Genomic DNA, 66,039 nt, shown 5'->3' on the forward strand with positions numbered 1-66,039 from the left:
GGAAGTCCAGTTTCTCCAAATTAATCAGCGGGTGAAATGTCTCTTCATGGATGGTTTTGATTCTGTTGTTATTCACGAACAAAGCCCTCAAAGCAGCATATGAAAGAAAGTCCTCTTTCATTGTTGTCTCCAGCGTGTTAAAAGAGAGATCGAGCTCAGTGATGAGTTTTGAAGCGGCTGCAGGGACTTCTCGAAGGTTTTGGCTCGAACAGTCGAAGGATGTTGTTCACAGTGGTGACACTGTTGACTGGTGATTGACAAGCACTGAGATACTAGCATGACAAACACAAGAAACATCATGACTTATTCTCCTGAGTGCCTGCAAAACAAACACAAAATCAAACTCAAAGCTTTTCTCTCAGATGCTGGTGTGGCACAATCTAATGATAAAAAAGGTCATGCTAACAGCTTTTGGAGCACAGCTGCACAAAATAACAGCTTTTGGAGCACAAAATGCATTACAGGTAAACCCAGTACCCAAACATGTTAACAAGGATAAAGAAAAAATCTGAAACAAAAGCAGGTAGTGTGGTGATTTATGTTGTGAGGATGCTTTCACTCCCATCAAAGTCACCCAGTGTTGAGAACCCAAATGAGCCCAAAAACCTCAAGTGGCTGCAACCAACAGCGAACGTCAAGAAGTGGATACTTGCATGTTGAGCCAGAAACATGCAGAAAACCCAAAAGAGGCGAGATAGCACATCTTGGTCCCACTCAGGCAGTACGAACACCTGGAAAGAGGAGCCCACAGTTCAGACCCAAGGTCACTGGTAAGGACACCAGCCAGTTATAAGTCTAGTTTTAATTTTCATTTTAGTTAGTGTTATGGCCTTTCTAAGGGTGGCCAGACCATAATATAAGGGTGATCCACCCCTGTCTGACCCCAAGCAGCACATCACACAACCAGTACAATTTTGATGGTGATTTTTTTTCACAGTGATTGAATTCTAACAAAGGAAAGGAGCGAACTATAGCTTCGGGGTGGACCCCAAAACAACAAACAAAAGGGACCGTATCTAAAGGATGTACAAAACTTATTTATGAAAAGAATAAAACCAAATGACAATGTCTTATCTCCCTAACTAAGAAAAACATGAGAAAAGGGTAATCAAATAAAAAGGCAGTCCACCCCTACATGCTCCTGTATAAAGAAACAGGTAACACAAAGCCTGCCGGTTGAGGTCCATGGCGGTGTCATCTTATATGTTGTCTCCAGGTCATTAGCCAATCTGTATGGGCCGTCCCATGGATGCACCAATCACGGAAAGGCACCTGCACACTCAGATTTACATATGAGACAACATTACGACAACAGTCGTAACATTAACTAAAAATGTTTTTCACCATCTCGTTTTAACTTCTGGTTTAGCTTCAGCTAACTAAAACTAAATGGACCTTGGAAATAATCACATCTTAATAGAGTGAACCATAGACTGTATAAAAGATAGGACCATTGCAACTTTACTGCAGCACTTCACCCTTTCACATAGTCCCAGCTCTTCTCTGTCATGTTTTATGGTGCTGCAAATGTCTTCAGTTGGTGAAAGGTTGGGCTGCTGGTGTCTTGTTGTGCTTGCTATGCATCCCTGACTCGTTTCTTCTTTCTGCATCAAGTAAGGAATGTAGTGAAAGTTCCCAAGAGGTTAAAAGCACCACTGAAAAAATGCCATCAGACCTGAGTTGGGACACTTGGATTATGGAGCTTCTGGACCAAGAGAGTGGATGGGAGCATGTGTTTAACAAGTAAGAGTATAACGTCCCCCAAAATGTCCCTAACTAAGAAAAACATGAGAAAAGGGTAATCAAATAAAAAGGCAGTCCACCCCTACATGCTCCTGTATAAAGAAGCAGGTAACACAAAGCCTGCAGGTTGAGGTCCATGGCGGTGTCATCTTATATGTTGTCTCCAGGTCAAGGAGACAACCTTAACCTTAACAACCTTTCGCGTGCCACAGCTGGTTGCCGACCCCTGGACTAGACTATTTAACAATATGTTACAGATTTATGTTACAAAGAAGAAACGCCACAGAGGAGGTTTGTGGATGTAGTGAAGGAGGACATGCAGAGGGTTGGTGTGACAGACGATGCAAACAATTGCCCATTCCCACAAAGCTATGGTAAAAGCTAGCGTGAGATTGGGCTGGGTTCATTGTACTGCTGTATATGACTAGGTATTTATTTGGGAAAGGAAAAAATGAACTGAAAACAGTTACTTTCTTATGAAATGAACAAAAATAAAACCCAATGTTGTAACAATTACTGCATGGTATATAAATTAAGATTTTCAAAATAAAACACCAGGCCTCCTAAGTCCTAACTCTGGTTTCACTCATAAAACCTTATACCTTTAAAGTGGAATGGCTTTCACCTTTGAAATGCCCCAGGGTACAACTAAAACAGTTATTGTCAACTTAAACCACATTTGTACTAGTGGGCCCCCACATAGACACACATTTACTTGTCCATATTAAACCTGAAGCATAGGCCCTTTCTCTTGTTTGTACTTGTGTTCTCGTGTACTCGTGATACGCCATCAGTCGGAGACCAAGTACTGTTCCAATTCAAAGTATGCATCAAGCCGAGAACGCGAAAAAGTCCCGGATGTGTTCTCGCTCCGCCTGTTTTATCGATAAATGAACGTTTTCTTTAAATTATTTGAATATATATGAGTGCCTGTGTATAAATACACAAACAATACACATATGCTTTCAATTGTGTAATTTAAGTGATCTAGGTAGCTCTGTTTTGGAAGTTCAGTTAACGCTAGAAATGTGTTTTGGAGTTTCTACGTCCTTTAGAATTTGTACGTGCTTTTTGGAGTTTCTACGGGCTTTATCTCTAGGGGCCACTGTATATATTTATATATAAACATACATAAATAAAACCACTTTTTTTTTTTTTTACATTAGTAATTCCTTTTGTGCATAATTTTATATTGTTGTTAATAATAAATTAATTAAAGCAACAAAACAACCTGAAGAGCCGAAAGAGCCGTCTCTTTTTAGTGAGCCGAGCTGAAAGAGCCGGTTCTCTAAAAAGAGCCGGAATTCCCATCACTAATTCTTAGGACTTAGCTTCTGTGTCAGGTCCCACAGGTTCACCTGAACCTTTACCACTTGTCCCGCCCCAAAGCAGAAAAGAGTGTTTTGGACTGGCTTGTTAGTCTAGCAACCAAAGACAATACAGAGTTGAGATGACTGACATTAGATTGGTAAACAAATAAGGTGAACCTATAAAACAGTCATAAATTCAATTATGTTTAATTCTTGAGTTTAATAAACAGATAATGTCTGTTAGCAGTTAATCTGTCATTACAGTTAAATGCTGAAGCAGGAATACATTTGTTTAACACTCACAAATGTAGGACTTAGTCATTTCTACTTTAATTTCTCCATTTTCTACCTATTAAAGGATGACAAAATCGCATTTGGAGTCTGCTGTAGTTGATAGTGGTGCAAATACTTTCACAACCACAAGTCAAAGGTTTTTACACTTAATTTGTCTTGTTTTTCAATACATCAGTATTTTAAAATACATTGTTATTTATCATAAAAAAGAGCAGCATTGATGAGTAATGTGCTAGTTTTCTGTGGTGCCATTTTCATCCTTGTACTACTGTGGTAGTGAAATATACTTTAGAAATGTGCTATAATAATGCAGTTCTTTAACTTGGAGTTGGTCTTGTATGGTTTAACCTTTTTTTCCTGTGTGTTCGCATTTGTATTGTAACATTTATTCTGTAGCGATATCTCCCAGGTGGCGTCTTTGGTCTCCTTCCTTGCTGTTTTCTGGTAGTGACCTCACCCAGATAGCTGTAGGATGGTCACTCACAAGCTGAACACAAATATTTCTTTTAATCTTTGCTGCCATTGTATTAAACTTGATTTATGAATTTATGTATTCAGTCAACACAAATTCCAAGCAGGTAAAAAGCTTTGGAGCTCAGCAGCAGTCAGAAGAGCTTGATGAGGTGAGGAAGAAGTTACTGCCTCTGTCAGTGCGCCCCAGGGTGGCTGTGGCTACAGTGTAGCTTGCCATCACCAGTGTGTGAATGTGTGTGTGAATGGGCGAATGACTGGATGTATAAAGCGCTTTGGGGTCCTTGGGGACTAGAAAAGCGCTATACAAATACAGGCCATTTACTGTTGTCCTGGAGTAACTGTAACCCACATAATTCCCTGAGGAATTATTAAAGTATTCTGATATTAAAATCAAACATGAAATGCATTCAAAGACAGAACAGAAAATATTCACAAGCAAATAAAATAATATATTCAATAGTTGTTTTTTGTTTTATCTTTCAAATCCTGTTTATAAATTGGCTTTAGCCTGTGCAGCATCACAACTCAGGTGAGTTCTAAAGAACTCCTCTATCTTCTTCCACAGGTGGATCTCTGCTGCTGCGTGGGCCCTGGGCTCCCCTCCCCACACCACTGAGAAGCTAAGCATCCCATGGAAAGCAGAGGAACAGAAGGGTCCATAGGGTGGCTCCAGCAAATGTCCAGCTCCAGGATAAAAAACAGTCTCAAAGTTCTCCTTCCCACGACGCTTCAGTCTCTCCACCATCTGGTCCATGTAGGCCTTGCTGTCCCAGTTGAGGTCATCCTCTGCAGCCACAAAGAGAAACTGGCTCTTGGCTCGTTCAATGGGGACGAGGCTTCCTTTGTTCTTCTCTTCCAGGGGATCTTCAGTAGCATACTTGATAAGGTTTGCTCCAGACTTGGTGGTAATCACCTTGCTGAAGTCAAACATTAAGGGTGAGAGGATCTGCTGTTTCTTGTAGTAGAGGGGAGTGCCCACACTGGCACTGGTGCCATTGATCCAAACTAAGGCCTCCACACCGGGCACGAATGCAGCAAGAGAGAGCGCGATATCTGTTCCCTTTGATCTTGATATTATGCCGACTCCTTTACTGCCCGCCTGTGAAATAACACACAGAGCTCAGAAACCGGCAATTCCAAAGTATTAAAAGTTGTGACCTGCTGGGCATTTAAACTGGAACAGTTTAAAGAAAAAAATGGGTGTTCTGGCACATAACTCGTAACTACACATAACTAGGACTCCCTAAAGCAGTGTCTCACTTTTTGCCAAGCAATTCTTCAAACCTGACTGATTTTTAACCAGTTCACTGCATTTCACAGACTACGCATGCAATCATTCCCCCCCCCCCCAAAAAAAACCAAAAACATTTGCTTCACATTCGGTCTGAACACACAGTTACATGGGTTCTTGTAAAGTTACGCTGCTAGCTTAAGTGTCACCCACTGGACCCACCTTGGGGTGGTGGCGTAAGAAATCCACGGCTTCTTTAAAGGGGTCCAGATGTATCTCTTTCATATTTTGTCTGTCACTGAACACAGCAATCGTGAGGACCAAAAACCCTTTGTTGGCCAACAAACAGGCTCTTTTCTCAGACATGAAGGTGCCCAGATCCAGCACAGCAGGGAACGGACCTTCTCCTAGAACACAGACAACAAAAGTTTCATGTAAGTAGGTTATAATCATGCATAATGTGCAACTTTAACCTAAAGCCCTACAATAAAAGATCCATATTCAACACTTCATCTATGTTTTCCAGTTTAAATATGAATTAAAATGTTTTTCACTCATGTATCGTGATTTTTGGTGTAAGTTTCATCATATAGTTTCATTACAGCCCAATTAGTGCTGTATTTTATGATCTCAGAGGTGTTAAACACATTTATTTTATATTTAAGGATACTTTTAAATAACTTCCCAAAGTAGTACAATAAGTACTTCTACAAAGGATACAGCTGTGCAAATATGATTACAGCTAATATGACAAGCCACCCCCTCCTCTGTCCTCCAGATGCATTTTAGGAACTGAGACATCTTTTAAGACATCTGTTATTAATCTCTGTCTCTCTTCCACAACATGTCTTCTATCCTGTCTTCCTTTTCTCACCCCAGATGGCCCCGCCCCTCCCTGAGCCTGGTTCTGCGGGAGGTTTCTTCCTGTTAAAAGGCAGTTTTTCCTTCCCACTGTCGCCAAAGTTCTTGCTCATAGGGGGTCATTTGATTGTTGGGTTATTCTCTGTATGTATTATTGTAGGGTCTGCCTTACAATATAAATACTTTGAGGCGACTGTTGTTGTGATTTGGCGCTATATAAATAAAATTGAATTGAAATTGAATCAAGAAAAGTGATGTACCCTTTGCAGAAAATATACCTTCGCCACCTGTTAAAAAAAAAAGGGGGGCCCACTGTAATGATAGTGAATACTTCTAAGTGGAAAACCACATACAGTACCTGGGGGTGTAAACAAGACTCCTCGTATGTTCCCCTCTTTGACTGGGTCCCGACTGACCCCGTCTCCCATCAAAAACCTCTCGTTTGTCTCTTCTGCCAGTATCCTGCCATCCGCCTCCTGCTCATGCACAGAAAACTTCACCACGTGAGGGTTCAGAGCTTTGTTCTTGAAGAAGTACTTGTGCAAAGTGTCTGCCTTCAGTGACTGCAGCAGACCCATGGGCTGCACTCCAACGTAGCTCCCGTTGAGTGAGGGGTCTCGGTTCAGGTCGACCTCTCCGCCATCATCTGCCCTGTAAGTGGCTGAAGAGCCGAACACCACTTCTCTCTCGTCGGTCGATGTGGCTCTGATTGTGACCACCTGCCTTGACCGCAGCCCGGCCACTTTCAGCTGAACGGGCTCATCAAACAGACACCTGGTGCTCGGCAGCAGCCTCAGCCTGACTTGGGAGGACATCTTTTCTGAAAGATCAAAGACTGAACTCCATGAATGTTCAATATTTGGACAAATGGGTCATTGCAAGGAAAATAAAAAAGAAACATTCTTGGAATGCTTCCCACTCGACACCATCAGAATCAGATCTTTTTTTTTTTTAACTTCAATATATTTGAGGACGCAATGCTACATACTATGTAGATTACTGGAGTTACAGACCAGAAAGTATACAGTGTTAGGTCAAAATGTGGCACTTTTTAATGTCCCAGCATTTTTTAAATCTCACAACTTTTTAACCACATGAAATTTTAAAGGCTGAAAATTACATTTCAGCTTTGTTACAAACAGCAACCTATTTAATTTTAATTCAGCTGTCTACTGGGATATATCAAAATTTTCAGTAGTAAAACTTCATAAATTTAATGCCAATGATGCAGAGAAAAAGAAACAAGCAATAATACACTGGGTATTTTTCCTGCTCTGATCAGTCACTGGAGAAAACTCTCACAGGTGCATTTTGATGACCTTTCACATAGTTACTGGATGTGAAAGGTCATTTTTTCCCTACATTCTAGTGTCCAAAGTAATTTTCTAAAGCAGGGATTCCCAAAGTGTGGGCTGGGGCCCTCTGGTGGGCTGTAAAGATACTGCAGGTGGACCACAGTATTAACAGAAATTCGGTTTGGAATTACTCGGAAGTATGTGTAGTTACATGTTCATACAAGTTAATTTACTTATATAAAAAGTGAATTCGAACTGGTAGTACGAGGTGGTTAGTTTGTGATATTATTCATTACTGTGACCTTAATTTTCTGCTCATGTATTTAAATTTGTATCCCTGTGGCAGGCGGGGTCACACACTGGCCTTAACATTATGCATATGATTGGGTAACAATAGCAAATTATAGCCTGAGTTGTTTATGTTTGTTTTGTTTTCAAGGAAACATATACATTTCTTTTGTATTTTAATTAGAGGGAGGATTTCAGATTGGGTGGGCCCCGCTAGGTTTTCTTTTTTTAAGAGAAAACGGAAGTTGTTGTTGGGGACTGAAAGTTAATGACACACTGAAATCCCTAAAGTTTATGGAATTTTGGTTAATTGTATGGATTAAACAAATGACACTAATGGCTCTTGGCTCTGGAGTAATCGCTGAAATTACTCCAGAGATCTAAAGCGTATCTTATATGAATATTTCCCATAATGCTGAAATGCCAAGTGTATCATATTTAATACATTAGTTTTTATGACTTTTTTGAGACTTCCACATTATTAGTGTGAATTTTCCCCCTGAGAAATCTGAAGAAATTGCACAATAAAATTTCAAGCAATAAATTGCACAAAAATGCCAGCTGAAGTAAAAAAAATAAAAAAATTAATTAAATTAAGACTCATACATGCACATTGATATTTAATTTTTTTTATGGGTCTAAAGTTAAAAAAATACCTGTGTCAAAAAGATGAACCATTTTGTAGTTATTTCATGGTTCAGGCTTTACAGGGTTAAAAACGAGTTCAACTGTTGTTTCATTCTTTTATTCTGAAGCACATTTGAATTCATGGGATTAATTTCTTCTTTTCTTATGTATGTGTACTTTTGATATTTGTTTTGTTTTCTGTTCATTATTAATCATACTGTCTGTGTAAAACACCAGCTTCTAATCTAGGCATGGGGATATCTTTAGAGTCCTGCATATGCAAACCATGCATATGTCACAGAGGGACAACACAACAATAAACAAGGGGAGACTGAGACAACATGAAGACAATATAGATACAGTATAATGAGACGGGGGAAGTTAGCTCAACACAAAACACATTACATATCCATTACCAAAATAAAACAGGAAATGTGACACAACATGAATCCATCCATCTTCTTCTGCTTATGTAATCCAGGGTCACAGCGAGAACATAGATCATTTGACAAAATGAGCTCTTAAGACACCGAGACCATGACAGCTGTATATAGATTCAAGGACTCAAGAGATTTTTCAAATTAGCAAAGAAAAAAAATATATCAACATTTTTCTGGAAATGTATGTTTCCATTAAAATAGTAAATGGCCTGTATTTGTATAGCGCTTTACTAGTCCCTAAGGACCCCAAAGCGCTTTACACAACCAGTCATCCACCCATTCACATTCACACACCGGTAATGGCAAACTACATCGTAGCCACAGCCACCCTGGGGCGCACTTCGTAATCCATTTAAAAATTCATCTTAAGTCACTGTCTGCTTATTCAGAAAAGTCCTGTTTAATTTTTTATAGGAGATGTACTCCAGAGAAGCTCCTCACTGTACAGGTGAGACGCTCGTGACTGACTCGCAACACAAAAGCTGCCAAAATAAGTGAAAAGCAAGGATTCTGGTATCTTACTGCCCCTGAGGATTTTTATCCCTTTCCAAATTTATTTAACAACACAAATTCAAAACAGCTGATTATTCAGCTTCATTATATGACATAAACCCTGTATTCTCTCTCCCCTTGAGCTTTTCTCTCTTAACTGTCACCAGATTTTTGTTATCTTGTCCACACAAACAGTTTTATTTGAATGTAGTTTGCAATTTTTCTTGCACAGAATTTATGCAGATAAAGTTATCACATCATTCCACCAAATGTTACAGTTTATGGCAATAAGACATGGAAGAAAAGCACAAAACTGCATAAAAGGTCAACCTAAACCTCCAGACATTTGAACACTTTTACTAATTTGTAATCCATGATCATTTCTGCACTAACATCTGAATGTGAAATAAAGCTTCACTCTGCTGATCTGTTACTTACAATCATCTAAAAGCCTTTATGTCCCATTAATTTATTTTACTTGTGATGTGACAGATGGACGGTGGGAGTATGTAAATAATCATAACAACAGCAAAAATGTACTGACAAGGTGAAAGTGAGGGTCTAGAATCTAGTTATAGTTCAATCACTATATCAAGCTAAATGAAAAGGCTTTAAGCTGAATTCATACTGATGTAGATGTAAACTTTACATAAACTGATTTTTGTGCTCTGAGGCTGAAAAGTATGCCAAAAACTGCCATTCTTTTAACGGGCACCTGAGGCTATATCCAAAGAAGTGAGTAACTCTCAGCAGTAGGAATACACTTGTTTACAGCTTGGACCAAAGCCGTTTTTTGTATCTATGGCTAATTTTCTACTTGTAACAGCTTCATGCAGGGTGGAATTTTATATAACTTACCCATTTAAATTGTGTGCAAGTGGATGTAGCCACATTTAGTGACAGGTGCGTGGAAACTAGGTCAGTACTGTTTTAGTGGGCCTCACCGAAATTGACCTCTCAGCCACGTAACTGGGTAAGTTTTGTATTATTTAAAAATGCAAATCATCAGCTAGTCCAAGAACTTTGTGCTCCAATTCTAGTGTGTGATGTTCAAGTATTTAGTTTGTTACACCAATATATTGTATTGATATAGTTTGCTTACCAAGCTTGGAAGCATTGGGTGATAACTACATCCTCTTGCTAACGCACTGCTTACACCAGGCTGTTTTTCTGTTTGTTTGTTTTTCATTGTTATTTTTAAGTATGAGTGATAGAGTGAAATAACATGTTTTAATTCAAGTTTATTATTTATTACATCAACGCTAAAAAGAGTTTAGTATTGATTGCTTAACTACAAAGGATTGGAAACAAATCTTTCATCCATTCTGTTTGGGAAATCTATCCATTCATTTACTTCCACTTACCTAATTCCGGGTCACAGGGGGCGGGGGGAGCCTATGCCACCTGTCATAGGGAAAGCTGGGTTCCACCATGGACAGGTTGCCAATCTCTCACAGGGCAACACATTCATTCACACTCACATTCACACCTACAGTCAATTTAGCATGACTAATTAACCTAATTGCATGCATGTTTTTGGGCTGTCCAAAGAAGCCAGAAAGGCAAAGAACATGCACACACAAACTGGGTTGAGACTCAGAACCTTGTTGCTTTGATATTCAGTACAAATCACTGGTCCACTCTGCTTGACACTCAGGAAGCTTTAGGTTTTAAATGTGGTGCCTAAAGTTAGATATTTGGGTCACATCATGACTGATCTCTGCAATGATGATGTGCAGCACCACTGCTGCACAGTATATGCACAAGCAAATATGCAAGTCTTTAAATTCTACATGTGTACAGATGATGTTAAAAGCTCCTTTTAGATGGCTTTTTTTTATTGTACTCCATCTTAAACCACAATTATGGCACAAAAATGAAAGAAAAAAGCTTTAGGATGTTGCTCAAGCTTGTGCAAGTGCAACACTAAATGTGTATTGTTTTAAGTTTTGATTGAGTAGTGTTAGTTTGTTCTTTTCCTTTGTTTGATGACTTCATTTACTTTTGTTTGAGCAACCAAAAAAAAGTCAAGTGGATTTCATAATGGTTTTGAACACACTAACAATAAAAAGCCCATTTAAGCCTCTCAGAAAATTCCTAATAGAACATCTCAGCTTTTCATTAGTTATCTATTGTTTTACAGAGTTTTTCAAATCCTGCAGGAGGCATTACTCTCAAAACAGAAATAGTAACACCCATGATGTTAACCTATTGCTCCCTCTTGATGCAGTGTAACCACTGCACTGTTAAGCCAGGGGGCTTTTTTTTTTTAAATCTACATAAATATACACGGTACGGTATCATATACCAAACATTAAATGTATTTTTTTTCCTAAAAACTATGAAAATACAGATTTCCATGCAGTAGTGTTGCAACACAGAATCTGACATGATGTCTATGCCTATTCAGGCCTCACTGGGAACAATGTAAAGCACAAAATGTGTGGGATAAACATGTAATTGTTATACTTTTACCAGAAACGTGGAAATCTTTGATCATCTGTTTTCAAAAGCAGGCCAACACGTTCGCTGTCTGCATGTTGGCAAGAGCCCGAGGACCACTGCCAAACACAAGGGCCGCAGAGGGATTTGAATAAATGTTTCTACAATCACTGTTTCCTCGTGTCCTTTTTAGATGAATTAAAAGGAGATGATATGGTGGCTCTGCTTGTTTTGGATGCACTGTGCAAGGAATGAGACAAAGACTAAAGAAAAGCGCTCTTGCGTAAATCAAAAGTTGTTTGACTTTGGAGACCAACTTTTTCCTTTGTGTGTTGATAAAATCAAGAACTACACAAAAAGTGTACAAGAACTAAGGAATTTTCTACACCAGTCATTGCAGTTAATCAAATCGCAATCACTATTGCTAGGATTTAGTTTCCCGTGAAAGCTCCAAGAGCAAGGCAGCTCTCAGATTGTGGTTTTTGATTGTTTTGCCAGTTTCATAAAAAAATTATAGTATGAGACATGTGCTACAGATATATATATATATAAAAATTATTTACTGACCTCTTACAGCTACAATCAATAAGATTTATTAATAACATAATGTAGGGTGCGATCGTGGCTCAAGAGTTCGTCTTGTAATCGGAAGGTTGCCGGTTTGAGCCCCGGCTCCGACAGTCTTGGTCGTTGTGTCCTTGGGAAGACACTTCACCCGTTGCCTACTGGTGGTGGTCAGAGGGCCCGGTGGCGCCTGTGTCCGGCAGCCTCGCCTCTGTCAGTGCGCCCCAGGGCAGCTGTGGCTACAATGTAGCTTGCCATCACCAGTGTGTGAATGTGTGTGTGAATGGGTGAATGACTGAATGTAGTGTAAAGTGCTTTGGGGTCCATAGGGACTAAGTAAAGCACTATACAAATACAGACCATTTACCATTATGTTTAGAAACAGAGTGGACCTTTCAAATTATTTCACACATTTCCTCTAGGTTCAAATTTGTAGCTCTTTCTCAAAAAATTTGAGTGATTTCATTATTGTAAACCCAGTAAATGTGCTTTTAAAGTGCAATCAACACTTTGAAACGGTTCAAACACTGGATAATATCTCATTATGGCTTCCAGATGGACTAAATAAATAAAAAGAAGCTTGCAGCTAGCAGCATGAAATAGTGAAGAAAGGGGAGCCGATATCATGTGATGCATTATTGAGCAAAGTGTAAGAATAGTCTAAGAAGAATTTTGGCTTTCAAGTTTTCTTCAACTGACTTTAAAACAGTCTTTGTCTCTGTCCTTTGTTACTAAAGTCCTAAAGATACAACACAGTCTTAAAAATAAATACATCTGCACCACATGGGACAGAGATCTTGGCTCCTCTTGTCAGCAGCCTGCTGAGATAATTACACGGTGCAGACTACATGAACATGGCCTAATAATACACAGTGCAGACATGGCAGGCTTGTAAGGTTCACCAGATCAGCAGCTTGGCCCAAAACCATTCTCGTTCTTACTGTTTTTTAATCAGTTGGAAGAAAAAGGTGAACACCTGAAACAGACAGTATTATTTGTAATTGTTACTGTACGGGGGACTTCTTGAAGAAAGAAATCAGCTGCTAATCTGACCGAAAGCTTGTTTGTGTCAATGAAACTTTGAACTTTATAAGCCGATCTTTTAAACTATTCACTGAATTCTCAGCGTCACAAATTACCAACATGATGTTAACAACAATCCAAGGGAGAGCAGCAGCTCCAGTCCTTCATTAAATACCACAAGCGATTAGATGATGAGAGAGAAACTACAGGAAAAGGAAACTCCATCCACAGGTGGACCCACAAGGAAGCGTCACAGAAGAATGAAAGGGACAGAAGGACTGAGAGAGAGTGAGTGAGAGGGAAAAAAACAGGGAAAATCCCAAAAAGTTATTGTTAGAGGCCAAAAACCAGGGGTATTAATATCCAGGTAAAATACCCCAGCTTGCTCCAGATCCTTTAAATCACCTTCAATTAATTCAGTGAGATTTTTTAGGTGTAACTGATTTTGCAGAAATGGAAATGTTTTCCAAATTCAATGTTTTTTAATGTGACATAAACAAAAGTACAAATGTTGGACTAGAGTAGGATTAACCTCTTCAAATCTTATGTTATTTAGTTCCATTTAGTTTGATTAAATCTTCTTTAAATAGCACCAAAACAATACAATTATTCAGCAAAGAATTCAACCCCAGCAGTTTTTATGGGTTGTTTTGAGTTAACTCTAGTATTCAGTGAGGTTTCACGGAGTCCTGAAAACTTCACCCCTGATAAAGTCTTTTGGAGCATCATGACCTGCCTCCTGTCTGTTTTGGCTCCACAATGGGCCACAACAAACAGCTCACCATTAACAACAGAAAGTTAATGTCAAGTGGACATTGGATAGTGTTCAGAACCCAGCCTTAACTTCTCTGATCACCTATTCTGCTTGTCTCTAAAGCCTGTATGTTTTATACCTTGTACTTGTGAAATACTTTTAACATCTCAGTTACAGTTCTGGTATCTGCTGGTATCTGCATGCAGTTTAAATTTGAATGGCTATACACAAATGAATTAATCATCATTTACTCATAAACACAGAAGCATAAAGTCAATCTCAAGTTCCCACAGAACATACATCCCTTAGTGCAGGTATAATGCCTTTCAAAGGCCAGAAGCTGACGTGAGCTCCACTGAGCTGAAATGACAGAAAGGGAGCAGTCAGATACAGAAACACAAAGAACAGGAGAGATAGAGAAGGAGCTTTTCAACAATGCTGCTTAATAAATCAAACAGGCAGATGAAGGTTCTGCAGTCTTCATGAACTCCCTGCACTGTAGCAAGCATGTTATCTCCCATCTCAGAGGTGAAAAATGAGGTTGAGGTAGGTACTAGTACGTCAGGTTTTGTTCCCCGCTTCCCATTTCTTGTTTAAATTCCTCTTCCGCTCTGCCAAAGTTGCTTTGAGGTGATTAGTTTGGTTGAGTTTTATGGTGAGTTATTATATTTTTTCAAGACTTTAGTGTAATGTTGCCCAAAACTCTGTTCACTTAACAGTAATCTCCAACACTCGGTCTTCCTCCCACAGTCCAGCACCATGCAGGTTGGGATAGATGATGCTCTAAATTCGTTGTAGATGTGATTCTGTTTCTTTCTGTGTGGGAGCACTAGCCAGAGCACGACTGTTTATTTAGAGGCTTATACTGCCATCTTGTGGCAGTAGTGAAGACTGACAGGCTCACTTGTTTCATTCATATAGTACCATTTCACAATAGTTCATCCCAAACTATCTTATAATGGGAGGCAAAGACTGCGTAATATTAAAGAGGAAACACCAAGTTCACAATCCCCTATTAGCAGAACTTCCTTTTCTGGAGGGTCGTCTGGTAGAACAAGGACTAAGAGAGACACAGGCGTGTTCCACTGGTTTGGGAGTTCATTGAGAAACCATGAACAACAAACACAAGACCAAATTCGTTGCCTTTGAATACACGTCTATTGTAACAGTTGCAACAACAATTTTAAGGAAAAACAAAATTCAGTTAACATTAGCTTGTAAGGTAATAGGCACCAGTCTGTCTAGTTTGCTGTGTGAAGATGGGATGTGTCAGTATGCCTCAAGGTAATTTGTGAGCCACAGATGCCAGTTTATGATAAATCACAATCTTTCATTACATTAAATAATACATCAGAAATCAACACTTAAGAACATTTATTCTAGAGTTAAACGGCAGTCAATACGTCTTGTCTTTTTGGTTTTGATGAATTAATAAGTTGACTTTAGAGTGTCCAGCAGCAAAAGTAACTTTAATTTTAATAGATATTTTAATAGACATGAGACAAAGTCTGCAGCAACATCACCCTGTGACAACTGGATCGTCTCGCAACATCAAAGTACCTCAGTGTGACAGAAGGACTGAATCTACATCGTGTCAAGAATTCAGGATACGCTTTTTAAGTTTTATACAAATAAACCTTTTTCAAATTTTACCAACTTTAATGATGAAAACAGAAAACTTACAAGCATTTACATGACACTATGGAGTATTAACACAAAATTATAGCTATACCTTGAGGGTAAGGAGGATCCCGTTCTACCTGTTGTGATAAATTACAGACTTTAAATGTTTAAAATAGTGAATCATTAATCAACACATTTAACAGGTCAGACATGATTATCACAGTTTTATGGCAGTCGTGACTTTAATTTTTGTTATTCATTGTCTAGTTTGAAACTAGAACTTGGCCCTATTCTGTGCAGCATCAGAGCTCAGATGATTTCTGAGGAAATCTTGGATCTTCTTCCACATGTGGACCTCAGCTGCTGCGTGGGACTTGGGCTCACCTCCCCACAAGGCTGGCTTGCCTAAAACCCCATGGAAGCTGGAAGGGCAGTAGGGTCCATAAGGTGGCTCTAAGTAGTGTCCAGCTCCAGGGTATGACACACTCTCAAACTTCTCCTTCCCGTGACGCTTCAGTCTCTCCACCATCTCATCCATGTAAGCCTTGCTGTCCCAGTTAAGGTCATCCTCAGAGGCCACAAAGAGGAAATGTCCTTTGGCTCGTTCAATGGGAATCAGGCTGCCCTTGTTCTCCTCCGCCAGAGGATTGTTTAAAACGTATTTGGTGTTGAAGGCCCCTGACTCAGTGGGAATCGCTTTCTTTAAATCAAACATTAATGCAGAATGTATTTGTCTTTTCTTATAGTAGAGAGGGAAAACTACATTGGCAGAGCAGCCATTGATCCACACTGTGGCCTCAACATCTGGTAGGTAAGAAGCAACTGATAAGGCAAGATCTCCACTTTTGGAAAGGGATATTACACCAACTTTTTTACTGGAACCCTGTGGAAAAACATGTCAATGAACAGCCATCAAAGTTGTCTTCAACAACTATGAGTCTTCCAGAATAAATTAACTCACCTTAGTTAGTTTTTTTAGAAACTCGACAGCTTCTTCCAAATAATCCAGGTGGATCTCCTTAATGTTTTTAGGCAGGTCATCGTGGCCATACAGGGCAACAGTCAGAACCAAAAATCCTCTGCTGGCCAACAGAGAGGCTCTTTTCTCTGACAGACCTCCACCAAAAGTGTACAAATCTAACACAGCTGGGAAGGGACCCCTGCCTGGAATGAAACATACATGCAAAGCAAGCATATTTTTGTATGGAGCTAAAATTATGAGTAACTGTAACTAGGACATTTTCAAGTATGTACTTTTTTTCCTAAATGATGCTGACAAACCTGGAGGAGTAAACAGGACTCCTCGAATGTTCCCCTCTTTGATGGGGACCCGAATGACCCCATCTCCCATTAGAATCCTCTCATTAGTCGCCTCTGCCAGAATCCGGCCCTCACCTGCCTCCTCGTGCACTGAGAACTTTACCATGGATGGATTAAGGGCATTTGTCTTCTGAAGTCTTTTATGCAAAGAGTCCGGTGTCATTGACCAAAGCAGACCCATCGGTTCAACCCCAACGTAGCTCCCACTGAGTGAGGGGTCTCTCTTCAAGTCAATCTCCCCGTTGCCATTGGCTCTGTAGGTGGCCGCAGAGCTGAACACAGTTCCCTTGTCGTCGGTTGAGCTGGCTCTCAGGGAGACCACCTGCCTCGACCTCAGCCCGGCCACCTTCACCTGAATAGGCTCATCAAACAGACACCTGGCACTCGGGAGCAGCCTCAGCCTGATTTGGGAAGCCATGTCTTCAGCAACTTTCCTTTAAGTTACACGTTTAGACTTTGCCCTATAGAAAAATAAACAAAATAGTGCTACTGCACACGTTATTTTTATTACTCTAAGAGGTGCTGTGAACTTTAGCCTTTTAGAGTACACACTGGCCTTGTGGTAAAGTTAAAGAGTCCTATTGTATTTCACTCCAACTCTAGCATCCAAAGTGGATGTAAACGACGATGTGATATACGTCTTCCAGCTTTGTTTGGCTCAACAGAACTGTCAAGTTTCAAGGGTCCTGTGCGCTTTTATTTTGATGCCTTCCTTCCTACTTCCCTAACCCTCTCAGACCTGCAGTAACAGAACTACAGAAGCATTAGCGCTAGCTAAAAATCTTTTCTTCCCCCCACCAAGGGTAAAAGAGCAGGAAATATTTTTACATTTCTGTAAAAGCCTGAAGCCTCACCACCTAGACTTTTGTCGAGGATCAAGGGAAGACAGAGTACAAGAAAAGCTTCGTAGACTTTGGCTTCACTAACTAGTACATTTAAGCATTAAACATACGACTTAAGCCTGAAAACAAAAGCTTTACCTGACGCTTAACCCTCCAAATGTGGAGGCATACTGTTAGATTTGTGTTCTCATGAGTAAATATATTAATTTATTTTATGTTGTGAAAGAAGTTTTCTGATTGTCATTTTATTTTGAAAAGGATTTTATTTTGGTGATTATAGACTACTTCACTTCCTGTTCCTGTTGTTCCGAAGCGCGAACTGCTGAAGTAATGTATGGTTTTCCCCTCCTGTGTTGTTAACAATAAAAGAAACGGGAAAAGTAATCAACCACCAAGTGTGTGCATTATTAAGAGAACATGGCCGAAGAAGAAGAAAACTCTTCGAGCTCAACAGGTTATGGGCCCAGGCGTGACACAACAGGAGGAAGATGGCAGAGGTTAGTGTTCAACGGAGACGAAAACAGTTACGAACTTTGGGAGGCAAAGTTTCTCGGCCACATGCGGATCATTGGTCTAAAGGACACTATATTATCAGCCACTAACCCAGATGCAGAGAAGAACGCTGAATGCTACGCTGAACTGATACAGTTTCTTGATGATAAAAGCCTTTCACTGGTAATGAGAGATGCGACTGACGATGGAAGAAAAGCTTTAAAAATACTACGTGACCACTACGATAGTAAAGGCAAGCCCAGAATCATCGCACTGTACACAGAGCTGACGTCTTTACAGAAGAAACCAGATGAGACAGTGACAGATTATATTATCCGGGCTGAAAAAGCAGTGACCTCCCTAAGAAATGCAAAAGAAGTCATCAGTGATGGACTTATTATTGCTATGATTCTAAAGGGGCTTCCTGAAGCTTACAAGCCATTTGCTATTCACACAACTCAAAGCAGTGAAGATTTAACATTCACACAGTTCAAAAGCAACCTACGAAGTTATGAGGAAACCGAGAAATTCGACAACAAAGTAAAAGCGGATAATGTGATGAAGGTTGATTTAACATCAATCACCTGCCATGGATGTGGAAACCGAGGACATTTTGTAAAAGATTGTCGCCAAAAGGGAACACCTAAGTGGTGTAGCTACCATAGAAGCTCGACACACAGTGATGAGACATGTAGAAGAAAAACCAAATACAGAGATGATGCGAAACTAACTGTAGTAAAACAAGAGGACAAGAAAGAAGAGCAGACTTTTGTATTTAAAGTTAGTCAAAGACTTCTGCCTACTGACATAATAAGAGAAGGACTAATGGTGGACTGTGGTGCTACTTCACACATCATTACAGAGAAGAACAAGTTCATAAAGTTTGATGAGACTTTTGATCCTGAGAAACACTACATGGAGCTCGCTGATGGATCCAGGACAAACAACGTCGCACTCAAGAGGGGAGATGCCAACGTCTCTCTACGGGACATACAAGGACACTGTACCACCATCACACTGAGAGACGCCCTGTTCATCCCATCCTACCCTCAGAGCATATTTTCAGTGAAGGCAGCTACAAACTATGGAGCACAGGTGATCTTCAAGAAGGGACAGAATGAACTGGTGAACAAAGATGGGACAGTCTTCTCCATCGAAGAATACAACAGACTCTACTATTTGAAAACGGTAAACAATGAAACATCATACAATGACATGATGTCCTGTGACACTGTTAATCTGGCTTGTGATGTGAAAACATGGCACGAAATTTTAGGACATTGTAATGTTAGTGATGTGTTAAAGCTACCCGATGTTGTAGATGGCATGAAAATCACAGGCAGTGGCATGTTAGATTGTAATGTGTGTACAGAAGGGAAATTCACTAACAACAGAAACAGACAAAGCGACCCAAAAGCGAGTGACCCATTACAGTTGGTGCACACTGATCTAGCGGGCCCCATTGAACCTAGTGGCCAAAGTGGTCATAAATATGCTATATTATTTACAGATGATTTTTCAGGGGCAGTGTCAGTTTACTTTCTAAAACAGAAAAGTGACACCACAGAGGCCACAGCAAAGTTTCTAGCTGACTGTGCACCATACGGCAGTGTTAAGTGCATTAGATCGGATAATGGCACCGAGTTCACAAGCAGTTCCTTCCAGTCTCTTTTAAGGGAAAAGGGTATAAAGCATGAGACATCTGCGCCATATTCTCCCCATCAGAATGGCACAGCTGAGAGGCAATGGAGAACTCTCTTTGAAATGGGGAGGTGTCTTTTACTAGAAAAAGAGCTGCCAAAAGAATTATGGCCTTACGCCATCCAAAATGCAGCACACACCCGCAACAGATGCTACAGTAACAGGACTAAAAGTACACCGTATCAGATGTTAACAGGGAAAAGACCAGATCTCTCAAAACTGTGGATATTTGGGTCAGACTGTTATGCATACATACATGATCACAAGAAACTTGATCCCAGATGTGAAAAAGGGATATTTGTGGGTTATAGTAAAAATAGCCCAGCATACCTGGTCTATAACCCTCACACAGGAAAAGTGTCAAAACACAGACTCGTGAGATTTATCAAGAAGAACACTGTTGAACAACAAACACAGACTGATGAATATGACACAGAAATTCAGACTTATGAACATGTAGTGCCTTTAAAAGAAAGTACAGAACAACAAAATGAAAATGCAGCAGAGAACATACCTCCTAGAGAAGAGGAAACCAACACAAATGAACCAAACCCTGACATACAAAGAAATGAGGGTGATGAGCAAAACCAAACTGAGCGCTATCCTAACAGAGAAAGGAAACCTCCTAAATATTTAGAGGATTACACATCTAACTGCAAAGATTTAGCAAATGAAACCCCTGTAAGTGTTGATTATTGTTACAGAGCAACCTGTGGAATCCCCCAAACCTATAAAGAGGCGCTGATGTCACCAGAGGCACCAAGGTGGAAACAGGCAATGACAGAAGAAATCAACTCTCTGAAGGAGAATGACACATTCGAACTGACTACTTTACCTACTGGTAGAAATACCATTGGAGGAAAATGGGTCTACGCCCTCAAAGAAAATGAACAAGGACAAATATTCAAAGCCAGGTTTGTAGCAAAAGGTTACAACCAGACACAAGGAATAGATTACCAAGAGACATTTGCACCAACAGCAAACATGACATCTGTGCGAACCCTAATGCAAATAGCAGTCCAGAATGATCTTATTATCCACCAAATGGATGTTAAAACTGCATATTTGCATGCTCCCATTGAGGAAGAAATATACATGGAACAACCAGAAGGTTTTGAGCAAACAGAGTCAGGAGAAAACTTGGTGTACAAATTAAAGAAATCCCTTTACGGGTTAAAACAATCAGGTAGAAACTGGTACAAACTCTTGAATGACTACCTTGAACAAAATGACTTTGAAAGAAACCTTTCTGATCACTGTGTATACAGAAAGGACATTGGACATGAAACTCTACTCGTTATCATCTGGGTAGATGACTTGATCATTGCGGCTAGCAATACTAACTTGTTAAACACATTCAAAGAAACAATGAGGTCAAAGTTTAACATGAAAGACCTGGGGAAAATATCCAGTTTTCTTGGGATACAGTTTATACAAAAAGAGAATGAAATCAGGATGAATCAGAAGAGGTACATTCAAAGAATGTTGGAACGCTTTGGGATGTCTGAATGCAAACCCAGATCCACACCGTGTGAACTAAAAACGGACACTACTACATGTGGAGGAAGTGATGCAAATGAGACTGTTAACTCAAGAGAGTACAGAGAAATAGTGGGCAGTTTGATATATGCCATGACGTGTACGAGACCAGATATAAGCTGGGTTGTTAGCAGACTATCTCAAACACTAGCTCAACCCACGAGAGAGAACTTAGTAATGGCAAAACAAGTCCTCAGATACCTAAAAGGCACAAATGACTTTGAACTGATCTTTAAGAAAAGCAGTGAGAATCTAGATCTAATTGCTTACAGTGACTCTGACTGGGCATCCTCTGTAAAAGACAGACGCAGTACAACAGGCTACTGTTTTGCACTTACTAAAGAGGGACCAGTAATATCTTGGAAAACAAAGAAACAGCCTACAGTGGCACTCTCAACATGTGAAGCTGAATACATTGGTCTTGCAACCACTACTCAGGAAAGCATGTACTTAACCCAACTGTTAAACGGCATGGACAGAAAAAGGTACACATGTACTAAACTGTTTGGGGACAACCAAGGGGCCATTGCGTTGAGTAAAAACCCAGTGAACAGACAGAGGTCAAAGCATATTGATGTGAAATATCACTTCATTCGTGAAGCGGTAAATGAAAGGAAAATCTGCATTGAACACTGTCCATCAGAAGAAATGGCTGCAGACATACTAACAAAACCAGTTACAAGAGTGAGACTCAGAAAGTTTCAAAAATGGTTCTTTGGAAATGCATAAGATGCTATGGGCTAGCAGCATGAGAACAAGGGGGGTGTTAGATTTGTGTTCTCATGAGTAAATATATTAATTTATTTTATGTTGTGAAAGAAGTTTTCTGATTGTCATTTTATTTTGAAAAGGATTTTATTTTGGTGATTATAGACTACTTCACTTCCTGTTCCTGTTGTTCCGAAGCGCGAACTGCTGAAGTAATGTATGGTTTTCCCCTCCTGTGTTGTTAACAATAAAAGAAACGGGAAAAGTAATCAACCACCAAGTGTGTGCATTATTAAGAGAACATGGCCGAAGAAGAAGAAAACTCTTCGAGCTCAACACATACACTCACGAAATCTCCCACCACTACTGGCAAACGAGCAAAAAGTGTGCAGAGAGCCACGACAAACTCGAGCGCTTATCAAAACAGGAAGTTATCACTAATCCCTTCACAATAAGAGCCTGAACTGCAAACAAACGCAGAGCTGCTCGGTACCGATTATAGCCCCCCAACCCCCCTTCCCCTCTCTCTCTTCCTCTCCACTGCATGGCTTTGGAAAATGTGAATGCGTGCACAAAATTCAGACTTTTAATTGTATTTTCTTAAGTTTTAAAGCTTTATCTGCAATCATACTACATCAAAGTAATTAAGTAATAGAAAAACAACTAAATTAAAACTGAACAGTTAAACAAAAAATTCAATGTTTTTCATTGTCTACAGTACCTTAGAAATTTCAGTATGTGTTTTTTTATGTAGAAAAAAGGAAACTGCTTGAAGATAATAATAATAATGATGGATTGGATTTATGTAGCGCTTTTCAAGGCACCCAATGCCACTATTCATTCACTCTCGCATTCTCACTGGTGGAGGCAAGCTACGGTTGTAGCCAGCCACAGCTGCCCTGGGGCAGACTGACAGAAGCGAGGCCGCCTACTGGTGTTGGCCCCTCTGGCCAACACCACAGATACGCTTCCCAACCCCCTGAGCCACGGTCGCCGTAATAACAACCTTTTGTTTAATAAATGCTGAAAAGCCTGGGAAATCGCACATTGACTACAATGAGACTACAATATGACTACAATAAGATTATAACACAGTATCCAACATCAGGATTTAAGGGCAGAACCAGAAATAGAAGAAAATTTTAGAAGTACTTACAAGAAGCATTAACAGAAGCTTGCCGGAAAATAAACAAAAAGTTGTTGGAGAGTCCAGGGCTTTTTCCAGAAACCACGTTAAGAAAAGATGCGGAATTTGTTAATCGTGAGATGAGGGAAATTCCACGTTTTGTGTTATACATAGAGGGCTACCTAAATGGCTGGCAGGTTTTCTTCAACACACCTTAAATTTTTGTTTGACTCCTCCCCTCATGCTGCATCTGTCTGAAACTGTTCCTCATTTCCACATTTATGTAATCATCAAAGCACATAGTGATTTGAAAATTGCAGCTTTTCTGGTATTAAGAGATGACCACCTTACTACTTAGTAACATATTCAATAGAACATGTTGGATTTGTTGGAGGTAGTTACCAGTATGTCAGGTTTTGTTCCCGGCTTCCTGTTTAATTCGTCTTCTTGCCAAAGTTACTTTGAGGTGACTAGCTTTGTTGAGTTTTATGGTCAGTTATAATATTTTTATATATATATATATATATTTTTTTTATAAAACAGGCCCTGGGACAAAGGGGGTAAGGTCAAGAACTGGTCCAGGATCACACAACAAACACTCAATAATAGATCACAGATAAAAGACCACCCCCACAGGACTACTGGTAGTGGCCATGTCCTTTCCCCAACATATATATTCATTTCACCTAGTAATAACCTCCAACAGGTGCTCTCCAGGTACTCTATCTTCCTCCCACAGCGAAGCAACATGAAGTTTGGGATAGATGGTGCTCTAAATTGGTTGTAGATGTGATTCTGTGTCTTTTTGTGCTTTAATATCAGGAATTATTTTGTCTAATTAAATATTGACTGGCAGCTTTTCTGGGGTGTACCCTGCCTCTCTCTAAATGTCGGACAGGATAGGCTCCAGCCCCCTTAATTATTGGGTAAGTGTTAAGTGAATTGGATAAGTGGTTAAGAAAAATTTAGGGATATTTTGGCTGGGGATCGTAAGCATATTTATAAACTGAAGGAGTAAGTTTAATATTAATAATATAAATGTACTACATTTGACAGATGTACAGATAAGAGCTAGAAGCTCCATTAACAGAAAAAGAATTAACCATGTAATATTTCTTATACCAAACAATATAGTGCCAGGGCTGGATGGCTTCCCGGCTGAGTTCTATAAGCTTTTCTGGGATATGCTCAGCCCAATATATTTAAAATGTATCCAAGGAATAAAACAAACTGGTATTATTCCCTGTGATTTAAACACAGCTGCTATCACAGTTCTTCTTAAACCTTGCAGGGATCCCACTGTCACATGTAGTTATTGATCACTCTCACTAATTAATACAGATATGAAAATTATAACCAAGGCAGTAACAATCAGAATTGAGAAAGTCATCTCATCCATAATTCACCTGGATCAAACTGGTTTTATCAAACACAGACACTCCCCAAACAATACACCTAGACTTTTGGATTTAACGGCTTCAACAGGAAGCCGTTAGGAAAAGCTTTGTAAAGACATTTGTGCAGAGAGCCATGACAGACTGGAGTGCTTACCAAAACAAAAAGTTACCACTGATCCCTTTGGAATAAGAACCTGAGTTGCAAACAAATGCAGAGCTGCTGGATATGTTTTTTTAATAATCTCTCTTTTGAATTTAACCTTTTGGATTTAATGTCAACTTAAATACAGTTTCAGTCAGTGGCAGACCTGTAATATTTGACCTGTACTAAATGAGTATAATAGTATTTGCCAGTGTGGCAAGCACGTCCCATTTTACTTAGAGGTTAACTCTAATGGAGCCAATGTTGCTATGTGAACTTTGCTCCAGATACCATTCCTGCTATCCAGAAAGTACATCATGAAAAGCTATTCGTGTACACGCAGAACACCCAAAACAACGCTTAACAACAGTGCAATCCTCTATGCCAGGGGTCTCAAACTCGCGGCCCGCAGGACGATAGTTTTTGGCCCCCACCTTAATATGAAAATTTAATGTTAGTGCGACCCGCGAGTTTGATAATGTATTTTAATGTATGACGTATGGAGTGTTTCTTTCTTTTCTGTACCTGGCTGGCTTCCTCCTTTGGGCAAACGCGGACATTCGCCCCAGCGCGCTGCGTTCACAACACTTCAAAAAAAGTTTTTTTTTTTAAGTTGCTGCCCAGCGGGACATTATACGTATATAGATTTATACACACGTCAGTGGGATTTTTAGTTATTTTTTCACAGTTATTTTTATTAATCCCTCGGGTGGGTTCCTCTGGGAAATTCGATTTCCAAAAAAGCACAGCACCGACAGAAGTTACAGAGTTATACACACACACATATATATAAATACAGAGACAATATAAATAAAATATACGAAGGGGATAAATAGAATAAATAGGAATAAAAATAAAAATACAAGTGAATTGCACATTTCAAGTATTGAGTCTATATCAATCTGTATTACAGATTGATTCATTTTCTTATTAATTCTTAATTTGCTTATTTATTTTTCATATTTTGTGTTAAAAAAAAAAAAAAGAGATTTGCGAAGATTGGAATTTTTTAACCATGCCTTTCTTGTGGAAAACCTAATGCGGCCCAGCCTCACCCAGACTCTGCCTCCAGCGGCCCCCAGCTAAATTGAGTTTGAGACCCCTGTTCTTATGCATTTCTGACTAGAGCTTTTTTCGTGTGTCTGACTCTCTTCTGACTACAAATATGTAGGACTGCTTTCTTTCATTTGCGCAAAATCTCTCAAATTAGAAACATCCTGTTTAAGAGTGATGTTGAAAAACTAGTTTATGCATTATTACTTCTAGGCAGAACTACTGTAATTCATTATTATCAGGCTGTCGTAAAAATTCCCTGAAACACCTTCAGGTGACCCAAAATGCTCCAGTAAGAGTACTGACAGGGAAAGAAGGACCATATTTAAGAAAAAAAAATCCAAAACAAAGAAGTGAGAGTTCAGGAGGCTAGCGGCAGAGACACAGCAGTTAAGAGGGCTGACCAGGAGGCTGGCAAAGAAAGACGGAGCAGATCTGGAGGCCGACCATGACCATAAAGATCCTCGGCTGACAAGACTAGAGACCGTTGTCAGTTTATACGTCAAGGACCTCCTCAATCACACTAACACTTCTTCTGTAGAGGAAATAGAGTCTGGGGATGAGGTATATGAGTCTGGGCACTGAGGCAGTCTTTGGTGGGAGGACCCCTAGGGAGGATTTTTATGAGAATCAGCACCCCCAAGTCTGAGGCCATGTTCCTCAGCTAGAAAAAAGTGGAGCGCCCACTCCGAGTTAGGGATGAGTTGCTGACCCAGGTGAAAGAGTTTATGTATCTCAGGGTCTTGTTCACGTATCATGAGAGAGGGGATTCCTTTTTTGATTCCTTTTGTCTGTACATTCATGTCCTTGGTTTCGGTCATCTCTCCTGATCTTGTCATTCTATAGGAATGTATTTAGGTTTAATGAGAGTAAAAGAATATTTAAGCGTTAACATGAAGTGGAAACTTGAACATTTAAGTAGTTGTTCATGCTTTGAAGCAGCTAGAAAGAAGAATTAAACTGTCTAATCCAGGGAATAATTGTATTAAACATAAAAAACCTTTAATTTAAATCCATCCATCTAGAATTTACAAGTTTAAGGCTTGGTAATTTAGTAACATCACGTAAGATCATGAGATGAAATCTATTGGGCCGAGCTAACTGCGGTAACGCGTTGACGCCATGCAGCCCCATGCAGCGGGCGACCCGCATTAACTCGCTAACGGAGATTTGCCGAGTTAATGCGGTTATGGCGTTAACGTGATTTTAACGAGACTAACGCTGACAGCACTAGAAAATCTAGAATAGAAAATGAAATTATCATGGTTTTGGTAAGAGAAATTAAAATTACCAAACTGCATGAAACTGAACATTAAAACAAAACGTTAAAGGGAAATTTTCATTTGTATTTTTTTCTTCCACACAGTCTTTTTGGATAGCAAGGATTGGAGTGTGTCAAGGTTAATATATCACATTTATCTATACCAGAGTTGCAAATGTTTAACCGAAAACCAAAGGCACATTCTGTTCTTCTACAAATCCTTACCATATCCAAATTCAAACGTTTGAACTATCGAGCCAAGCGACCCGCAGAAAATAACTGCTAAAGCACTTGCAGAGAAACTGGACAGACTGCAATGTGATAGAAAAGCTAAATTAAATAAAGCTAATCATCTACAAGAGAGTATATGAAAATAATATCTATATTGTAAGTACATCACTAGATATAGATAATAGTATCTATATCTATATGGTTCAAGCCTCAACTAATGATTCTGTTGCTTTGTGTAATGAAGCAAGAACTATTCATGGTTCTTTGATCTGTGTGTTACGAGATGATGAAAATGAAAAGCATGAAACATGGTTTAAAGCAAAAACAATGTGTTATGATGAGTTTATTTATGAAGTGAGTGAATGGTTATCTGGTTGCGAACATTTGCATTTAAAATATTGGTGTTGATGATGGTGTTAATCCAGAGGACAGTGTTTCAAATGTGGCTGGTAAGCCTTCCATCATTAAAAGGTCAACTAGTGGTAAAATAAGGACGATCTGATTTCCTCGTGTCAGCATTGTTCCCACATCATCATAATTAATGTTGTTCCAGGTTCAACATTGCAAGTGACCAATCACCTTCTTGTGACGTAATTCCTTTGCGACTTCGAAATACCCGCCTTCGATTATTTCGAAATACAAGTGAAGAAGCGAAAAACCGCCGCCTGTCCGCCAAATTTGAAGTCAATTCGCCTGTCCGCCGAATTTGAAGTCAATTTAGGATACTTTCCTTTAATAAATGGTAAGCATTATACATATGTTCCTCACTTGGCTTGCTGTTTGTTTGCTAGCGATAGGCTACTTGACGACAGCATTAGCTAACCAGTGTTCTCTAGACCAGCGTTCCCCAACTTTTTGGGTGTTTCGTGGCCCGGGGGTTGGGTCAGGCAAAATTGCAGTAGCTTCCCTGATCATTTTACAAACATAAGTGAAGAGAATCTGGACTAAAAGGCCTAGACTTATGGTTGTGTGCTGAATCTATGAATCAAACTATCACCTGGAAACATAATTAACTGGTCCATAGCTGTGAAACTGGACATGAGTTCTTGATTCTATGGAGATTAACAGTAATCCAGAAATTTACAAATTTGTCCTGGTACATCGCGTAAATGTTGTCCCTGGGACATTGTGTAAATGTTGTCCCTGGGACATCATGTAGAATTTGCCCTGGGACATCGTGTAGATGTTGTCCCTGGGACATCGCGTAAATGTTGTCCCTGGGACATTGTGTAAATGTTGTCCCTGGGACATCATGTAGAATTTGCCCTGGGACATCGTGTAGATGTTGTCCCTGGGACATCGTGTAAATGTTGTCCCTGGGACATCGTGTAGATGTTGTCCCTGGGACATCGTTTGATAGCTTGTAAATAATGGAATGAAAATTATTGATTGTTATTAACTTGTGAAAAAGAAGTGTAACAAATCCACATGTTATGTTCTTACACCCTTACAGAAACTGTGACTCCTTCACAATGTCAGGTAAATGTCAACTCATGTTGAATAATCAACCAATCAAGCCTTTTATTATCACATGCAATGTTACACGTACAACTGCAATGAAAATTTCACCCCCTTCTGACCATACATATATTGCTTAAACATCACATTGGGAAGACAGGTCGGAAACAGTTAGGAAGGTCAGAAAACAATTTAATTAATAGATGAGGAGGAGAAAAAAGAACTACAACCAGACAAAGCTCCTAGAAGACTGAAATGGATGATGGTTGCAGCATGCAAAAAGAAAATGATATCTGTTGACTACAGCATATGCTTTCTCACAGATTACCTTGTGGGAGTAGCTGGACCAGACTCTATTGGTATTTCAAGTTTGAAATCCCTGTTTGAGCAGACTAACATTTCAGATGAGGTACCTCTTGACATAAAAATCCTTTTATGTTGTCATAAAACTAATGTTAAATTCTGCTTTAAATACACTTTATTGTACAATTTACTTAATGAATCGTATTCCTTAGTTCTGTTTTTATTTATATGTATTTATTTATTTGTTTTATAAGGTAATAGATGGCCTAATCTATTTGCAGTGTGAGGTATGTTGAAAAGCTTGTTTGATCATAATGACATAGCATGTTTACGTTTTTTGTAATGTATTTGAAAACATAGGTGTATTTATGTTATTTTTATAGAATTTCCCTCACATTTATCCAATACCAAGCCAAATCACTGGAAAAATTTTGGATGGGTCCACAAGAGCACAAAGTGCATACTTTTTGAAGGTATGACTTGGACTGTGGTAACTATGTTCTTATCACAAAGGGTTTATAAGTTGCCACTATAAACAAACAGCATTTTCCAAAATTGAAGCCTTGTCAGAAGAACCTGAAAAATACCTTTCTGAAACCTTTTCTGTGTAAAGACTTGTTCAAAAGCAATGCACACAGATTAAAACATTTCTGTCTTGGCCAACTGATAAAGAACACCAAAAATTGAGTGGTGCGTGTTGAGTCTGTGGTCTTGATTTGTTTTGTACACACTATAGAAATTAATTAATGTAAACCAAAAATGACACTTTCTATATGTTTGTGTATCTGCAGAATTAATTACAAGTCTCACCTGACAAGCTTTTGCAGTTTTGCAGTGTCATTCTTGACAGAAAAACATACTTGTCACATTATTTTTATTTCCAGAAAAACATCTTTCAGATGTATGAGAAATTGATTGGAGCCTGTCTGGAAAACGGCAGCCACTGGACCTTGTTTGTAAGTTGCACAGATTTTGCACTCTCTCTAGTGCATGATACTTTTCAGTGTCCCTCATTAGGAAAGCTCAAGGCCCAAGCCTACCATATCCATCTTTTTACAAAACAGTTTTGTGACATACCCAAGAGGACCATAGTCTATATGAATTCATTTGGCGAGTCGGAGGTCAGAAAAAGTGCGGTGTTGAAAAACTGGAGGTAATTAATTAACATATTTAATTTAATTGAAATCATTACCGAACGTGGTTATTGATTTCTCTATATGCTTTTTATTTGTAATAACTGCGATCTCTCAGCTCATTTGCTTCAGCAAGAGGCTGCGCTGGAGAGTGGACCTTGTCACATGTGAGCCACCCACATCAACAGGATGGGAACTCATGTGGAGTGCATGTCATAATGGTACTGAAAACTATAGCTTTAACCTATATAAGTAATGTTTACATTTTTGCCTATTCAGTTTTTAAAGCCTTAGAGGCAGGATGGTAAAATCTCAATTTTTTTTGTAGCTTGAACCATTTCAGCAGTAATGCTTTGCTTTGGTTGCTCTGTTTTGTTTTTTTTTTCTCGGGGGGGGGGGGGGGGGGGGGGTTAAAAACAAACAAACATTTCTTTGTTAATCTAATTCTTTTTGTTCTTTTTTTTTTTTTTTCTTCTTCGTCAATTATTAGTTTGCCCAATCTCTCATTGACGGTAAAACACAAGTGGAGGAGTACAACACTGAAATCACAAAGCTCAGGTCCCGACTTTGCCACTACTTATTTTCCTCAATAGGTAAAGATAAAATTAGCTGCCTTCTTTTTCTCTAACATTGGAAAATGTAACTTGTACTTAAACAAATTATATTTTGCAGATCGAACTAGGAAGTGCAGTCAGTGCTGGTGTGTGATTGCAGCCAAAGACCGGGTACACTATGACATGTCCTTAGCCATATAGATTGTTTATTTAATGGACTTTGTTCATTTGTTTTTTGTTTGTTTATTTCTTCTTCTTTTTTTTTTTTTTTAATTCACAGGTGCAGTGCCAGAAATGTGGTGCATACAAGCACATGCGTTGTTCAAAGTCTGTTTGTGGCATCTGTATCTTCTGTGAGAGTAAGTCACAATATAACTAAACAATGTCCAAAAATGTTTAAAGTGAAATTTTTTTTCGTAATTTTGCCTTTGCACACCAGGACTGTGTAATTAAAGTGGACGTTTCAAGATCCAGTTTTTACACAAAACTATTTTAGACATAACTGTGTCGTATTGTGGGGATTTCTCTTCACAATTAAATTGATATAGTGCTGTTTATATCATTCTTCTTTATGTAACAGCACAGTGCAGCACAGCAGAGGGAAAGGAGTTGTGCAGCATAGTGGGTGGCTATACAGGAGGAGCAATAGAAGTAGCCAGTGAAGAATGTCATCAGGGAAAGCATCAGGCAGCGAATGACAAAGGAAAAGTTCCTAAGGGAGAGAACATCTGCAGCAAATCGACAAGTAACAGTGAGATAGGAAGACTGACAGTCAGAGATGAAGGTACACAGACTGAAAGAGATGAAGGTACACAGACTGAAGACAACGAAAAAGAAGCAGAAGTATACGGCACAAGTCTGAGTACAGATAATGCTGCTGCTGATGATGTTGACAGGATCGATGCAGATACAGAATTCCAAACTGATTCAGAAGGAACTAGTACAGTTTACAGAGTGCATGGTCGCTTATCTGTACCAAGCTCAAAAAAGAAAACCTACACAATAACAGAAGACGAGATCAAGCGCAGAATCAACGCAGAGAACATGTCAGTTCATGTTTTCAGAGGTTTGATTGGGGTAGGTATACATTTCGTGATTTTGATGTCACCTGAAATAAATCCGGGTTACTCGTATCAATGAAGTGACAATGTGGCTGGAAATTGTGCATTTGCTGCAACATATACACAATTACACCATGTAAACAAAAGCATTTAACTTTGTGCGCGTGTGTGTCTCTCTCTGCTCTTTTGGTGTTTGCACTTTTTCTTTTTTAGGGCCGTAAAGCCAAACTGCCCGCAATGATTCTTGACAGGCCTAAGAAGGCCAAAACTAAAGTAACAGTGTTTAGTGTTCTGAGTGAAGAGGAGGCTGGGGAGCTAGCCCTCGGGTTTGCCGGAAGATTGGCCTGCGATGTCACAACAGACATGGTCTGTAAAGGCATCGACCATTCAAGTGCTGATATGACAAAGTAAGTTAGTAAAACAATATGAAAGTTGTATCTTTTTTGGTATTATTTGTCATTTCCCCGTATTTGGGTTATTGGTGTAACATTGTTAATCTTACTTTCTAATAACAGACAGACTCTTCTCAAAATCCAACACAATCTTAAACATGAGCTGACTGATTCCTCAACCTTCAGTTTGCTGACACACACCTTTGGCCCCGCTGCACTGGATTCTGTCATTTCATTCCTGTGTGAAAAACTTGATCTTGTCTCTTAAATAATGAAACCTTTTGTGACTTTTGTTTGTTCTGTAAATCAGAATCTTGAAAATTGTTCATTGTTGTTCTAAGTTTGTGTTAACTATTTGGCAAAAATGATTGGTTCCTAATCCAAACAGCATAATGACTGTTCTAACACATATCTTAAAAATGCTACAAAGAAAGAAAATTATCACATATGTTTCAATATGAATGTAATTGTGTCACACTCGGTTTGTAGTAGCTTTCCTGTTTTATTTTGAGTTTTGGTATGTTTACACTGTTATTTTTATTTCCCGTGTGTTCGTCTTCCCTTATTAGTTTTACTGTATTTAATTAGTCTGATTTAATAACTTATAATTATTTACTTTCCAGTGTGTATATATGCTCCTCGTTTGGATTATTGTTTGTTTGAGTTCTGCCTGTCTTTTCTATTAAAGATTTGGACTTTTGGACTATTAGTGGACCTCGTAGGTTTTTATTCTGTTCAATTGGTAATTGACTGGGTTTAATTTAGTGGCCTGGAAAACAGGCCGGAGGGGTCTGGTCATTTTAACCCCCTAAGACCCGAAATCTTCCATGGCATGCATTTTTAATTTCTCTTTGATATTTGGGCCGATTGGAACCCGATGAATGTAAAAAGAAAGAATTACCAGGTTTTGTTTTTTTTTTACCTAATTTTTGTTTCTGAGAAAAATGAGAGCCACATATGAGGACATTAATTTGAAATTTCGATAGAACAGTTGCAGTATAATGTCCTCATAACTGTATATCAGGCACTTGTTGATCAAGATTTAGTATTTTGGTCTAAATAACCCAAAATGTGATGTCCACATGTGTGGACGCCAGGCTGGAGTAAAGTGTTAGAGCTATTTATACCTATGTAAACTTTTATACACTGGTTTTTACCTGTCTTGTTTCAGAAAGGTTTAAAAGGGTAATGTCCACAGTTTATTTGTTTATTTATTTGTTTGAATTCAACATATTTTATTAAAGTAATTGAGCTTGAACACAGAAAAAACTGAATCAAATAATCATAAAATCAAATCACTTGCACTATACTGAAGTCTAATCTACTCTGAGCTAATGCCGGTTTCCAACACTAATGATCGGGTGAAGGAGAGAGATGAGGGTGTGCACGGCCACTGGTGCTCTTATCCCTGTTCTTTGTGATACAATCCAACAGGAAAGCAGTCAAACCCTTGGACATTAGCCAAGTTAACGTTCACAAATATATACACACAGAGGAACTCTGAGCCCCAATGTCAGCATTAGCACAAACATGCCACTTCATACCAAATCTCAGTGTGAGGTCAGGTGTTAGTCTCATTCCATTATTCTGGCTATATTTTCTTACTCATTACTATTAAACTTATACTTAAGACTAACTATTAACAAAATCACACCCCAATAACTCTGTTATTACACTTTGTATTTAATCATAAAAAGGCTGGATGTTGAAACCTTTTACTTCTATTTTGTATGAGCCAGGATTCTCAACAGCTGATACTCTGTCCAAAAAGTGACAGGTATCGTTTTATGGAGCAAAAAACTTAAGAGCGCATATTTTATAAATAATACCAACAATTACAAATGCAGACCTTTAATAGTAATAAGTAATCCTTTATTTATAATGCATAGCAATATAAAAATAGTAACATATGAAAATATTACAATGGGCACAGATGAATTTGTATCAAAAACAGCAACCAAGCCAAAGTAATGAATAACACACATAAATAACAACTGCTTGAGAGACCAAACAATTTCTTTTCATCTGTTCCTTGGCAGAAAGTTAAGACAGCTATTCAGCTTTAGGTTTCAATAAACAGAAGTAATGGATGCAGTCCCTTTGAAATGTCACACAAAAGTCTACTTGTGCATATACTTAGCTTTAACTCTTCTCTTTTTTGTTTTGTATTCCAAAAGGTTTTCATTTTCTCCAGAGGATGTCTCTCTTTCAGTGGTTATCGACTGTTCACATTCATTTTCAGACTGTTGGAATGTCGATGCTGGCCGAACGTTTCTTGCTAGAATACAATGGCCTAATTTTGCGTGCATTATCTGTCATCTTTATTTCGTACTGGAATATACTTTTGCCTACTTGTTTTGTTTTTAAGACATTTGTATGCAGTTCATCTATCATTGCAGTAATACCCTCTGGAATGAATGCCCACTGTTAAACTGTGTCTAAAACAGCATTTAGTTTTCCAACTGCATCTTCTGTGCATTTTTTGTCTGTGCTTTTAACTACAGGAGTGTCATTCAAAGTTGATAGAGGACTTTTCAGAGAGTTTTTCATTTGTTTAAAATGGCTACAAGCCACCTTCAGGCAAGCACATGTGTTATAGTGAGAGAACGTACAACAAGTGCACTGAAGTGTTTCAGCCGATGCAAAAAAACACAGATTTCCAAACAAACTTGGCATTTTTATCACTTTCAAGTCCTCACAGTGTACAAAGTAATGCCTTTCTTTCACTGCAATTCTTGCCAAGGTCTGTTTCCATGTTTGGATAGATGTCATTGTCAGCCTCTGCTAATTTTGCAAGTAACACTAGATGCTTGCAAAGAAGTCCTCGTAAGCCATATGTACAGTTGCAGTAGGACTCAACAGGGCAGACATCATACACCATGTCTTCTCTTGACTCAGATGGGACTTGATATGCATTAACTCCATGGCTGTTCTTGACTGTAATTTTAACCACTTTCCATCAGTCTTGAAGCAGAGTCTGAAACTTGAGACAAGGTGTCAGCAAACCTGTTTTTCATGCGGCCCAAAAAACAAATGAACAAAGTCCATTAAATAAACAATCTATATGGCTAAGGACATGTCATAGTGTACCCGGTCTTTGGCTGCAATCACACACCAGCACTGACTGCACTTCCTAGTTCGATCTGCAAAATATAATTTGTTTAAGTACAAGTTACATTTTCCAATGTTAGAGAAAAAGAAGGCAGCTAATTTTATCTTTACCTATTGAGGAAAATAAGTAGTGGCAAAGTCGGGACCTGAGCTTTGTGATTTCAGTGTTGTACTCCTCCACTTGTGTTTTACCGTCAATGAGAGATTGGGCAAACTAATAATTGACGAAGAAGAAAAAAAAAAAAAAAGAACAAAAAGAATTAGATTAACAAAGAAATGTTTGTTTGTTTTTAACCCCCCCCCCCCTCCCCGAGAAAAAAAAACAAAAAACAGGGCAACCAAAGCAAAGCATTACTGCTGAAATGGTTCAATCTACAAAAAAAATTGAGATTTTACCATCCTGCCTCTAAGGCTTTAAAAACTGAATGGGCAAAAATGTAAACATTACTTATATAGGTTAAAGCTATAGTTTTCAGTACCATTATGACATGCACTCCACATGAGTTCCCATCCTGTTGATGTGGGTGGCTCACATGTGACAAGGTCCACTCTCCAGTGCAGCCTCTTGCTGAAGCAAATGAGCTGAGAGATCGCAGTTATTACAAATAAAAAGCATATAGAGAAATCAATAACCACGTTCGGTAATGATTTCAATTAAATTAAATATGTTATGTTAAATATGTTAATTAATTACCTCCAGTTTTTCAACACCGCACTTTTTCTGACCTCCGACTCGCCAAATGAATTCATATAGACTATGGTCCTCTTGGGTATGTCACAAAACTGTTTTGTAAAAAGATGGATATGGTAGGCTTGGGCCTTGAGCTTTCCTAATGAGGGACACTGAAAAGTATCATGCACTAGAGAGAGTGCAAAATCTGTGCAACTTACAAACAAGGTCCAGTGGCTGCCGTTTTCCAGACAGGCTCCAATCAATTTCTCATACATCTGAAAGATGTTTTTCTGGAAATAAAAATAATGTGACAAGTATGTTTTTCTGTCAAGAATGACACTGCAAAACTGCAAAAGCTTGTCAGGTGAGACTTGTAATTAATTCTGCAGATACACAAACATATAGAAAGTGTCATTTTTGGTTTACATTAATTAATTTCTATAGTGTGTACAAAACAAATCAAGACCACAGACTCAACACGCACCACTCAATTTTTGGTGTTCTTTATCAGTTGGCCAAGACAGAAATGTTTTAATCTGTGTGCATTGCTTTTGAACAAGTCTTTACACAGAAAAGGTTTCAGAAAGGTATTTTTCAGGTTCTTCTGACAAGGCTTCAATTTTGGAAAATGCTGTTTGTTTATAGTGGCAACTTATAAACCCTTTGTGATAAGAACATAGTTACCACAGTCCAAGTCATACCTTCAAAAAGTATGCACTTTGTGCTCTTGTGGACCCATCCAAAATTTTTCCAGTGATTTGGCTTGGTATTGGATAAATGTGAGGGAAATTCTATAAAAATAACATAAATACACCTATGTTTTCAAATACATTACAAAAAACGTAAACATGCTATGTCATTATGATCAAACAAGCTTTTCAACATACCTCACACTGCAAATAGATTAGGCCATCTATTACCTTATAAAACAAATAAATAAATACATATAAATAAAAACAGAACTAAGGAACACGATTCATTAAGTAAATTGTACAATAACATTGCATGTGATAATAAAAGGCTTGATTGGTTGATTATTCAACATGAGTTGACATTTACCTGACATTGTGAAGGAGTCACAGTTTCTGTAAGGGTGTAAGAACATAACATGTGGATTTGTTACACTTCTTTTTCACAAGTTAATAACAATCAATAATTTTCATTCCATTATTTACAAGCTATCACACGATGTCCCAGGGACAACATCTACACGATGTCCCAGGGACAACATCTACGCGATATCCCAGGGACAACATTTACGCGATATCCCAGGGACAACATTTACGCGATGTCCCAGGGACAACATTTACGCGATGTCCCAGGGACAATATTTACACGATGTCCCAGGGACAACATCTACACGATGTCCCAGGGACAACAATTACACGATGTCCCAGGGACAACAATTACACGATGTCCCAGGGACAACATTTACACGATGTCCCAGGGCAACTTCTACACAATGTCCCAGGGACAACATTTACACAATGTCCCAGGGACAACATTTACGCGATGTCCCTGGGACAACATTTACGCGATGTACCAGGACAAATTTGTAAATTTCTGGATTACTGTTAATCTCCATAGAATCAAGAACTCATGTCCAGTTTCACAGCTATGGACCAGTTAATTATGTTTCCAGGTGATAGTTTGATTCATAGATTCAGCACACAACCATAAGTCTAGGCCTTTTAGTCCAGATTCTCTTCACTTATGTTTGTAAAATGATCAGGGAAGCTACTGCAATTTTGCCTGACCCAACCCCCGGGCCACGAAACACCCAAAAAGTTGGGGAACACTGGTTAGCTAATGCTGTCGTCAAGTAGCCTATCGCTAGCAAACAAACAGCAAGCCAAGTGAGGAACATATGTATAATGCTTACCGTTTATTAAAGGAAAGTATCCTAAATTGACTTCAAATTCGGCGGACAGGCGGTGGTTTTTCGCTTCTTCACTTGTATTTCGAAATACTCGAAGGCGGGTATTTCGAAGTCGCAAAGGAATGACGTCACAAGAAGGTGATTGGTCACTTGCAATGTTGAACCTGGAACAACATTAATTATGATGATGTGGGAACAATGCTGACACGAGGAAATCAGATCGTCCAGGAAATCAGATCGTCCGTAAAATAAGCACAACATCCTCTGCAAGAATAAAAGAAAAGCCAGAAAAAGCTCTGTAACACACATCCAGTTTCTAGGTCTGACCAACAATCTCCATCACCAACCAGTGTTGCCTTCTACTTTTAAATATCCTATGAACCTCAAGTAAAGCAGCAATCTGAGAGCGAAATATACCGGCTCCATTCTTTTAGTACAGGTAAGCAGTAATATTCTATAATAACTTCTCACACCTTCTATTCGAGCGCCCTCTGTCAGACATCATTTACAGTTTCAATAAAGCTGCATTCACAAACACTGCAACCCAGTTTTACTGTTAAGCGACAATTACAGTTCACCGTTTTGAGTTGTTTGTATCCACTTATCAGGAACCCGACTATAGTTTGAAAGTCCAGGGCATGCAAAGTTCATTCTTGCACAATGCTCGACTTTAAAGGGACCATCAGTGTGAAGCACACTGGAAAGACTGGAGCAAACGGTGGACTGACTTCTTAACAAATCAGTTGTTAAGAACTTCAGTGTGGTGACTGATTAGTCAATGACTGAACAATCAACAGACTTGTAACCTTTCAGTAACATGTGTGTGCTGTATGAACTATAATATTAAAAAATATTATGTTACTCTTGTACATGTATTCAAGGATCATGCTGCTAACTCAACAAAAACAATCAGGTCAGATGTTAAAATGACCTGTTTTCTGCATTCTAAAATAATCTACAAACTTACCTACAGACCGTTTGTTTTGAAAACAGCTGAAATATAATATGATCATTTCTGGAGCTGATTTGACATCGGCTTTCAGGATATCCAGGAACAGATCGACATGTTACATACTACCCTAAAACTCAGTGTAGAAGCGCACGAACGTTTAAGCGGTTAACAAGCGGCGGCTGGCTCGACTGTGGTGGGTAAAAACACCGATGTCAACACATTAAAGTGAAATAAAATCAGACACTTTTTGCAGGCTGACTTTAAACTCTGCAAAACCGATTTTCTCAAGAATAAACCACTGCAGAAAAGCAAACGTCACCCATTATATATATATATAATATATCCTAAAAAATTATATATCTTGTGCTTAACTTTTGCAAATAGGTAATATTTTGATAATTTGGCCGGATATTTAATGTTGCTACATTCTCGCCGAAATCGTCGCACTATTTTATGCACTAGAAACAGTGCTTTTTCAGAACTTTACTTCCAGTTCTGAATTTCGTTTGAAATGCATTCTGGGATACTTGGCTAAGGCGAAGTCCAAACAAGTCGTCACCAGAAGCGTACTTTGAGCGTATTTTGAATTTAAAACATATTTGGGCTGCGACTCAAGTCTGTCTTAAGTCCGCGTGATCACGGGTACTTCGAGAAACAAAACCAACCACCAGACTCATTCGCTTCGGTGAGTTTTGGTTTTAAGAAAAAAAAAACATCCTTGTAAAACTCTCGGCTGTTGCACATATATGGAGATACATTTGTCTCGAAAGGTTGAAAATGATCTACGATATACAAATGTGCGGACTGAGTTAATTTTGAGTGCTCACAAATCCGTGCTCCAGTCCACATAGATACACAGCAATGTAAACATATGGAAAACTATTTTGCAAGTACTGTACATGTTACAGTACAGTGATAATTTACGTAATTCGGGCGCCTGCTTAGTGGGCTGCCCACTGCTTCACTGAGTGAATGGGTCAAATGCAGAGAAAAACAAGTAATTTCCCCATGGGGATCAATAAAGTATCCATTATTATTATTATTATTATTATTAATTCAAACGTAATTAAAAATTTGAACATCACAAATCGACCATTTCTCTTGTTAAAAATGTCACTGAGCATTGAGCGCATATTTTATTTTATTTTATTTTATGTGTGTGTGTGTGTGTAGTCTTTTTTATAAAAATATATATTTATTTACAGTCAACCATGTCACACATTGCTCAAGCCTTTAATTCAGTTGTGTTAATTAAATTTTTTTTAGCTCTAGTTCTATTGTTTTTCTGAGCTTCTGTGTTTGTTTTTTTCGTTTGTTTCATTTTTTTTCTTTCACTTTTAAAGACATGCAGTTCTAACAGGTTAGCCACTATAAATATATGACTATATATAAATATGTGTGTGTGTGTATAAATATGCGTTTTAGCCATCAGAATTGTTGTCTGAAGGCCAAGAAAGATGCCAAGTGGATTTACTTTACCAAGTGGATCATCGTGGCTTTGCCATATTGGTCCATTTAACTGACCTTTATTATAATTATGTATTTATTTTATTTTCATTTTTTAAAGATGGGACAGACATGACTGGGGGATAGGACAGGGTGAAAGAAAGAGAGGGTGAGAAAGAAAGAAAAATAGAGGGGAGAAGAGATGGTGAGAAAGGGGGGAAGAAAAAAAAACAAAGAGCAACATAATAAATCCAGGCTGGAGAAATCCAGGCTCATCCAGGCTGGAGAAACTGATCAGGAGGGCTAGCTCTGTGGTCGGCATGAAGCTGGACACTCTGGCGACAGTGGCAGAGAAAAGGACATTAAAGAAACTGATGGACATTATGGACAATGCCAGGCATCCTCTGCACACGGCCATTAACAACCAGAAGAGTCTGTTCAGTGACAGGTTGCTTCTCCCCAAGACAAGAACTAACAGACTTAAAAACTCCTTTGTCCCACACGCCATCAAACTGTTTAACTCCTCTCTGGAGGGGAGAGGGAGGGGAAACAGGAGGACAAAGGAGGGGGGAACAACTAAGCTGTAGTGCCTCTTCACCTCACTGTACAATACCTTTTGTGCAATACTTTTGTAAATAGTCAACAGTGCAATAGACCTCAATACTTGAAATGTGCAATTCACTTGTATTTTTATTTTTTATTCCTATTTATTCTATTTATCCCCTTCGTATGTTTTATTTATATTGTCTCTGTATTTATATGTGTGTGTGTGTGTGTGTGTGTGTGTGTGTGTGTGTGTGTGTGTGTGTGTATATATATATAATATTCTGTAACTCTGTAACTTCTGTCGGTGCTGTGCTTTTTTGGAAATCGAATTTCCCAGAGGAACCCACCCGAGGGATTAATAAAGTTCTATCTAATCTAATCTAATCTAATCTAAAAACAACACCCTCACAATAAACTAGCTAACAATAGATAACAGTAGATACTTTTTTTAAATTTCACCTGTTGGGAATGAAAAAAGAAAACAAGCAGAAGAAAACGAGAGCAATAGAATAAACAACATCACGATGATCTATGGGAATATAACGGTAAATACTAAATATTAAACATTATTGTGCAGCACGTAAGATCAACAGCGCACAGTGTGCTTTGAGGTAGAAGCCAAAAAGGGTGTAGTTTGTGTGTGTGAGCACCCGTGTGTACACCTGTAAGCATGAACGCGCTTGTTTTTAAAAGGTTCCTTCATGTAATGATCTGCTAGAGCAGCGGTCCCCAACCTTTTTTGCCCCACGAACCGGTTTATGCCCAAAAACATTTTCACGGACCTTTAAGGTGTTGCGGATAAATACAACATAATAAAACTAGTACCGGTACCGAAAAAAAGAAGATTTATTCATAACACACGTGAAAAGACCCAGGAAAACCGAGTTAACGATAAAAACGATAAAAACGATAACAAAATAACGCTGAAAAACGATAAAAACCCTGAAAACCATACATTTCACACCTGAGCCTCAACTCTCGCGGCCCGGTACCAAACGACTCACGGACCGGTACCGGTCCGGGGATTGGGGACCGCTGTGCTAGAGGGTGTGGGGAGCCACAGCCCCATCCACCAGGGCATGAAGCAGGTATGGAGGAGATCAAAACTCCAAACATCCAGAGGCCCCCAGAACACAAGAGACCAAGGAAGACCAACAGAGGGGCAGCCGCGCCACTATCCCAGAAAGAGCTGACGAGAGTCCCAGATGAGGGGTCACTCAGCAGCCGCGGAGCAGAAGCCGGGGGGGTTGCAGTGACGTGCCCGTGAGCTCCGCTGGCAGCCAGCTGTGCCTGAGTGACCGAGCCCCAGGCCGAGAGGCTGAGGGCACCCCACCCCCGAAGTGGTCCGAGCGAGCCCCAGGCTCCAGGCCCCGACAAGCAGCCACCAAGGAGTGAGTCGGTGTGTACCTGGGCGCCCATCCCCGGACACAAAGAACCACCAACGCACCGATGTCTGAGGGCGTCTGTCACTGGCAGGGGAAGTGGTGGGGGGAGATAGGCCTCCATACCTTGGAGGGCCCGAGATGCCCCCAGAGAGGTGGCGTCTGATACCCGACCAGATACAAACATCCATTCCCACCCTCATGCTCTCATATGTAATTACTCAACACTCACCCAACGTGGAGATATATTCCTCTTGTTAAAAGACCCATATTCACAAGGCGGTCTTGTGAATACCCTCAAAGCTGCAGGACTGCTTTGAGGGTATAGAGAATGTAATTTGTGAACAACATTGAGAAATCAATAACAGTTTAACCCAGGGGTAGGCAACTCCAGGCCTCAAGTGCCGGTGTCCTGCAGGTTTTAGCTCATTCAAATTGCTAAATTATCTCCTAAACGTGTCTTGACATTCTCCAGAAGACTGGTAATGAACTAATCATTTGATTCAGGTGCGAGACCCAGGGTGAGATCTAAACCCTGCAGGACACTGGCACTCGAGGCCTGGAGTTGCCTATCCCTGGTTTAACTGATTGCATGACAGAATATATATCAAATTCTGTGAACACATCATCCTGCCAGGCAGGACTGGATCACTGGATCACTTTTTCCTGATTATCCTGGACTCTTTGTGCCTCTGTTATTTCCAGTCAGCTTGTGTTACCACCTTGCAAGTCTTATTAACTTTTAATTAATTGTGACTATGCATTGATGGCATGGATTTGGGACCTTTTGTCCTAATCAACATCTATTCAAATTTTTTGTTTTTAAAAGTTTAATTGTAAACAATGGAAGAGAAATATCACTTTGAAGTTGGTGTTTACCTTTTGAAGTGGCTGTGTGATCATGAAAACGGGAATCAAAACTGCCTGAAGTGCAACGAGTGACTGAATAATTGTACTGAACATAAAAAAAACCTTTAATGGAAATCCATGCAAACCATTTACTTAACTAGAAAGAAGTCTTTACTGATGGGTGCATGGGAGGGTATCTGGTGCAAAGGTATCACACTAACAGTGGCTGTGCAAGAGCTGTTAAATATTAACAAAAAATAGTCAGAGTTTCTGTCTCGCTCTGGAAGATCCTGCTGTGCTGATTTGCTGCCCAGTGTAAAATATTACTGCCACTGTCTGAAATGGATCTAGTATTAACATTATTGACAGAGAGTACAGTGGGCACTTGTAATGTGGTTGCTTGCTAATGATACATATTTAAACTGGCACATTTTTTGAGTGGAGTTTGGATTTGGGTTTCCTGCACTCAGAGACCAAACTGGGACAGTGGGTTGTTGGTGTAATTAATAAACATAATGTAATGTAATATGGATCGATCTGTCTCTGAAATTTCTTACAAAAAGTATTGTGTAAGGGGACTTTTTATCTTACATTCATAAAGTCCAATCTTTTTCTCTTTTTCAGAAAAGATGTCCTCTCAAGTGAGACTGAAGCTGCTGCCAAGCATCAAATGTATGTTTGATGAGCCCATTCAGGTGAAGGTGGCCGGGCTGAGGCCAAGGCAGGTTGTCAACATGAGAGCCAAATTAACTGATGACAAGGGAGTGGTGTTCAGCTCCTCGGCCACCTACAGGGCTGATGGCAGTGGGGAGGTCGACCTGAAAAGAGACCCCTCGCTAGGTGGGAGCTACGTTGGAGTAGAACCCATGGGTCTGCTGTGTTCCATGAGGCCACATACCATGCACAAAATATATCTAAAGACAAATGCCATAAACCCCCAGGTGGTGAAGTTTTCTGTGCATGAGGAGGAGGGCAGATTACTGGCAGAGATGATGAATGAGAGGCTTCTGATGAGAGATGGGGTCACCAGGGTTCCCGTCAATGAAGGGAACATCCGTGGAGTCCTTTTCACTCCTCCAGGTACTGGAGGTGGTTCCTAGGTTTCTATGTTCATTTTAGTTCATTTAACATTAACCAGCTTTTAAATCAACATTGTTGAAATTAAACTTTAACTGTCATTCAGTCATCTGAAACTTCTAGTTCAAATTTTAATTTTCTCCCACCTTGCTTACTGTAGTTCACATTTCAGGTGCGTTTCTCAGTCCTCCACAACTCATGTCCAGTTAGTACAGAATGCAGCAAGACCTTTGTTTGAAAGACTGCTAACAAAAAATAGCTGACTGTCACATATTACACCTATTCTTGCGTCCCTTCACTGGCTTCCAGAGAAATTAAGAATAAAATTTAAAATATGACTTGCTGCTGATTAGAATCTTTTTTCTTTCTTCCAGGAAAAGGTCCTTTTCCTGCTGTGTTGGATTTGCCCACCTCAGTATCTGAGGCAAGACCCAGTCTACTGGCTAACAAAGGCTTTGTGGTTCTCTCAGTGGCGGTGTACAATAAGAAGGGTGACAATATCACAGAGACACATCTGGACCACTTTGAAGAAGCAATGAATTTCTTAAAACAGCAACCAAAGATGAGTTGCTCTAGTGCGCACAGACAGCAGAAAGATGTTTCATACTGAAGGAAAGTTTATGTTTCTATACTCTGTGCATTCTCAGAGAGGAGAGTAAATTTGTAGATCCCAGGTGGAATATCTGCTGTATTCCTGTAGCTAATGGGGATCTTAATTAGCTTAAGTGGAGTTTCAGAAATACTCTCATTTACATTCATTCAGATAATTGAATAAATTTCAGAGAGCATAAAGCCTCAGCTTTACGACATATTTTTTGTAATCGCACAAATCTTCTTGAGAAAACATGAATTGTTTCTATTATCACACAATAACATAATAATTTCTAACATATAATAATTTTCAAGATCAACATTATCAGCCCCCTGAAAAATTGACCTTTTTATTGATAGTAGAAGCCACTGCTGTGCAATGTTTGAGCTGTCACTTGAGAACGCATCACCCCAAAAACAGAAGAAATCCTTTTATAATTTTATAGAATAAGAAATGTTGAAGATCTCTAAGCAAGAAATAGATATACAAAGTTATCACAGCATTTCCAAGTTTCAATATGCAAAGTTAAGAAATTCAGCCAAGAGAGTCACACAGTACAGAACAAGCTTGGCAGGGTAGGAAGCAAAAGATTTCAAACACTCTAGAAAGAAAACTAGTGATAGATGTGTCTAAAGACCCCAGTACTACTGCCAAGACACTAGAATCTAGAATTGTAGTCTCAAAAAGGACAATCACGAGAACAAACAAAAATTTGCAGTGTGAAGTGAACCAAGGTCCATGCTAGAAGCCAATAAAATCTGGAGGAGCTTGAGAGATTTGCCAAAAGAGGAATAGACTGTAGAATGTAACAGCGGCTCTGCGTAGCGTGATAACGTGGTCATGGGGCCAAGTGGGGGAAATTGGGCTTGAAGGGGTAACTGTAGCATGGCTTGGTACATAGAGCGATCACACTGAGGAGCGTGGAGTTAGAACTGTGGTAAAAGGGGAGTACTAGAAAAGGTGAGCATGGCTATATGTCTTGCTTACTTGCAGGTGGAGTGAAAGATGCTTGGAGGGAGAGGGGGCGTGAGTTAGACGGTGTGAGATGGCTGACCTGAGTTCCGTAGGTTCCGAAGGCAGGAGGGCAGGCAGGTGAAGCACGGAGAGATTTCCAGAGAAGAGCTGGGTTATCCGAGGTTCAAGAGATTAGCTTAATTTGGGGGTAAGGGTTTTGGAGGTTCCGGGAAAAGCTAGGGCACAAGAGAACAAGGTAAGAAAAGCACTTGGCAAATAACATGGAGCATTAGAGCCAGCTACCAACATGAAGTAGTTGACAAACTGTTGGAGAGGGAATATCAGTGTAAGGCTTAAATCTCTTTAGCCTGATTGCCTCAACTCAGCTCCAGGTGAGTGAAGCTGTTGGAGATATGACGGCCCTGCCCAGGGCCAGATACCAAGGAGACTCAAGACCCTGGTAGAAGTTTCCAGCCACTCACCCGGATCATGATAGCTTCACTGTGCATATATGAATGTGTTTATTTATTTAGTAATGGTAATATGCATATGTAGTCCACAAAAATGAAAATAATGACAGGTAGAGTCAGCCCTGCGCTCCAAATGTTTTATAGATTTACATCGCCTTTTAATTTCTGTGTTATTTCACAGGTGGGCAGTAAAGGAGTTGGCATAATGTCAAGATGCAAGGGAGCAAATATCGGACTGGCACTCGCTGCTTTTGTGCCAGGTGTCGAGGCCATAGTGTGCATGAATGCCTGTAACGCCAATGTGGTCACGCCTCTCTACTACAAGAAACGGCAGATCCTGTCATCAATACTGTTTGACGAAAGCAAGTTTATTCCCACCGAGTCAGGTGCAATCATCATAAAGGATGCTCTTGAAGATCCCCTGGCAGAGAAGAATAAGGGCAGCTTGATCCCCATTGAACGAGCCAAGAGCCATTTTCTTTTTGCGGTTGTAGGAGACGACCTCAACTGGGACAGCGAAGCCTACATGGATGAAATGGTAGTGAGACTTAAGCATCATGGGAAGGAGAACTTTGAGACTGTTTTTTACCCTGGAGCTGGACACATGTTGGAGCCACCTTATGCACCCCACTGCCCCTCCAGCTTCAATGCAGGTGTAGGCAAACGAGTGCTGTGGGGAGGTGAGCCCAAGGCCCACATAGCAGCTGAAATCCACCTGTGGAAGAAGATCCAGGATTTCTTCAAAACTCACCTGAGTTGTGATGCAGCACAGACTAAAGCCAAGTTATAGATTCAAACAGGATGATTAGAAAGCTTGAGTTACAGAAACATAAATCATGACAGCAAATTGACTGTATGAAAATCACATTTTATAATTAATATAATAGTTGTTAATATGACAGTTTGAAATTTTAGGTGAAATTATGATTCGCACATGTCTTCCCCTCCTGTATCTCCTGAGCCCTGTACACATGTTTCTTTTTTCATTTTTCTTTATAATTTTTTGGGATTGTCACTTGATCTTCTGTCTGCTTATCCTGGACTCTACAGTCAGCTATGGTTTATTTCCAGTCGGCCTTTCTTAATGTTTCATTGAAATTACTTTTTATTTGTTTTGGCTATTTGTTCCATCATCACAGTGCCAAAAACATTATATGATGAGTGTAGATACATGTTTTTAATTTTTGCGTAACGCTGATTTTGTTATTTGATCCCACATTACTGTACTTATCTTTTGTAAATTGATCTTTATGTTGTAATTAAAAACAACAACAAAAAACAATTGTGTTAAAACTATTAAAGCCTAAAAAAAACGCAACAAAGAATAATGAGCTGACAAATAGACTTCAGTTTAAAGTTTAATTTACACAGTTTCCTTTCTGAGAGACCAGCAAATTAAAAAGATGACCCATGAAACATAACATATTAAAAATATTCAAATATATATAATGTGTAAATGGGAAACTAAAAATGGCTTTATTGATATGGTCCAACCCACAGATTAATTTCTTAACTTTAGGTGGAAGCAGTTTGTTATTATGTGAGAAGAAAAAACAAAACAAGGTGAGACAATGTAGCTACTCCTGTTTAATGGTTTACTCGTATTTTAAGGTAGTAAGTAAGGTACTAAGTCCACACAAGTCGTCACTAGAAATAAGGTATTCACTTGCTTTGAGCATATTTTGTATTGAACCATATTTGGTCTGCGACTCAAGTCCGTCATAAGTCCACAAGATCACGGGTACATCAAGAAACAGCACGGACTAGTGACTCATTTTCTTCAGTGAGTTTTGGTTTTAAGAAAAAAACATGCATGTAAAACTCTCTTTGGGCTGTTGCATATTTTATGGAAATAATACATCTCAAAATGATCTAAAAAAAAAGATTTTACAAATGTGTGCACTGTGTGAATTTTGAGTGCTCACAAATCCCTGCTCCACACAAACACACAGAAATGTAAACATACAGAAAGCTATTTACAAGTGCATATTTCAAAATCATAATGAACATATAAAAACACATTTTGAAGCTAAACTTCACAAATCTGCTCATTTGTGCAGTTAAAAGCTCCTTGAGCATAATACACTCGCACACACCAATCACAGTTGACAGTGTATAGGAATTTCTTTTACTTATGTATTAATCACATTATTTTATTGTATAATGCCTTGGTGCCACTGGATTTTAACATGTTTCACACTCATACTATAAGACAAATGGTGGGGGTGTAGTAAGGAAGTTGGGGGAAGCAGACAGCTCCACAGGAAGAAACTTTTGTCTCTTTGAGGACTCTGGTAGGTAGCAAGGGAGTGTGAACCTTAACCTCGTAAGACCCGAACTCTTCCACAGCATGTATTTTTAATTTCTCTTTGATATTTGGGCATATTGGGGCCCAATGAATGTAAAAACAAAGAATTACCAGATTTTTTTTTACCTTATTTTTGTTTTTATGAAAAATCAGAGCCACATATAAGGATATTCGTTTAAAATTTTGATAGAACAGTAGCAGTATAATGTCCTCATCAGTGGATATCAGGCCCTTGTAGAGCAAAATTGAGTATTTTAGTCTAAATAACCCAAAATGGGAAGTCCACATATGTGGACGCCAGGTCCTAGGAGGTTAAGGTGTGAAACAGCTGTGTACTGCCTTTTGTTCCTGGAGAAGGTATTTAACTGAGAGCCATGTTAGACTCAGGGGAGACTCTGCTGACCTGCCCCACGGTCATGTAGGCTCTCCACCAAGCCTGGTTGTCTGTTCTTTGTGTGTTTTGATTAAAGACTGTTAGCTACCGCTCACCGCTCGTCTGCAGGCTTTATATAAATGGAAAACTTCCACAACAACAGTTAACCACATCACACATTGCTCAAGCCTTTAATTTAGTTGTGATTTTCTTGGTATTATAATTTAAAATAATTCAAATATCCAGCTGTAGTTCTGTTGTTTTTCTAAACTCATCAAAAGTGTTTTGGGGGTTTCTTTTTGTATTTTACTTTTAGAGATATGCAGTTCTAAGAGTATTTTAATCTAAATTTCTAAACCAAAGAGACTTCAGGAAAGTCTGGCGGCAGAAGCTTGATAAATCCATCCATCCATTCGCTTCTGCTTATCCTTTCCAGGGTCGCAGGGAGCTTAATAAATCTGCTCTATAATTTGACAAAAGCACACTTAAGTCGTACTGAAACTGTAAACTGTAGATTCCATCACATAAATCTTATTCACAATATTTTTCTACTCTGATATCCTGAGCGGCCCGGGAAAGAGCCAATACCTTGTGATTTCCTTTTTGGCTGCTACAATCAGAATTTTTAAAAGATATTAAAGAAATTATCAGAATTTTTTAAGAATATGGAAGAAATTTGTAAAGGTATTTTATTTACCTTGAGCTTTGTGGAACTCAAGCCGTAACGTTTTAATTTTCCAGCAGTCCCACCTTCCAGGCCTCACATAACCTCCAACGGTTGAGTGTTCTCATGTCAAATATCCCTTTTTAACTACAGAAATTTTTATCAGTGGTTTATTGTCCTGTAAGGAGTACAGAAAGGTGTATCTGAGTACTTCATACTTTAGAAAAGAAGTCTTTACTGATGGGTGCATGGGAGGGTATCTGGTGCAAAGGTATCACATTAACAGTGGCTGTGCAAGAGCTATTAAAAATTAACAAAAAATAGGACACAGAGTTTCTGTCTCACTCTGAAAGATCCTGCTGTGCTGATTTGCTGCCCAGTGTAAAATATTACTGCCACTGTCTGAAATGGATCTAATATTAACAGCTTGTTGAATTAACAGTGGGCACTTATAGTGTGGTTGCTTGCTTGCTAATGATACGTATTTAAATTGGCAAATTTTTTGAGTGGAGTTTGGTGTAAAGCATTTCATGCACACTGAGCACAAACTGGGACAGTGGATTATTTTAAACACTGCATGGTAGCAATGGCACCCTTCGGTGACAATTTTACATAAATAAGCAGTGTGTTATACTGTTATCAGATGTGGAGTCTCACTAACCACTTTAATAGTGACTTGTGTCCCAAATACTGTTTATTTGTCTTAGTTACAGATAGTGAAATAAAAATGGAAAATGATTGTTTCATAATTGTATACTCAGCTTGGTCAAGACAATAATTCGAGAACGAGAAGCGTAGGATTTTGAATTGATACCATTGGTGCATCTACTAAAGTTCTGGGGTCAGTTTGAATATCAGTGACCTTAACCTTGAGTTCAAGTTTTCTGAAAATCTTGTGAATGCTACAACTCTGTGACGAGAAGTAAGTCTCCTAGGTCTTTAAATTTGTATATAGGACTAGGAAGCTGAAGGGTTGCACTGCGGGCCATCTGTAGAGGTGTAGAGTCAACAACCTGTCTCTGAACGTGGACAAAACAAAAGAGATTGTTGACTTCAGGAGAGCACAGTGGGATCACTGCCCACTTAACATGAATGGATCCTCTGTGGAGGTCGTCAAGAGCACCAGATTTCTTGGTGTCCACCTGGCGGAGAACCTCTCCTGCTCCCTCAACACCAGCTCCATAACCAAGAAGGCCCAGCAGCGTCTCTACTTCAAGCAGAAGCTGAGGAAAGCCCATCTCCCACCATCCATTCTCACCACCTTTTACAGTGGGACTAACAAGAGCATCCTAAGTAGCTGCATCACTGTCTGGTATGGTAACTGCAGCGCATTAGATCGCAGTACTCTATAACGGATTGTGAGAGCAGCTGAGAAGATTATTGGAGTCCCTCTCCCCTCCTTATAACACCCGCTCGCTGGAGGACCCCACACAGCCTTCAAACACACTCTTCACCCTGCTGCCTTCTGGAAAGAGGTCCCAGAACATCCGGGCCCTCACTACCAAACTACGGAAAAGTTTCTTCCTATAAGCCGTCAGACCCCTGAACACTCAGTGACTGCACTGGCACACGCACACCTTCACACACGTTAGTTACTTTTGCACAGTACTCAGCATTTTGCACATTTCCATTGTCTTGTGTCTGTATCGTCCTGTTCTGTCTAGTTTTGCACTGTTTTGTCTTGTTTATTTTTGCAATTTATGCACACTGCACTTTATGTAGTCCTGGGTTTGTCCGTATATGTCATATATAGCACCAGGGTCTCGGAGGAACGCTGTCTCATTTCACTCTGTACAGTACCTCTGCACGTGGTTAAAATGACAATAAAAGCCACTTGACTTGACCTGTATTTTGTAGCAGTTGCTTGGAGACGAGTGCCATACAGTTCAAATGAGCATACATTCCAAAATATGCAAATTAGCCCCATACATCATAACGATGATGTTTGCTGTTCAGGGTATGAACATTCTATGCTGAAAGTTTATAAATATACAACCTCTGACTGCTTGTTTTCAGTTGAACTTTTGCAAAGCTGAGGAGATTTTCGCTGTGATCACATCAAGTCCAAAGATGTTTAAACTTCTTTTTCACAGAAAGGTAAGTTTGAAGAGACTCGCAGCACGTTTCTCTGAATATTTTCTTATGGTAAATAAGCATTTTTGAAACTTTTAAGGAAGCTTCTTGGATGATTTCTGTAAAAACTGAATTTTGAATCCAAATGAAGGATATTGTATTTTCTTACCATATACTTTGTTTTATGCCATTACTGATGTTGGTTTTCTTGTTTCTAAACAGAAATCACACAAACAAAACGTGGCAGAGACGGAAAGTCCTTCTACGTCTCATCAGAGGTAAAGAAATGTGTCACTCTTTAATGCTGCTGGAGATATTTATAGCAGTGGTTTAGTTGGAGCTGTTTTATTTCCCTTTTATTGGTGTTTTGTATTTACATCTTTTACTACTTCTAGTCTTGTCTATAATTTATATTGATTCAGAGATTAGCGTTTGAAAATGTAGAGTGTAAATGTACAAAATACATGATTTTGTTCCATTACAGTTATTAATTTTTATCTGCAATCTCCAGCATGTACTCCTTGTTAAAATTTTCCACTTTGAAAAATAACATTTACACTTTTGTCCTCATCAGCATCCCGGATGCTTCTGTTGCTGAAAATGGTCAAAAGAAGAAGAGAAAATGGAGACACTTCTGCTGTTCCTCGGTTTGCTTTTACTCAAAACATATGAAATGCACTTTCTCTTTAAATTGCACTTGTTAATTTAAAGTGACTTTACTTTTTTAATAAACTTATGTTTGTTCGTCCTCTGCAGCAAACTGACAGCGATGCAGAGGCAGAGAGCAGCACTGTGAAGACACAAAAGAAGTGTCGCTGGTTTCTTTTTAAATTCTGGAAGGTATGTTTTATGGAAAGAGTCCCTGTCATCAAGCATTTACTCATCACATTAAATGAGAAGAATTAAGAGCAATTTAGCACATCTATGTCCTCAAATTAAGTTCAAAGATGTTTAAACGGTTTTTTTTCACAGAAAGGTAAGTTTGAAGGGACTTGCAGGATGTTTCTCTAAATATTTTTTATGGTAAATAAGCATTTTTGAATCTTTTAATGAAGCTTCATGGATGATTTCTGTAAAAACTGAATTTTGATCACAACCAAATGAAGGATTTTGTATTTCATAGGACAAACTTTAAAACTCAATTTAAAGCATGAATAAATTGTTTTTATTTTATTTAAAGATATTCCTATATATCTGCTTCATGAGCTGACAGCTCACTAAAGTGATAAATAATATGAAATAATACCAAATTTTCTAACTGGACACTTTTCATGGAGAGACTCCCTTGGTATGTTTGTTTTATGCCATTACTGATGTTGCTTTTCTTGTTTCTAAACAGAAATTACACAAACAAAACGTGGCAGAGAAGGAAATTCCTTCTACGTCTCATCAGAGGTAAAGAAATGCGCCACTCTTTAATGCTGCTGGAGATATTTATAGCAGTGGTTTAGTTGGAGCTGTTTTATTTCCCTTTTATTGGCATTTGTCTTCCACCTTGTGTATTTACATCTTTTTTACTACTTTTGGACGTCCTCCAAAATGTTTCAGCGTCAAAGCTCATGCATACATGCACATACACTGCTCAGAATCTTGACATCTTTCCTAATTTTGTGTTTGTGTTTTTACCTTTTTGGAGCAGTGTAGCACGCGGTGGGAAAAAAATAAAAAGTCAAACTGGGACTATAGACCGCTTCGGGTGAGTACACGTGGTGCACAAAGATCAAAGGTCACTTTGTCAAAGTGGAGAAAATGAATTATTTTACACTGATACTGTAAACGTTGCGCGTGTGTGTCAGGTTTCCAAACATCGGAAACACCTGCTACATGAACTCCTGCCTGCAGAGCCTCCTCAACATTGAGGAGTTCATAAGAGACATCAGGCGTCAGGGGGTTTTGTGGAGCACAGATCCAGAAGCTCAGCTCTTAAGGTGCGCTACGTCAACCTTCTACTTTCTTCAAACACCTGAAGAACAAAGAGATCTAACAGCAGAAATGTCTGTTTACCCTTCCTTTCTACAGAAGGCTTATTGATGTCAGGGACTGTCATGAGTCGACAGATTATGGCCTTAAAGATCACCACCTAAGAGCTTTTAAGAAGGCATTCAGCAATCAAGCTGCCGAATACACCGGCAGTGCACAGAAAGTGCGTCAGCTATTTGGACATTTCGTTTTTTGCTTTACCTTCTGATTTTGATGTACTGTTTTAAATCTCTCTGCTTTTCTTTCAGGACGCTCATGAATTCCTAACATTGTTCCTCAATGAGGTCAAAAGGCTCACACCTCGCCTGGAGAGGAACGCAGCTCTCCTGGGCCAAAGTTATACCTGCCCAGTAGAAGACCATCACATTTTTAAAATGGAGAACATAAGGACATGCAAGAGGTAAGCCTGTCTTTCAGAAACGCAGAGCTGGTTGCAATATTTTCATATACCTCTTTTCCACGTACCTGATCTTTACTTTAACTACGTTTCTCCTGAAATGTGTAGCTGCGGTCACCACTCATCACAGCAAGAGGAATTCACCAGTTTGTCTCTTGACCTGGTTCCAGAGGGGTCTGTGATAAACATGTTAGAGACATACTTGAAGGTAAGATCACAAATTCCAATAGAGTTGTCGTATCAGCGATCTTAACACACCTTTTTTGTTAGTGTTTGTGTGTATGCGTGTGTGTGCATATGTTGAGATTTCTTTCTACCATAAAGCCTGTTTTCTCTGTGCTGTTGTTCAGGAAGAAGAAATAGAATATCGCTGTGATTGTGGAGGGACGGCCTCAGAACTGAAGTCGTCTTTTGATACACTGCCAAGGTGAGTAAGGTCACATCAGAATTGATCGACTGACCAGGTTTCCAAACTGTGGCGTATCAAATATCAGAGTTTTTCGAGACAATATTTGAGCAGTCGTTTTCTCCCATCTTCTGTTTGTGTTTGACACTCATTCTTCTTATTTTCTGCCTTGTTTGTGTTTTTTTTTTCTTTTCTGCCAGAGTTCTGATCTTGCATCTGAAGAGGTTTGGCTTTACACAAACCTACAAGATTCAGAAGGTGGATGACCCCGTCAGGCTGCAGAGGGACTTGGTGGTGCCATCCAATCAGGTAAAAACAGACTGCAGAACGTCTCAGGCTACGTCCACACTAGCCCGGATAGATTTGAAAACTCCGTGTCCACACTAGCGTTTTCAGTCATTTTCAAATAGTTGTGCGTCTGCATTGAAACGGCCGAAAACGCCTATGTTCCAGTCCTGCGCATGCGCAAAAGTGAGTGAGAATTACAGAATTTGAAGAAAAGCTATCCGGAGCATGTACAAACTGATATTAATCGTTTTTAGGGCTGTCAAAGTTGAGAGCAATCAAAACAACTGCTGTATAATGCACTCGGCTTATCTTTGTTTAATTGCTCACATGACTGCATCACATGACTAAAATGCGTCATCGTTTTAGAAAGTCTGCGTTTTCGAGTGTCCACACTGCGACGGGACAACTCCGTTTTGAAATGTATGCGTTTTCGAGAGCGTTTTCAAGATGCTGTGTTTTTCCTTGAGGAAAACGCCGTCTCAGTGTGGACGGGAGGTCAAAGCGGAGAGAAAACGATGTGTTTTCAAACGAAAACGCATTAGTGTGGACGTAGCCTCAGCAAATCAGCTTAATTGTGGCACTGATGTGAGACTTTATGAAACTAACACTCTTTGGATTTGTTCCTTCTCAGGGTGGTGGCTGTTATAGTATTGTCAGCATCATCAGTCATTATGGAGGCACAGAGTCAGGTAAAACAACAGACTTGTGACAAACAGAAAATGAAAACTTGCTACTTTTCAGTGAAGGACTCACACACAAAAGCTTTTGATGTTCTAAGAAGCACTAAGTCAAAATCACTGTTTGCTTGAATCAGTTGACTTCCAGAAGTTGGATTCATTTGTCTTAATGTGATTTCAGGACACTACATCTGTAGTTCTGTCCATCCTGAGGAGAGTCAGCACTCTACATCAGATCGCTGGCTCACCTATAATGACGCACAGGTGCTCCACACAACCGGATCGGCAGTTTGTGAGGAACAGCAGCACTCGGCCTACATCCTGTTTTACAAGAGAAACGTAAGAAGACACAGCATCTCATCCTGAAGTGAGAGAATTTTTAAATGTCCTGTTACCTTGTTAACCAGTTTTGTCTTCATTCTCAGTTCTGAAACAGGAAGTGGAAGGAAGGAAGGAAGTTAAGGTCATCGTCATGCTGAGAAGGAAAAGCAGTCGTCCCAGCCCACCATCGCACACTGGAGGACAAGTATAGGTAAGTATTGCCCTCAGGAGGAAGGGTCCTCCCAGAGAGCCTGGTCCTCCCAAGATTTCTTCCTCCAGGAGGGAGTTTTTTCTTGCCACCGTCGCCCCACATTCACTGGTCTCATCAGCAGGGACATTTTTAACCTCCTAAGACCTGAACTTTCATGGCATGCATTTTTAATTTCTCTGTGCCATTTGGGTTGATTGGGACCTGATGAATGTAAAAACAAAGACATCAGATTCGGACTATCTTTTTTTTGTTTCTCAAAAGAATGAGATCCACATATGAGGACATTCATTTTAAATTTCGATTGAACAGTGGCAGTGTAATGTCCTCCCTCATAAGTGGATATCAGGTTTTTGAAGAGCAAAATTTTGTATTTTGGTCTAGACAACCCAAAATGTTATGTCTACATATGTGGACACCAGGTCCTAGGAGGTTAAAACAAAATCTACTAGAGATCGTCCTTTTCTGGACCAGTGTTTGGCTTGCTCTCTGGAAACAACAAATTAGTGCTGTCAGCGTTAACGTCATTTTACCTAATGACGTTTACGCTGACAGCACTAATTTTATTGTTGTTATTAATATTATTATTAATTTATTTGTAAAATAAATTAAATTAAAAAAAAAACAAAGAAATGATTTAATTCTTTATTTTATTTTGTTTTATTAAAATCAAAATAACAACAAAAACAAAAATAACTAATAAAAAAATATTAAAAGTATTCAGCAGTGTTTTGTGAAATTTGTAATGAGCCTTAGTTAAGTTGATGTCACAGAAGTTTCTGAATCATTTAGATTGTTCAACAAACTGATTCACTCAGGTAAAGATGGTAAGCTGGAGCAATGGTACCCTTGGAGTTCAGTTTAAGTTTTCAGACAAATATTCCCTCGATCAGTTGCAGCTTCTGCTTTTAAATAAATGATTTAGCTGCAAATGTTTAGCTGCAGGTAGCAAAGTCCAAAAGTGACAACATTTCCACTGCAGTCTCTCCAGAAATGGCTTATAAAATTTTTACCAAATTAGACATTTATCCTTGGATCATTGACAACCCTGTAGGGTGAAAATCTTTCATTGTACCTTTTATAACATTTTAACGAGTTGCTGTCTCCTGCTGCAAGTTTCCTGTTTTGGCTGAACTTCATCAGCTCAAAAAAACTCACCGTGCTGTGGTGTACTAAATGACCTCATGTACAGGACACACTGAAGGCAGGTTTGCAGTGTTTAATTAACAAAGTCAAGATCAGTTAACAACAGCTGAACTAAAGACTTTCTTTTTCTCATCGATAAAATGAGGTCCATGCCAATGCGCTCAAATGGGACCTCCATTAATGGTGAGGGGCATAAAGGTGCTTTTTGAATGACCAGCTGGTTCACCAGCTGACACCATTGGACGCACACCATCGGCGCATATCCAAACATGCAAGAAATGCAAGATGGTGGTGCGCACAGATACAGCGGCTCTATGCTCTCCACTTACCCAATTTCACTGTGCAAGAAACTGCACAATGACAATAAAAAGCTCTAAGTCTAAAACAGTTTCCTGGCCAGTAAAATCGGGCAATTATTCGCTCCAGAGTTTTATGCTATTCCAGGTGACCAGCCATCGACTTGTAATGAGCCAGCTAAAACAATAATTTCTCAGTGGCTCTTCTGGCACCAACAAGTGGGTGTGTTCTTCCATCGTGCAAGTGTCACGACACACTGAACATGGTCTGAACATCGATTTTCCCTCGATATTTCTTTTCCACCAGTACTATGGGGTATTTGTGAATATCCATGACTGACCCGGCCAGGTGGCCAGCTGGTCTTTGGACAGGGTCACGGCAGTTTCAAGGTTCAACAAAATCCCTTTCACTGACAGACTGAAGGAAAGCTCCTCAAAAATAGAGGGTCTTCAAGCTCCTCAGTGGCATGAAAAGGTTTCCCGGACTCAGTGTTGTATATTTTTTTCCCAAAAGATTGAAATAGTGGAGAGAAATCAGCTTCTGAAACCATCCAGAAGACAAAGTCTCCAACTGGTTTGTGGAAGTCCAGTTTCTCCAAATTAATCAGCGGGTGAAATGTCTCTTCATGGATGGTTTTGATTCTGTTGTTATTCACGAACAAAGCCCTCAAAGCAGCATATGAAAGAAAGTCCTCTTTCATTGTTGTCTCCAGCGTGTTAAAAGAGAGATCGAGCTCAGTGATGAGTTTTGAAGCGGCTGCAGGGACTTCTCGAAGGTTTTGGCTCGAACAGTCGAAGGATGTTGTTCACAGTGGTGACACTGTTGACTGGTGATTGACAAGCACTGAGATACTAGCATGACAAACACAAGAAACATCATGACTTATTCTCCTGAGTGCCTGCAAAACAAACACAAAATCAAACTCAAAGCTTTTCTCTCAGATGCTGGTGTGGCACAATCTAATGATAAAAAAGGTCATGCTAACAGCTTTTGGAGCACAGCTGCACAAAATAACAGCTTTTGGAGCACAAAATGCATTACAGGTAAACCCAGTACCCAAACATGTTAACAAGGATAAAGAAAAAATCTGAAACAAAAGCAGGTAGTGTGGTGATTTATGTTGTGAGGATGCTTTCACTCCCATCAAAGTCACCCAGTGTTGAGAACCCAAATGAGCCCAAAAACCTCAAGTGGCTGCAACCAACAGCGAACGTCAAGAAGTGGATACTTGCATGTTGAGCCAGAAACATGCAGAAAACCCAAAAGAGGCGAGATAGCACATCTTGGTCCCACTCAGGCAGTACGAACACCTGGAAAGAGGAGCCCACAGTTCAGACCCAAGGTCACTGGTAAAGACACCAGCCAGTTATAAGTCTAGTTTTAATTTTCATTTTAGTTAGTGTTATGGCCTTTCTAAGGGTGGCCAGACCATAATATAAGGGTGATCCACCCCTGTCTGACCCCAAGCAGCACATCACACAACCAGTACAATTTTGATGGTGATTTTTTTTCACAGTGATTGAATTCTAACAAAGGAAAGGAGCGAACTATAGCTTCGGGGTGGACCCCAAAACAACAAACAAAAGGGACCGTATCTAAAGGATGTACAAAACTTATTTATGAAAAGAATAAAACCAAATGACAATGTCTTATCTCCCTAACTAAGAAAAACATGAGAAAAGGGTAATCAAATAAAAAGGCAGTCCACCCCTACATGCTCCTGTATAAAGAAACAGGTAACACAAAGCCTGCCGGTTGAGGTCCATGGCGGTGTCATCTTATATGTTGTCTCCAGGTCATTAGCCAATCTGTATGGGCCGTCCCATGGATGCACCAATCACGGAAAGGCACCTGCACACTCAGATTTACATATGAGACAACATTACGACAACAGTCGTAACATTAACTAAAAATGTTTTTCACCATCTCGTTTTAACTTCTGGTTTAGCTTCAGCTAACTAAAACTAAATGGACCTTGGAAATAATCACATCTTAATAGAGTGAACCATAGACTGTATAAAAGATAGGACCATTGCAACTTTACTGCAGCACTTCACCCTTTCACATAGTCCCAGCTCTTCTCTGTCATGTTTTATGGTGCTGCAAATGTCTTCAGTTGGTGAAAGGTTGGGCTGCTGGTGTCTTGTTGTGCTTGCTATGCATCCCTGACTCGTTTCTTCTTTCTGCATCAAGTAAGGAATGTAGTGAAAGTTCCCAAGAGGTTAAAAGCACCACTGAAAAAATGCCATCAGACCTGAGTTGGGACACTTGGATTATGGAGCTTCTGGACCAAGAGAGTGGATGGGAGCATGTGTTTAACAAGTAAGAGTATAACGTCCCCCAAAATGTCCCTAACTAAGAAAAACATGAGAAAAGGGTAATCAAATAAAAAGGCAGTCCACCCCTACATGCTCCTGTATAAAGAAGCAGGTAACACAAAGCCTGCAGGTTGAGGTCCATGGCGGTGTCATCTTATATGTTGTCTCCAGGTCATTAGCCAATCTGTATGGGCCGTCCCATGGATGCACCAATCACGGAAAGGCACCTGCACACTCAGATTTACATATGAGACAACATTACGACAACAGTCGTAACATTAACTAAAAATGTTTTTCACCATCTCGTTTTAACTTCTGGTTTAGCTTCAGCTAACTAAAACTAAATGGACCTTGGAAATAATCACATCTTAATAGAGTGAACCATAGACTGTATAAAAGATAGGACCATTGCAACTTTACTGCAGCACTTCACCCTTTCACATAGTCCCAGCTCTTCTCTGTCATGTTTTATGGTGCTGCAAATGTCTTCAGTTGGTGAAAGGTTGGGCTGCTGGTGTCTTGTTGTGCTTGCTATGCATCCCTGACTCGTTTCTTCTTTCTGCATCAAGTAAGGAATGTAGTGAAAGTTCCCAAGAGGTTAAAAGCACCACTGAAAAAATGCCATCAGACCTGAGTTGGGACACTTGGATTATGGAGCTTCTGGACCAAGAGAGTGGATGGGAGCATGTGTTTAACAAGTAAGAGTATAACGTCCCCCAAAATGTCCCTAACTAAGAAAAACATGAGAAAAGGGTAATCAAATAAAAAGGCAGTCCACCCCTACATGCTCCTGTATAAAGAAACAGGTAACACAAAGCCTGCAGGTTGAGGTCCATGGCGGTGTCATCTTATATGTTGTCTCCAGGTCAAGGAGACAACCTTAACCTTAACAACCTTTCGCGTGCCACAGCTGGTTGCCGACCCCTGGACTAGACTATTTAACAATATGTTACAGATTTATGTTACAAAGAAGAAACGCCACAGAGGAGGTTTGTGGATGTAGTGAAGGAGGACATGCAGAGGGTTGGTGTGACAGACGATGCAAACAATTGCCCATTCCCACAAAGCTATGGTAAAAGCTAGCGTGAGATTGGGCTGGGTTCATTGTACTGCTGTATATGACTAGGTATTTATTTGGGAAAGGAAAAAATGAACTGAAAACAGTTACTTTCTTATGAAATGAACAAAAATAAAACCCAATGTTGTAACAATTACTGCATGGTATATAAATTAAGATTTTCAAAATAAAACACCAGGCCTCCTAAGTCCTAACTCTGGTTTCACTCATAAAACCTTATACCTTTAAAGTGGAATGGCTTTCACCTTTGAAATGCCCCAGGGTACAACTAAAACAGTTATTGTCAACTTAAACCACATTTGTACTAGTGGGCCCCCACATAGACACACATTTACTTGTCCATATTAAACCTGAAGCATAGGCCCTTTCTCTTGTTTGTACTTGTGTTCTCGTGTACTCGTGATACGTCATCAGTCGGAGACCAAGTACTGTTCCAATTCAAAGTATGCATCAAGCCGAGAACGCGAAAAAGTCCCGGATGTGTTCTCGCTCCGCCTGTTTTATCGATAAATGAACGTTTTCTTTAAATTATTTGAATATATATGAGTGCCTGTGTATAAATACACAAACAATACACATATGCTTTCAATTGTGTAATTTAAGTGATCTAGGTAGCTCTGTTTTGGAAGTTCAGTTAACGCTAGAAATGTGTTTTGGAGTTTCTACGTCCTTTAGAATTTGTACGTGCTTTTTGGAGTTTGTACGGGCTTTATCTCTAGGGGCCACTGTATATATTTATATATAAACATACATAAATAAAACCACTTTTTTTTTTTTTACATTAGTAATTCCTTTTGTGCATAATTTTATATTGTTGTTAATAATAAATTAATTAAAGCAACAAAACAACCTGAAGAGCCGAAAGAGCCGTCTCTTTTTAGTGAGCCGAGCTGAAAGAGCCGGTTCTCTAAAAAGAGCCGGAATTCCCATCACTAATTCTTAGGACTTAGCTTCTGTGTCAGGTCCCACAGGTTCACCTGAACCTTTACCACTTGTCCCGCCCCAAAGCAGAAAAGAGTGTTTTGGACTGGCTTGTTAGTCTAGCAACCAAAGACAATACAGAGTTGAGATGACTGACATTAGATTGGTAAACAAATAAGGTGAACCTATAAAACAGTCATAAATTCAATTATGTTTAATTCTTGAGTTTAATAAACAGATAATGTCTGTTAGCAGTTAATCTGTCATTACAGTTAAATGCTGAAGCAGGAATACATTTGTTTAACACTCACAAATGTAGGACTTAGTCATTTCTACTTTAATTTCTCCATTTTCTACCTATTAAAGGATGACAAAATCGCATTTGGAGTCTGCTGTAGTTGATAGTGGTGCAAATACTTTCACAACCACAAGTCAAAGGTTTTTACACTTAATTTGTCTTGTTTTTCAATACATCAGTATTTTAAAATACATTGTTATTTATCATAAAAAAGAGCAGCATTGATGAGTAATGTGCTAGTTTTCTGTGGTGCCATTTTCATCCTTGTACTACTGTGGTAGTGAAATATACTTTAGAAATGTGCTATAATAATGCAGTTCTTTAACTTGGAGTTGGTCTTGTATGGTTTAACCTTTTTTCCCTGTGTGTTCGCATTTGTATTGTAACATTTAGCTCTGTGGTTGGCATGAAGCTGGACACTCTGGTGACAGTGGCAGAGAAAAGGACATTAAAGAAACTGATGGACATTATGGACAATGCTGGGCATCCTCTGCACACGGCCATAAACAACCAGAAGAGTCTGTTCAGTGACAGGTTGCTTCTCCCCAAGACAAGAACTAACAGACTTAAAAACTCCTTTGTCCCACACGCCATCAGACTGTTTAACTCCTCTCTGGAGGGGAGAGGGAGGGGAAACAGGAGGACAAAGGAGGGGGGAACAACTAAGCTGTAGTGCCTCTGCACCTCACTGTACAATACCTTTTGTGCAATACTTTTGTAAATAGTCAACAGTGCAATAGACCTCAATACTTGAAATGTGCAATTCACTTGTATTTTTATTTTTTATTCCTATTTATTCTATTTATCCCCTTTGTATATTTTATTTATATTTGTCTCTGTATTTATATATGTGTGTGTGTGTGTGTGTGTGTGTGTGTGTGTGTGTGTGTGTGTGTGTGTGTGTGTGTGTGTATATATATATATAACAGTTCTGTAACTGTAACTTTGGTCATTGCTGTGCTTTTTTTGGAAGTCGAATTTCCCAGAGGAACCCACCCGAGGGATTAATAAAGTTCTATCTTATCTTATCTTATCTTATTTATTCTGTAGCGATATCTCCCAGGTGGCGTCTTTGGTCTCCTTCCTTGCTGTTTTCTGGTAGTGACCTCACCCAGATAGCTGTAGGATGGTCACTCACAAGCTGAACACAAATATTTCTTTTAATCTTTGCTGCCATTGTATTAAACTTGATTTATGAATTTATGTATTCAGTCAACACAAATTCCAAGCAGGTAAAAAGCTTTGGAGCTTAGCAGCAGTCAGAAGAGCTTGATGAGGTGAGGAAGAAGTTACTGCCTCTGTCAGTGCGCCCCAGGGTGGCTGTGGCTACAATGTAGCTTGCCATCACCAGTGTGTGAATGTGTGTGTGAATGGGCGAATGACTGGATGTATAAAGCGCTTTGGGGTCCTTGGGGACTAGAAAAGCGCTATACAAATACAGGCCATTTACTGTTGTCCTGGAGTAACTGTAACCCACATAATTCCCTGAGGAATTATTAAAGTATTCTGATATTAAAATCAAACATGAAATGCATTCAAAGACAGAACAGAAAATATTCACAAGCAAATAAAATAATATATTCAATAGTTGTTTTTTGTTTTATCTTTCAAATCCTGTTTATAAATTGGCTTTAGCCTGTGCAGCATCACAACTCAGGTGAGTTCTAAAGAACTCCTCTATCTTCTTCCACAGGTGGATCTCTGCTGCTGCGTGGGCCCTGGGCTCCCCTCCCCACACCACTGAGAAGCTAAGCATCCCATGGAAAGCAGAGGAACAGAAGGGTCCATAGGGTGGCTCCAGCAAATGTCCAGCTCCAGGATAAAAAATAGTCTCAAAGTTCTCCTTCCCACGACGCTTCAGTCTCTCCACCATCTGGTCCATGTAGGCCTTGCTGTCCCAGTTGAGGTCATCCTCTGCAGCCACAAAGAGAAACTGGCTCTTGGCTCGTTCAATGGGGACGAGGCTTCCTTTGTTCTTCTCTTCCAGGGGATCTTCAGTAGCATACTTGATAAGGTTTGCTCCAGACTTGGTGGTAATCACCTTGCTGAAGTCAAACATTAAGGGTGAGAGGATCTGCTGTTTCTTGTAGTAGAGGGGAGTGCCCACACTGGCACTGGTGCCATTGATCCAAACTAAGGCCTCCACACCGGGCACGAATGCAGCAAGAGAGAGCGCGATATCTGTTCCCTTTGATCTTGATATTATGCCGACTCCTTTACTGCCCGCCTGTGAAATAACACACAGAGCTCAGAAACCGGCAATTCCAAAGTATTAAAAGTTGTGACCTGCTGGGCATTTAAACTGGAACAGTTTAAAGAAAAAAATGGGTGTTCTGGCACATAACTCGTAACTACACATAACTAGGACTCCCTAAAGCAGTGTCTCACTTTTTGCCAAGCAATTCTTCAAACCTGACTGATTTTTAACCAGTTCACTGCATTTCACAGACTACGCATGCAATCATTCCCCCCCCCCCAAAAAAAAACAAAAACATTTGCTTCACATTCGGTCTGAACACACAGTTACATGGGTTCTTGTAAAGTTACGCTGCTAGCTTAAGTGTCACCCACTGGACCCACCTTGGGGTGGTGGCGTAAGAAATCCACGGCTTCTTTAAAGGGGTCCAGATGTATCTCTTTCATATTTTGTCTGTCACTGAACACAGCAATCGTGAGGACCAAAAACCCTTTGTTGGCCAACAAACAGGCTCTTTTCTCAGACATGAAGGTGCCCAGATCCAGCACAGCAGGGAACGGACCTTCTCCTAGAACACAGACAACAAAAGTTTCATGTAAGTAGGTTATAATCATGCATAATGTGCAACTTTAACCTAAAGCCCTACAATAAAAGATCCATATTCAACACTTCATCTATGTTTTCCAGTTTAAATATGAATTAAAATGTTTTTCACTCATGTATCGTGATTTTTGGTGTAAGTTTCATCATATAGTTTCATTACAGCCCAATTAGTGCTGTATTTTATGATCTCAGAGGTGTTAAACACATTTATTTTATATTTAAGGATACTTTTAAATAACTTCCCAAAGTAGTACAATAAGTACTTCTACAAAGGATACAGCTGTGCAAATATGATTACAGCTAATATGACAAGCCACCCCCTCCTCTGTCCTCCAGATGCATTTTAGGAACTGAGACATCTTTTAAGACATCTGTTATTAATCTCTGTCTCTCTTCCACAACATGTCTTCTATCCTGTCTTCCTTCTCTCACCCCAGATGGCCCCGCCCCTCCCTGAGCCTGGTTCTGCGGGAGGTTTCTTCCTGTTAAAAGGCAGTTTTTCCTTCCCACTGTCGCCAAAGTTCTTGCTCATAGGGGGTCATTTGATTGTTGGGTTATTCTCTGTATGTATTATTGTAGGGTCTGCCTTACAATATAAATACTTTGAGGCGACTGTTGTTGTGATTTGGCGCTATATAAATAAAATTGAATTGAAATTGAATCAAGAAAAGTGATGTACCCTTTGCAGAAAATATACCTTCGCCACCTGTTAAAAAAAAAAGGGGGGCCCACTGTAATGATAGTGAATACTTCTAAGTGGAAAACCACATACAGTACCTGGGGGTGTAAACAAGACTCCTCGTATGTTCCCCTCTTTGACTGGGTCCCGACTGACCCCGTCTCCCATCAAAAACCTCTCGTTTGTCTCTTCTGCCAGTATCCTGCCATCCGCCTCCTGCTCATGCACAGAAAACTTCACCACGTGAGGGTTCAGAGCTTTGTTCTTGAAGAAGTACTTGTGCAAAGTGTCTGCCTTCAGTGACTGCAGCAGACCCATGGGCTGCACTCCAACGTAGCTCCCGTTGAGTGAGGGGTCTCGGTTCAGGTCGACCTCTCCGCCATCATCTGCCCTGTAAGTGGCTGAAGAGCCGAACACCACTTCTCTCTCGTCGGTCGATGTGGCTCTGATTGTGACCACCTGCCTTGACCGCAGCCCGGCCACTTTCAGCTGAACGGGCTCATCAAACAGACACCTGGTGCTCGGCAGCAGCCTCAGCCTGACTTGGGAGGACATCTTTTCTGAAAGATCAAAGACTGAACTCCATGAATGTTCAATATTTGGACAAATGGGTCATTGCAAGGAAAATAAAAAAGAAACATTCTTGGAATGCTTCCCACTCGACACCATCAGAATCAGATCTTTTTTTTTTTTAACTTCAAT

At 39.6% G+C, this 66,039-nt stretch overlaps 6 protein-coding genes and 1 long non-coding RNA gene across 9 annotated transcripts in view; 3 read left to right on the forward strand and 4 right to left on the reverse strand.

The window, feature by feature from the left end:
• Positions 1 to 3,244: 3,244 nt before the first annotated feature.
• Positions 3,245 to 8,072, reverse strand: LOC146687237 (acyl-coenzyme A thioesterase 1-like). Its single transcript, XM_085438050.1, has 3 exons — positions 6,272 to 8,072; positions 5,275 to 5,459; positions 3,245 to 4,920 (listed from the first exon to the last, which is right to left on the reverse strand). The coding sequence occupies exons 1-3, from the start codon at positions 6,726 to 6,728 to the stop codon at positions 4,312 to 4,314; spliced, it is 1,251 nt and encodes a 416-aa protein (XP_085294176.1). The 5' UTR covers positions 6,729 to 8,072; the 3' UTR covers positions 3,245 to 4,311.
• Positions 8,073 to 15,288: 7,216 nt separating this feature from the next.
• LOC146687238 (acyl-coenzyme A thioesterase 5-like) lies at positions 15,289 to 23,392 on the reverse strand. 2 transcript variants are annotated; one of them, XM_085438047.1, is made up of 4 exons: positions 23,220 to 23,392; positions 16,743 to 17,242; positions 16,423 to 16,625; positions 15,289 to 16,344 (listed from the first exon to the last, which is right to left on the reverse strand). In XM_085438047.1, the coding sequence occupies exons 2-4, from the start codon at positions 17,197 to 17,199 to the stop codon at positions 15,736 to 15,738; spliced, it is 1,269 nt and encodes a 422-aa protein (XP_085294173.1). In that variant the 5' UTR covers positions 17,200 to 17,242; positions 23,220 to 23,392; the 3' UTR covers positions 15,289 to 15,735. The 2 variants fall into 2 exon arrangements, with proteins under 2 accessions (XP_085294173.1, XP_085294174.1); XM_085438048.1 differs by lacking the exon at positions 23,220 to 23,392 and adding an exon at positions 17,762 to 17,780.
• Positions 23,393 to 28,939: 5,547 nt separating this feature from the next.
• LOC146687239 (uncharacterized) lies at positions 28,940 to 32,883 on the forward strand. The gene is made up of 11 exons (XM_085438052.1): positions 28,940 to 29,140; positions 29,289 to 29,321; positions 29,418 to 29,507; positions 29,919 to 30,187; positions 30,286 to 30,388; positions 30,658 to 30,760; positions 30,840 to 30,892; positions 31,002 to 31,080; positions 31,302 to 31,798; positions 31,996 to 32,189; positions 32,298 to 32,883. The coding sequence occupies exons 1-11, from the start codon at positions 28,991 to 28,993 to the stop codon at positions 32,440 to 32,442; spliced, it is 1,716 nt and encodes a 571-aa protein (XP_085294178.1). The 5' UTR covers positions 28,940 to 28,990; the 3' UTR covers positions 32,443 to 32,883.
• Positions 32,884 to 40,271: 7,388 nt separating this feature from the next.
• On the reverse strand, positions 40,272 to 49,726 carry LOC146687240 (uncharacterized). 2 transcript variants are annotated; one of them, XR_014916282.1, is made up of 5 exons: positions 49,484 to 49,726; positions 46,695 to 46,820; positions 46,484 to 46,627; positions 45,736 to 45,871; positions 40,272 to 40,570 (listed from the first exon to the last, which is right to left on the reverse strand). It is a non-coding gene; the product is annotated as an uncharacterized LOC146687240 (long non-coding RNA). The 2 variants fall into 2 exon arrangements; XR_014916281.1 differs by lacking the exon at positions 40,272 to 40,570 and having other exon boundaries at positions 45,017 to 45,871; positions 49,484 to 49,725.
• Positions 41,409 to 48,643, forward strand: LOC146687241 (acyl-coenzyme A thioesterase 2, mitochondrial-like). Its single transcript, XM_085438053.1, has 3 exons — positions 41,409 to 44,092; positions 44,464 to 44,645; positions 46,281 to 48,643. Exons 1-3 carry the CDS (start codon positions 43,642 to 43,644, stop codon positions 46,893 to 46,895), a joined length of 1,248 nt encoding a protein of 415 aa, XP_085294179.1. The 5' UTR covers positions 41,409 to 43,641; the 3' UTR covers positions 46,896 to 48,643.
• Positions 49,727 to 51,454: 1,728 nt separating the features above from the next.
• Positions 51,455 to 56,318, forward strand: LOC146687242 (ubiquitin carboxyl-terminal hydrolase 37-like). Its single transcript, XM_085438049.1, has 15 exons — positions 51,455 to 51,547; positions 51,746 to 51,801; positions 52,098 to 52,170; positions 52,280 to 52,363; positions 52,863 to 52,918; positions 53,163 to 53,219; positions 53,320 to 53,451; positions 53,543 to 53,666; positions 53,752 to 53,903; positions 54,009 to 54,108; positions 54,251 to 54,327; positions 54,507 to 54,615; positions 55,226 to 55,283; positions 55,453 to 55,610; positions 55,697 to 56,318. The coding sequence occupies exons 1-15, from the start codon at positions 51,521 to 51,523 to the stop codon at positions 55,700 to 55,702; spliced, it is 1,269 nt and encodes a 422-aa protein (XP_085294175.1). The 5' UTR covers positions 51,455 to 51,520; the 3' UTR covers positions 55,703 to 56,318.
• Positions 56,319 to 63,411: 7,093 nt separating this feature from the next.
• Positions 63,412 to 66,039, reverse strand: part of LOC146687243 (acyl-coenzyme A thioesterase 1-like) — a 4,950-nt gene continuing 2,322 nt past the window's right edge. The window contains exons 1-3 of the mRNA XM_085440368.1: positions 65,436 to 66,039; positions 64,439 to 64,623; positions 63,412 to 64,085 (exon numbers count right to left, since the gene is read on the reverse strand). The exon at positions 65,436 to 66,039 is cut by the window's right edge and continues 2,322 nt beyond it. Of these exons, the coding sequence (XP_085296494.1) occupies positions 63,477 to 64,085; positions 64,439 to 64,623; positions 65,436 to 65,892 (1,251 nt within the window). The 5' untranslated portion in view covers positions 65,893 to 66,039 and the 3' untranslated portion in view covers positions 63,412 to 63,476. The remainder of the gene's footprint in view (positions 64,086 to 64,438; positions 64,624 to 65,435) is intronic.

This window comes from Copadichromis virginalis, linkage group LG18, assembly GCF_057382275.1.
Source record: "Copadichromis virginalis isolate Kocher_CV1m ecotype Utaka linkage group LG18, C_Virginalis_male_GT1.1, whole genome shotgun sequence".
NCBI classification, from domain to species: Eukaryota; Metazoa; Chordata; class Actinopteri; order Cichliformes; family Cichlidae; genus Copadichromis; species Copadichromis virginalis.

Coding starts and splice junctions, on each gene's coding strand:
- LOC146687241 (XM_085438053.1), top strand. CDS start 43,642: ATGTCCTCTCAAGTGAGACTGAAGCTGCTGCCAAGCATCAAATGTATG. Junction 44,093..44,463: donor AGTCCTTTTCACTCCTCCAG/GTACTGGAGGTG, acceptor TCTTTCTTCCAG/GAAAAGGTCCTTTTCCTGCT. Junction 44,646..46,280: donor TGAATTTCTTAAAACAGCAA/CCAAAGATGAGT, acceptor TTCTGTGTTATT/TCACAGGTGGGCAGTAAAGG.
- LOC146687239 (XM_085438052.1), top strand. CDS start 28,991: ATGATGGTTGCAGCATGCAAAAAGAAAATGATATCTGTTGACTACAGC. Junction 29,141..29,288: donor AGACTAACATTTCAGATGAG/GTACCTCTTGAC, acceptor TTGTTTTATAAG/GTAATAGATGGCCTAATCTA. Junction 30,893..31,001: donor TGATTGCAGCCAAAGACCGG/GTACACTATGAC, acceptor TTTAATTCACAG/GTGCAGTGCCAGAAATGTGG.
- LOC146687237 (XM_085438050.1), bottom strand. CDS start 6,728: ATGTCCTCCCAAGTCAGGCTGAGGCTGCTGCCGAGCACCAGGTGTCTG. Junction 5,460..6,271: donor AGTCTTGTTTACACCCCCAG/GTACTGTATGTG, acceptor TCTGTGTTCTAG/GAGAAGGTCCGTTCCCTGCT. Junction 4,921..5,274: donor TCTTACGCCACCACCCCAAG/GTGGGTCCAGTG, acceptor GTTATTTCACAG/GCGGGCAGTAAAGGAGTCGG.
- LOC146687238 (XM_085438047.1), bottom strand. CDS start 17,199: ATGGCTTCCCAAATCAGGCTGAGGCTGCTCCCGAGTGCCAGGTGTCTG. Junction 16,626..16,742: donor AGTCCTGTTTACTCCTCCAG/GTTTGTCAGCAT, acceptor GTTTCATTCCAG/GCAGGGGTCCCTTCCCAGCT. Junction 16,345..16,422: donor TTCTAAAAAAACTAACTAAG/GTGAGTTAATTT, acceptor GTTTTTCCACAG/GGTTCCAGTAAAAAAGTTGG.
- LOC146687242 (XM_085438049.1), top strand. CDS start 51,521: ATGTTTAAACTTCTTTTTCACAGAAAG. Junction 53,220..53,319: donor GGGACTATAGACCGCTTCGG/GTGAGTACACGT, acceptor CGTGTGTGTCAG/GTTTCCAAACATCGGAAACA. Junction 53,667..53,751: donor ACACCGGCAGTGCACAGAAA/GTGCGTCAGCTA, acceptor CTTTTCTTTCAG/GACGCTCATGAATTCCTAAC.